Source organism: Eleutherodactylus coqui, chromosome 5 (genome assembly GCF_035609145.1).
Source record: "Eleutherodactylus coqui strain aEleCoq1 chromosome 5, aEleCoq1.hap1, whole genome shotgun sequence".
Lineage (NCBI taxonomy): Eukaryota > Metazoa > Chordata > Amphibia > Anura > Eleutherodactylidae > Eleutherodactylus > Eleutherodactylus coqui.
Window position 1 is genome coordinate 213,080,773 of NC_089841.1, and position 63,469 is coordinate 213,144,241.

Genomic DNA, 63,469 nt, shown 5'->3' on the forward strand with positions numbered 1-63,469 from the left:
CAGCGAAGCTAGAGGGATATCCCCACTGCAGGGATGGAGTAGTTCCACCATAGTGGGGAGAGAAGGAAGGATTCCCCCAAAGCGAGGAGAGAAGGAGAGATTCCCCCATTGAGGGGAGAGAAGAAGAGATTTCTCCATAGCAAGGAGACAGGGGTTCCCCTGCAGGGGAGAGGAAAGGAATTCTCACTATCTGGGAATCCCTTCTTCTCTCCCCGCTATGGGGGGATCCCTCCTTCTCTCCCTGCTATGAGGGAACCACTCCAGCTCCACTGCAGGAAAACACCTTAGTCTCTGCTATGGGGAATCCCTCCATCCCCTAAGAGATGAAGGGATTCCCCAGCAATGAAGGAAATCCCCATGGGGCTTCCTGTCATCTCTCACTTTCCTCCCAGAGCAGCAGTGTTTTTTTTAAAGCAACACGGAGCTCCCAATTATCTGAATGGGCAATTTCACCACTAATTAAGCTCGGGACTTGATATCAGGAAATTGTCCATTCATGCAATTTTCTTGCAAGTTAGCTGTGGTTTTTTTGACACACCAAACTCCTACGTGATTTTTTAGTCCATGTGAATGAGCCCTTAGTAAAAGACCCTTAAGATACTAAATAAAGGAGTAGGCCAGTTGCAAACTATTGTTGGCCTATCCTCATTTGGGGCTATCAGTAGTAGATCTGCTATGGTCTGCCACTTGGAAACCCTGCTGATTAGTTGATCTCTGGGTTGGTGTACTCATGAGGTGATTTCTGCAGGAAGCAGACAGCTCCTTTTTTACTGCAGTGGCCAAGTTTGGTATTACAGGAAAAATTGCTATCTACTTCAGTGGAGACGTGGTCTGCAATACCAAGCCTGGCCACTGCAGTAAGAACAGAGCTGTCTGCTGCATGCAAAAATCAGTTTAGAGAACAGCTAATCAATGTTGGTCCCAAGAGGCAGACCCCTACTGATCCACTATTGATGAACTGTGCTAAGCAAAGGCCATCAATAATTTACAACTGGACAACCCCTTTAAAGCACAATTGTGTACACATGTGTCCAAGCCAAATGAGATGGCAAAGTCAGCAAGTATAAGTGATCCACTATGAATCATTTTTGACCAGACATGTACACTACCGTTCAAAAGTTTGGGGTCACATTGAAATGTCCTTATTTTTGAAGGAAAAGCACTGTACTTTTCAATGAAGATAACTTTAAACTAGTCCTAACTTTAAACAAATGCACTCTATACATTGCTAATGTGGTAAATGACTATTCTAGCTGCAAATGCCTGGTTTTTTGTGCAAAATCTACAAAGGTGAATAGAGGCCCATTTCCAGCAACTATCACTCCAGTGTTCTAATGGTACAATGTGTTTGCTCATTGGCTCAGAAGGCTAATTGATGATTAGAAAACCCTTGTGCAATCATGTTCACACATCTGAAAACAGTCTAGCTTGTTACAGAAGCTACAAAACTGACCTTCCTGTGAGCAGATTGAGTTTCTGGAGCATCACATTTGTGGGGTCAATTAAACGCTCAAAATGGCCAGAAAAAGAGAACTTTCATCTGAAACTCGACAGTCTATTCTTGTTCTTAGAAATGAAGGCTATTCCATGCGAGAAATTGCTAAGAAATTGAAGATTTCCTACAACGGTGTGTACTACTCCCTTCAGAGGACAGCACAAACAGGCTCTAACCAGAGTAGAAAAAGAAGTGGGAGGCCGCGTTGCACAACTAAGCAAGAAGATAAGCACATTAGAGTCTCTAGTTTGAGAAACAGACGCCTCACAGGTACCCAACTGGCATCTTCATTAAATAGTACCCGCAAAACACCAGTGTCAACATCTACAGTGAAGAGGCGGCTGCGGGATTTTGGGCTTCAGGGCAGAGTGGCAAAGAAAAAGCCATATCTGAGACTGGCCAATAAAAGAAAAAGATTAAGATGGGCAAAAGAACACAGACATTGGACAGAGGAAGACTGGAAAAAAGTGTTGTGGACGGATGAATCCAAGTTTGAGGTGTTTGGATCACAAAGAAGAACGTTTGTGAGATGCAGAACAAATGAAAAGATGCTGGAAGAATGCCTGACGCCATCTGTTAAGCATGGTGGAGGTAATGTGATGGTCTGGGGTTGCTTTGGTGCTGGTAAGGTGGGAGATTTGTACAGGGTAAAAGGGATTCTGAATAAGGAAGGCTATCACTCCATTTTGCAACGCCATGCCATACCCAGTGGACAGCGCTTGATTGGAACCAATTTCATCCTACAACAGGACAATGACCCTAAACACACCTCCAAATTGTGCAAGAACTATTTACAGCAGAAGCAGGCAGCTGGTATTCTATCGGTAATGGAGTGGCCAGCGCAATCACCAGATCTGAACCCCATTGAGCTGTTGTGGGAGCAGCTTGACCGTATGGTACGCCAGAAGTGCCCATCCAACCAATCCAACTTGTGGGAGATGCTTCTAGAAGCGTGGGGTGCAATTTCACAAGCTTACCTCAACAAATTAACAGCTAGAATGTCAAAGGTGTGCAATGCTGTAATTGCTGCAAAAGGAGGATTCTTTGACGAAAGCAAAGTTTGATGTAAAAACAATGTTATTTCAAATACAAATCATTATTTCTAACCTTGTCAATGTCTTGACTCTATTTTCTATTCATTTCACAATGCATGGTGGTGAATAAGTGTGACTTTTCATGGAAAACACAAAATTGTTTGGGTGACCCCAAACTTTTGAACGGTAGTGTATGTGTATTAGAACAATATTCCTATTATACAGTAAAAAGGCAAACGTCAGAAATGTAAAAGCTGTAAATTTGTTACCACACCCACGGGTTAGAGCTTGGCATTATTCAAAAAACAACATGCTTTAGGTTTCTGAAGCCTCTTCAGCGGCTTTTATTGCCTCCCTAACTGACTAATATAATCTCAGTAAAACATAACATTGCTCTAACCTGCTTTCTGTACAATGCCAGCTTTCTTTAAAGCTCTGTAAGCTCCATTATATCTAATGTGATGTAATACATACGGGACACGTAATTATGACGTTTAATCTCATCCACTATTCCCGAACATCAGTCACTTCAATCCTCATTCAGGTCATAAGGTCAGTTTCACACGAGCCTGTATTGTGCCAATAGAAAATAATACCAATAAATGCAAATATAGAGGCAAAAACGGACAAAAGCGGTGCATACTACATTTTTAAAGCAAGGCTGTAAAAATGACGTCCATGTATATAAATACATACTTTTACATTTGCTCTGTATTGCAATCCTCAACACTTAAACAGAGTAAAAATACACTTGTCAGAAAGAGAGCTGCATAAGAGAGGCCTTAGAATATATACGATTCAAGCTCTCCAATATGCGATTCCCCCACAAATGCAAGATGTTTTTATATCAAAACTGCCTCGCATCACTTTGGGGAAGTAGCAAATGATGCGAGCCACAGTTTCTCCCATTGTTTTTAATGGGGAAACCTCACATTGTACTGCATGCACCTAGTAGGTGGTGCAATTGTAGTGGCCCAGGACATGCTTTCCTGGCCCCCTCCATAATGTCATACATGTCTTGTGTTATGTAGATGCGCTGTGCATATCTGTCTAGTCATTCTGTTATGTGTATTGCACAACTACAGCGTGTGATGGGTTAAGTGTTTGCAAAAGCCTGGAGGCTGTCTAAAAATGTATCAATCTATGTTCTGTCACGTAGTATGAGTAAGGCTATAAATTTGAGTTCTTGAAAGCAGGAAAGGAGTTCCATGTCTTCTGGGTTCCTGATAAAGAGTGCTGCTGCATGATGGTACCGTCAACCCTCATGCAGTGAAGGATTAAAGAAGAGAGGTTCCCTGGATTGACTGTTCAAGCATGAGAGAAGAGAGCATTAAAGAAACGTGAGTGTGACTCTTCAAGGCCCAGTGCAGAGGTACTCTTTGTCATTTGTTCACACCAGAGCGTTCTGAGGTCTGGAGTCGCTGGGTAGAGGTACTGTTCTTCAATTGTTCACACCCAAGCATCCTGAAGTCTGGGACCGCTGGGTGGAGGTACACTTACTCAAGTCTGTCTAAATGCCTGCACTTGGAATATTGTCCACTTTGCCTTTCCCAGTGCAAGCACTGTTGGAGTTATATTGAAGTAAAGTTTTGCCAGGCCCTGACTGCTCCCAGGGACCTGAGGTATGTTATATCTATCTGCAGCTCCTTTATTCCTCGCCAAAGGTCATTCCGACGTGTGATAGAATGGTGGTGTCACCCGTAACATTTACTATCCCTCTCCTAGGGGTGTCCGGAAGAGGCCCAGCACTGCCCTGGCCTATTCTACATGCGTCCCTCCGGGAGGGAGCATGGTAAGTGCTGCCGTAACAAGCCAGCATCTTAATCTGCCCACTCCTCAATGTATGCCCTGTGTCCGGGGTCACCCTACAGGACGCTGCACGATACTGCCACCAGCCCCATTAGAAACATTGTGAGATGCAATGCGAGGCACGCAAAAAGATAGAACATGCTGCGATTTTTAACCTGCACTTCAATGCAACGCAGGAAAAAAAATCACTCATGTGTATGAATGGAATCCAAAAAAACAAATGACAGAATTTCTTTTTTTTCCCCAATCCCCCTAAAAAAATTACTAGTTATACAATAAATTATATGTACTGTAGGCAGGCAGTTGAAGTTAAGTTGTGGATGCAGTATATCTCCCTTCCAGGCTTTTAGTCTGGACAGGGTGGCCGTCAAGTCCACAACTTCACCCTAGTTCTCAGGAAGCTCAGCTGTGGGCACTGACCCTGTTACTGGAGCATAAAAGACTGCAGCTCCAGGGAGTCAGTGGCTAACAGCCTGAGGAGGAATCCATCTGAGCACCTTGCGTGGTGCAGCATTGCATCTGTTTTCTGCATGGACTTTTGTGTTGCTTTTCTTTGTTGCCTGGAGCATACCTTAAATAAAGATTGAAGTAAGTTTTTATGCACTTTTGGAGTCCAGAGTGTCATTGCTGACCCCACCCCCTGAGAGACATTGCCACAGTACCCAAAAAGGATGCCACTAAAAAATATAACTCTTCCTGCAAAAAACAAGTGCTCATGTGGCTATGTCAATGGAATATTAAAAAGTTATGGCTCTAGGAATGCAACGATGCAAAAATTTAAAAATGTGTTGGCCATTAAGCTGCAATCAGGCTTTGCCACTAAAGGGTTAAGCCCTGTTTGTGGCTGAGCTTAAAGGGGTATTCCAGAAAATGAGGGCTCAGTCACACAAGTGTTTTTCCGCACATAGAGAAATTCGCACTAGATAGAACTGATGCTTCTTAATAGCAGCGGTCACATGTGCGAATTTTACATGTGGAAGAATGCCTGCGCCAAAAATTATAGGACACTGGTTCGCAGGACGCATGTAAATGCGTTCTGCTGGCAAACCGGTGTTCTGTGTATGTGACAGCATCCAGGGGCTTCACCTTGCGCCCAATGAGGCCGGCGGCAGCAACGCCGACCCCATAGAGAATATATAGTGAAGATCGCGATGTTCTTCCATTGAAAGCAATAAGCTATCGGCAAGCGCTGCAGTGATTTTCAGGGAAGGGCTTCAAACATAAGCCCTTCCCTGAAAATCATCCTAAAAATGTGTAAAAAAAAAAAATTCTATACTTACCTCTCTGCAGCTGCCGGGGCTCAGCCACATCTAGCTGGCTCTTCTCCTTTACTGCTCAGAGTATGAATTCATGAATGGGTGAGTGCTGCCTCTGATTGGCTGAGCACCGTGACCAATCAGAGGCAGCTCTCATTCAATAGCAGGAACTTAATAGACTTGAGCAGTAGTACCTTCATACGGTGATCCAGACTTCAGAACACCCATGCGTGAACGGCAGACTTAGGAGTAACTCCACCCGATGGCCCAGACCTCAGGGCAGACGGGTGTGACAGACAAAATGGATGTACCTCTATGCGGTGATCCACTACCTCTGGACGGCCACGTAGGAAATTATTATGTAGATAGCACCTCTGCACTGGACCTTGACAAGCACTCACTCACGGTTGCTCTCGGTCTGTTTAGATGGGGCTCACTCCTTCCTCCTCACATGCACATCCAAGCTGGGAAAACCTCTCCTCCTATTCTATGCTTCACTACATGAGGGCTAAAAGTACCCCCATGTAGCTGGATCTCCTGACTACGACTCCAGAAGACGGCTAGCCCTTTCCCGATCTCAAACACGCACTTTTATAACCTCTCATACCAAGTGACCGTACATAAATTGATACATTTACAGTCTCCAAGCTTTGCAAACACTTAACCTCTCACTTGCTGCAGCTGTGCAATACACATAACAGACTGACAAGACAGTTTTTTACAAAGCATCTACATAAGACATACATGTATGACATTATGGAGGGGGCCAGGAAAGCATGTACTTGGCCACTACAAGTGTACGGCCCCAGCCTTTTTCCATGAGAGAACAATCCGAAGTATATTGTACCCACACGCTACAGATATGGCTTCTACCACAGCTGGAACAGGAAAGCCCAGATTTCATCTTCCAACAGGGCAGACCCCCCTCTCCCCCCCCGTCATTATCACAATGAAGTCAGAAGTGTGCTCAAATGAAGACTAACAAACAGATGGATTGGCCGTGCAGGTTGTGATAATAGTGAACCTCTTCCTTGGACTCCACGTTCCTCGCACATTACGCCTTGGGATATTGTTTCTCTAAAGTACATATGCCTCCTTACTGCCCACCATGCATGACCTGCAATTACTCATCACAGAAGCCATTGCATCAGTCAGTCATAATCCAGTATTATGTGTACAGAGGAACTTGACAGCTGCATTTAAATCCCCTGAACTATGTTCGGGGGTCCCATACGAACCCCCTTGGGTTAGATTATGGCAGCCGTGCAGGTGTCATGGCAACCGGGGGCCTTCTGAAAGGTCCCAGGGCTGCCTTAGCAGACTGCCTATCAAGCCAATCCAATGGGTGGCTTGATCGCATTACACCATACTGCTATTTGACAGGCAGTTACGTCATACTGCTATTTGACAGGCAGTCTATAGCATTATGTCATACTGCAGGAGCGATCAAAGCATTGCATTTTCCCAGGGGGGACTTAAAGGGGTTGTCTCGAGGAAGCAGTGATTTTTTTTTTCTTTTGCCCAGTCCCCCTAATTAAGCATACATTACTAAGCCCCCCTGTAAATGACTTTTCTAGCTGGTTTGTACTTACAGTTCCAGCGTTTCAGCAACTTATAAAAATTTTCCCAAGATGTCCGCCAGCTCTTTTCCCATCGCTTGCTGTAGCCCGACGTGCGCGCTCCCGAGACGCTACCAGCTGTGTCTCCCTGACAACCAGACGCCCCGCAGCCGCCGACCGGACCCCTGGATTGAACGCGGCCGACCAGTCACCCACCGCCAGGCAGCAGGTAACCGGCGCAGCCCCCCCCCCCCCCCTCCGGCACAGCGACAGCCCCCCCATCGCAGCGACAGTCCCCCCATCGCAGCGACAGCCCCCCCATCACAGCGGCAGCCCCCCCCCCGGCACAGCGACAGCCCCCCCATCGCAGCGACAGTCCCCCCATCGCAGCGACAGTCCCCCCCCCCCGGCACAGCGACAGCCCCCCCCCCATCGCAGCGGCAGCCCCCCCCCCCCCCCCCGCCACAGCGACAGCCCCCCCATCGCAGCGGCAGCCCCCCCCCCGGCCCATCACTTACCTGGGCGGCAGGACGGCGGGACAGCTGGGCGGCTTCTTGGGACAGCTGGGCGGCTCTGCACCTTCCTCTAACAGAGGATGGTACAGAATGGCCGCTCCAGCGCGCTCCCGAGCAGTGACAGCTCGTCTGCGCATGCGCAGAAGAGCTGTAGCGGGGAGCACACTGAAGCGGCTCGTGCTGAAAGGAGAAGAACGGACTGCGCAAGCGCGTCTAAAAAAGCAAGCTGCCAGCGAATTTAGACGGAACCATGGCGACGGGGACGCCAGCAACGGAGCAGGTAAGTGAATAACTTCTGTATGGCTCATATTTAATGCACGATGTATATTACAAAGTGCATTAATATGGCCATACAGAAGTGTATAACCCCACTTGATTTCGCGAGACAACCCCTTTAAAAGTTAAAAGGGAAAAAAAAAAAGTTATAAAAGTTTAAAATCACCCCCTTACCATATCTATTAACAAACTCTAAACCATAAAAAAAATTATATATATATATATATATATATATATATATATATATATTTGGTATCGCCGCGCACGTAAAAGTCTGATCTACCAAAGTAGCGCATTATTTTTCCCGCACGGTGAATGTTGTCCGCAAAAACAAAAAACACACGAACGCCAGAAATGCAATTCCCTGTCTCGAAGAAGAAAAAAAAAAAAAAAAAATCTAAAAAGTCGTATGTATTCCGAATTGGTACTAGCGGAAACCACAGGACATCCCACAAAAAAGGAGCCCTCACTCAACTACGAAAAATAGAAAAGTTATTGCGTGCACAAAATGACTGCAGAAAATTGAAAAAAAAATGTCTTTGAAAGAAAAAGAAAATAAAAAGGAAAAAAGTAGTACAGTATAAAAAAACCTATACAAGTTTGGCATCGTAGTAATCGTACCAACCCATAGAATAAAGTTATCATGTCGCTTTTGTTGCAGTTTGTGTGCCGTAGAAACAAGACGCATTGAAAGATGTCGGAATGTTGTTTTTTTTTTTTATTTTACTCCACTTAGAATTTTTTTTAAGTTTTTCAGTACAGTAAATGGCATCCTTTAAAAATACAACTCGTCACGCAAAAAAACAAGCTCTCAAACAGCGACAATGGCTAAATAAAGGAGTTACGATGTTTTTGAAGAGGGGAGGAAAAAAACTAAAATTGAAAAAGAAAAGGGCCGTGTCATTAAGGGGTTAAACACGAGTTATGAGTGTTTCACATTTTGCAGATCATTTGTAATAACCCTGTGTGTATATGTTTTTTTTCTCCAGAACTTACTCAAAATAACAAAAAGTACATGTAGATGCTGTGTGCCCTAAATTGAGCTGACATAGTATAATTTCTAAACATAAAATAACTTACTGCATGACTAATCACCCTCATTACTATGGCACACCCAAATCAGTGGAACAGCCAACTGCTTTCAGAACTTACATCAATATTAATAGAAATTATCTTAGTTTAATAGTTGTTTCAAGTGGCTGCAATATAAATCAGAGGCGTAACTAGGAAAGGCTGGGCTCCATAGCTAACTTTTGAATGTGCCCTCAGCCAACCCCGCACCCATTGGCATGAATACGTAGTGTAGGTCTACACAGGATACATTTTTCCAAAGTAAATTATACATGGATTTTGCAACAAACCTGCTGAAAATCCACAGCATCATTAGAATGCATAACCTACAGATTTGACTGCTGATTAAAGATGAACGAGTATACTTGCTAAGGCAATGGGAGAGAGAGATCTCCCCCCATTCCTCCCCGCGGCACCCGAATCTTTTGAGACAAGTGGGCAGGTACTCGCAAAAGGCAATACTTGCTCAAGTATTTTGCCTTAGCGAGTACGCTCGCTCATCTCTACTGCTGATCCATCATCGATTTCACCCCTCCTACATTAAAAGGGGTAACCTCAGGGTGTGGCCTAGCAAGCACAGGGAAAGGACGCACATCTCTTCGCTCCTCCACAGAAACCCTGTTTTTTACCCTAATTCTGGGGTTTAAACGGGTGAAACCCACAGTGACTCATCGGAGCCTCCACCAAGTCTCTGGAGACCTCACACTAAAGCCTTCCACGCAGCAGTGAGAAATAAGGACTCCGAGCCCAATGCTGCAGCGAGCACCCGCAGCCTTTCTGGACGAAGACCGCGATCAGAGGCACCAGACGGGGACTCTTTTCGGAGGCCCACACAGGGGAGAGCAGTAAGCGGCAAGAACTAATCCACCGCCCGCCCACCGACCGGGAGGAGGCTCCGAAAATCTGTGGAGCTGCGCTCCCCCTCCCGATATCTGCTGAGCTTATTCCCGCCGGCGGCCCGAAGCCCAACGTGCCACATACTCACCGGGAGTGAAGCTCCCTGCCGGGCCGTCGGGTGTCAGCTCTGTCGCTCTGGCTCTCCTGCAGTGGAGATAGCGGGTGGAGCGTTCCTGGAGACCTCCGCTCATCTCCTGCATTCATAGAGAGACGGTGGCCATCTTGCTCTGTTAAGGCGGCATCCCATCAAGCCTGCCACATTACACAAAGCTGCCTCTAGGCAGTGCAAGTGAAGGAGCAGGGGAAACTTGCAATCAGCTCCCATTATATCCCCTCTGGACCTCAGGAGTGGGAATTTGTGTGGGACCCCCATTCCTGGCTCTACTGTGGCAGGGACCAGAATTGAAGCCCACCAGAGGGGCAAGGATGTCCCTTTTAAGATATCCACAGCTTAATTGGCCCCACTGGTGCACATCTGCATACATTTTAGTGAACCATAGCACCACCTGGTGGCTAAATTCTAAATCTACAGTCACCCCATCCTTGGAGTACATTAAGTTTGCAACAAAACTGTAGGGGGAGGAGAGAAGAAAAGAGACAGGAAGAGGACATAACACAATAAAATGAGGAAGAGAGGAGAGGGAAAGGAACAGGAAAAAGGGGGAAAAAGAAAAGTAGAGGAAAGAAAGAGAAAGGAAGATTCAACTAAAGCAATCCCCCAAACCGAAGAATACAGTCACTTTTTTTTTTTCTTCTTTCCCCTCGCAACAAGACCGCTCAGTTGAGTTATTGGCTTCTTCCATAAAATAATCGCTAGATAAGATTCCACCGACGTGAACAAAAATTCTCCTCCTCCCACTGTAGTGACATTAGACAGCAGATACAATGAGAAAGAATATCAAAAACGCCAGTTCGGATGCAAGCAAAAATCCTAAAACACCTAACAGATCAATTGAGAGTGAAAAAATTATTAAAAGACTCTTGCCTGATTGCACAAAACCAACCAAAACAAAAACCACCATAGAAGAGAATACTACTACACCCATGTCAGTCCTACCCTCAGAACTGGATAGTGAGTTGGAGGAAGAGGCGTATGCACAAGATAATTCAGATTTGAGAAACTATATTAAAGCACTACCCACCAAAGAGTGCATAAGACATCTTTTTAAGGAATTTACTCAGACAATCAAAGAAGAAATTTCAGAGTTGAGAAAAGATGTCAAACAAATATACTCAAGAGTACAGACTCGAGGACACTTACACTCAAGTGGTGCACCACTCCGAGAGGGTGACAGAGATCCTCGTTGACAAACAAAAAGAATCGTACTTCCAGAAATTACAAATTGATTACCTCGCAAATCGCTCTAGGAGAAACATACGAGTCAGGGGAATCACTGAATCTGTTTCAGATAAAGAAATACCATCAGTATTATCAGCTATCTTCACAGAGCTCCAGAATAAACCCAAAGACTTTGACCTAGGCATGGAGAGGGCACACTGTCTTCAGGCCGAGATCAATTAATGCAGATAAACCAAGGGACATACTCTGTTGCCTGCAAAGCTTCAAAATTAAAGGGGTTGTCCCGCGCCGAAACGGGTTTTTTTTTTTTTCAACCCCCCCCCCCGTTCGGCGCGAGACAACCCCGATGCAGGGACGTACAGAAAGCTTACCGGAGCGCTTACCTTAATCCCCGCGCTCCGGTGACTTCTATACTTACCTGTGAAGATGGCCGCCGGGATCCTCTGCCTCCGTGGACCGCAGCTCTTCTGTGCGGTCCATTGCCGATTCCAGCCTCCTGATTGGCTGGAATCGGCACGTGACGGGGCGGAGCTACACGGAGCTACACAGAGCCCCATAGAGAACAGGAGAAGACCTGGACTGCGCAAGCGCGGCTAATTTGGCCATCGGAGGGTGAAAATTAGTCGGCACCATGGAGACGAGGACGCCAGCAACGGAGCAGGTAAGTAAAAAACTTTTTATAACTTCTGTATGGCTCATAATTAATGCACAATGTATATTACAAAGTGCATTATTATGGCCATACAGAAGTGTATAGACCCACTTGCTGCCGCGGGACAACCCCTTTAAGGAAGAGATCTTACACAAAGCTAGACTAGCTAAAAAAAAAAATACAATATGTCGACAAAGAGCTTATGATTTTCCGAGACTTATCCAGATTGACTCTTGATCTCAGGAGACAGCTTCAACCTCTCACCAAAGCTTTAAGAGACAAAGCTATAGCCTATAAGTGGTTGTTCCCTTTTGGCCTGGTGATATCTAGTGCTAATAGAACATGGACCATCAGAACACCTGAGGATCTTCCCCATGTCCTGTCCAAGCTGGATCTGAGCCATATCCAGATACTGGATTGGACTACCGCTGAAGTTCTCCTGAACTTGCCCACTCTCCCATTCTGTAAGAACTGGTCATCAGTAACACTGCGCAAAGCCAAGAAATCTCGTACCCAAGAGATGAGCTTAGCCAAATCACCTGGAAGAGGACTTCCTAACGACATCACCTGAGCTCCACTCTAGTTGCATGAGTAGATGGTGTTTTGTGACATCTCCTTTCCCTTACACCCTCACTGTTTGCCTCCTTTTTCTGGCTTGACTATCTGCTTTTCTTTAAGCTTTCTACTAACAGAATTTACAGACTACGTTGGGAGTCGCGAACCCCCCGTGCTTCTTCACGTCCCAGCAACTCCTTTAATTCCTGCTAGATAATCTGGCTCCGGATAGGGCTCTGCTACCAAATACAGTCCAGCAGCAAAAGGTTATAATGTGTTCTGTTACTGGTCTAACAAAGGCCAGCTGTTATAACTGTTTTTCTTGTTTATTTTTGTGTTTTGAATTTACTCGACAGCTCTGCGGATACTATTTGCCCGAGGAAATATTCCTATCATCTCACTCATGGCTGATCTGCACCTAGCCTCTTTTAATGTAAAAGGAATTAAAATTCCACAAAAAAAAGTCCCAAATACTTCATTATCTAGAGAAACAGGGTGTGGATATTATCTTCCTTCAAGAAACCCATTTTAATAAAAACTACACCCCTCTCACCAAAAACAAATCTTTCACTAAATGGTTCAACGCCACCACACCTTTGAAAAGGCAGAGGGGTAGCTATTGTCCTACATAAGAGAGTTCCTTTCCAAACATTAAATGTCCTAGCTGATCCAGAGGGTAGATTCATCTTCATCAAGGGCTCAATCGGGGACAGGGTATTTACTTTAGCTAATATCTATGCTCCTAACTCCCAAGACGCCTTTTTCAATATAGTCACCAAACATTTGCAAGAATTCTCAGAGGGAGATATTATGGGCGGGGATTTCAACGTGCCTCTCAGTCCCACTCTAGACATCTAATGGCACTTCAGGGGTCCCATTCTAAGATTAAAAAAATTAAAAAACTGCTAGCTGATCTCCATGTAGTAGACCCCTGGAGAATTCTCTATCCAGACTGAAAGGATTTTTCTTTTTACTTCCTGGTACATAAGAAATATTCGAGAATAGATTACTTCTTTGTTAAACATTCCCTACTAGACTCAATCACCAAAACTTTCTATGACTATCCTGCATTCGGATCACGCCCCGATCTTCATGAAGATGACCATATCCCCCAAAAGATCCATGTTCAATTGGCTACTGAATGACAACCTATTAAAAAGAGTAAAGAGGACATTGAACATATACAAAAAGGCCTACAGCACTACTTCGAGAACGCACGGGAGCCTCGCAACCCCACGACCCATTGGGAGGCTCATAAGGCAGTGATAAGAGGCCTTTTTATCAAATTAGGCGCAAGGGAAAAAAAAAACAAAAAACAAATTTGAACAAATAAACCCCTCCTTGAACCGATCTCCCCTCGGGAAGTGGAGGAATGCATTCAGTCAGCCCCGAATGGGAAAAGCCCTGGTCCTGAAGGCTTTGGATCCTTATATTTCAAAACCTTCAAAGAGACCCATACCTAGTTAACTATTTTAACTCCATTACTGCTGGAAACCCTTTTCAAAAGGAGGCATTGACGGCGCATATTACTCTAATTCCCAAAGAAGGAAAGGACATCTTGCTATGTAGTAGTTACAGACCCATGTCACTAATTAATAATATCAAATTATACTCTAAAATCTTGGCTAACAGAAAAGTGATTTTGCCCGAATTGATTAACCCTGAGCAAGTGGGCTTCGTGACGAATAGAGAAGCGAAAGATGACACCTTAAAAGTGCTTAACATGATACACTTAGCTTATTATAACAAAACTCCACTAGCCCTTCTCACAACAGATGCAGAAAAGGCTTTCGATAGTCGACTGGTTATTTCTGCGAATGTCCCCCTCAAAATTTGGCTTCCCAGAAACATTCATTGACAAAATCATGGCCTTGTACTCTCCCCCTTTGGCTAGAATTAAAATTAATTCTGATCTTTCCCCTACAATCCGAATTGGCAATGGAACCAGACAGGGCTGTCCATTATCCCCTCTATTATTCATTTTAACGATTGAAATCTTCCTGGAAAAAAGTTAGACAAAACAATAAAATTATGGGAATGAAATATGGCCCCAGGGAACACAAGTCGGCTTCATATGCAGACGACATGCTGTTCTTCCTTACTGATCCCAAAACTGCAATCCCGCATATTCTGCAGGAGTTCAAAAATTTTGGCCAACTTTCTAATTTTAAACTAAATCCTTCAAAGTCAGAATTACTAAATATAAACATCAAACATGATTCCTGGGCAGAAATATCCAAAACCTCACCATTTAAAAATTCAAGCAAACAAATCACATACCTAGGGGCAAGAATATCCCGAAACACTAAGGACTTGTACCCTTCACAGATATAGATAAAAATTAATAATGTTTATTAAATACTTTGTAAAAGAACATGGGTTTACACTGACACAAACAAAAATCAAAAAACGAAACGAAAAAAACAAAGAAGGAACCCTGGTTTGGAGGTACGTGGGGGATTCAGCACTTTTGGTAGTGCATAGAGGTGAGTATGTTCATCCCTTGTTGTATATATAGGGATAGCCTAGAGGAGTTAATACAGACACAAATTGCTGAAGGATAAGTAGTATCGAACACGTTGGTTATGAATACGCAATTCGTGCTCGAATCTATTCAGGCAAAGTGTATGTATCCTCTTGGGCAATTGGGGACAAATCACCAATGTCGACATATAGTCGTATACTGAAAACCCCAGTATGCCACAATAATCGTAAATTTATTGTTACGGGGTCTGGTTATTGTATAAATAGATATTATTATTAACCAGAACCCACAGGCGCAAGCTGATTGTGCCTTCGTAATAGTAAATCTACCAGGACAATGCCAAAGTTTGGCCCTGGCGTGCGGCTGGTAGAGATCTACAAGTTCACCGCTTGCCAACATGCCATCTTAAAGGTAGACTTATACTAAAAGATAAACTTATGCTCAGAGATAGGCTCGACGCGTTTCTCTATCCGATTTTTTTTTTTGGATAGTTCCTCAGGAGCAGAAGGTACGTATACCATTAGTACTTATTTAGTCCTTTTACTGTGGACCAGTCAACACCAGGGTAGGTGAAAGAAAAAGATGTCTCATTGATAAAATGGTTTTTTGGTGGATTTACAATTTAACCACCAGTTTCTTATTTGGAAGATGCCGTAAGATACACTTCTGGATCGGGTCTCTTACTCTCAATAAGCGCACTCAGTGTATTCACACTAACTGTCACACCGCCCGGTATTTGGATATAACCGTCGGCGTTGTTGTATAATCAGTCATTTAGTGCGAGAAACTGAGGCCGAGTGACCCTAAATGTATATCAGTTGCCTGACAGGAAGGTGTCTCTGTCAGAGCAAACACTGGTATACACCTGGTTTTTAAAGGGTTGTTTTTTAACTACTGCTCAATCTTGCCATTAAAGCTGTAAGAGGCTGCATAAGCAGAACCTCCACAGGTTAATGATTAGCACCCTATCGGTCGGTGATATGGCTGTATATCAGTCTCTGAACAGCCGGAGTAAATACTTCATATATCACACGGTGCTAGCTCTATGAGGTTCAAAGAAAGGAAGAAAATATTCCCAGTTAGTTGTTTCAAGAATTAGAACTCAAGTAGAGCAAAATGCAAGAAGCGGCCGGCCGCTCACCATCAGAGCCGCAGGCACTACCTCTTGCTCTCTCTATTTTGACCACACACCCGGAGCCCCATCTGACTGTGGATGGGACCACTCTTTAGGGGTAGTGTTGTTCTCTTTGTCTAGGCTCTTCTTGCATTTTGCTCTACTTGAGGTCTAATTCTTGAAACAACTAACTGGGAATATTTTCTTCCTTTCTTTGAACCTCATAGAGCTAGCACCGTGTGATATATGGAGTATTTACTCCGGCTGTCCAGAGACTGATATACAGCCATATCACCGACCGATAGGGTGCTAATCATTAACCTGTGGAGGTTCTGCTTATGCAGCCTCTTACAGCTTTAATGGCAAGATTGAGCAGTAGTTAAACAACCCTTTAAAAACCAGGTGTATACCAGTGTTTGCTCTGACAGAGACACCTTCCTGTCAGGCAACTGATATACATTTAGGGTCACTCGGCCTCAGTTTCTCGCACTAAATGACTGATTATACAACAACGCCGACGGTTATATCCAAATACCGGGCGGTGTGACAGTTAGTGTGAATACACTGAGTGCGCTTATTGAGAGTAAGAGACCCGATCCAGAAGTGTATCTTACGGCATCTTCCAAATAAGAAACTGGTGGTTAAATTGTAAATCCACCAAAAAACCATTTTATCAATGAGACATCTTTTTCTTTCACCTACCCTGGTGTTGACTGGTCCACAGTAAAAGGACTAAATAAGTACTAATGGTATACGTACCTTCTGCTCCTGAGGAACTATCCAAAAAAAAAAAAAAAAAAAAAAAAAAAAAAAAAAAAAAAAAATCGGATAGAGAAACGCGTCGAGCCTATCTCTGAGCATAAGTTTATCTTTTAGTATAAGTCTACCTTTAAGATGGCATGTTGGCAAGCGGTGAACTTGTAGATCTCTACCAGCCGCACACCAGGGCCAAACTTTGGCATTGTCCTGGTAGATTTACTATTACGAAGGCACAATCAGCTTGCGCCTGTGGGTTCTGGTTAATAATAATATCTATTTATACAATAACCAGACCCCATAACAATAAATTTACGATTATTGTGGCATACTGGGGTTTTCAGTATACGACTATATGTCGACATTGGTGATTTGTCCCCAATTGCCCAAGAGGATACATACACTTTGCCTGAATAGATTCGAGCACGAATTGCGTATTCATAACCAACGTGTTCGATACTACTTATCCTTCAGCAATTTGTGTCTGTATTAACTCCTCTAGGCTATCCCTATATATACACACACAACAAGGGATGAACATACTCACCTCTATGCACTACCAAAAGTGCTGAATCCCCCACGTACCTCCAAACCAGGGTTCCTTCTTTGTTTTTTTCGTTTCGTTTTTTGATTTTTGTTTGTGTGTCAGTGTAAACCCATGTTCCTTTACAAAGTATTTAATAAACATTATTTTTATCTATATCTGTGAAGGGTTCTAAATTAATACATATAGATTCTCATACCACTGTGACTAAGGACTTGTACAATTTAAATTTTGTGCCACTACCAGAGAGGATGGAGAAGGATCTTATCTCCTGGAGCTCTCTGCCGATTTCCTGGTTTGGTAGAAAGAACCTAATCAAAATGATATGCCTGCCAAAAATACTATGTACCACAAACTCTTCCAATAGAAATCCCACAGATATTCTTTGCCAAACTTAAAGACCTTATCGCAAAGTTCATATGGCAGGGAAAGAGACATAGGATTAATCACGCAACCCGTGTCAAAACAAAGATGTCGTAGAATAGGGCTGCCGGACTTTGAACTATACTGGACCACTTCACACCTGAACAGCATGGCAGACCTGACCCGCCAAACAAGTCCTAAACTTCAAGTGGAATTAGAACTTCTCATTAAATAAAGATCAGAAACTATTACTCTGGTCCACCCCATATAATAAAGTTAATTAAAGGAGATCCAAAACCCTCTCACACAATTAACCATAAGGCTATGGCATAAGGCAAACAAGAAGCATAATCTAGTGCCCCAGATTAGCAGCTACACTCCAGCTTGAAAAAACCCACGCTGGGGTTGAAACGTTGCTGAGGCATTCTGTTTGACCATGGATTGAATAAAGGTAGTTTCTGTTTTATTCCACTGCTGTAAGAAGTGCTGCCTTCTACCATTGATATTGTGACTGTTATTTGGGGCAACGGGATCCAGTCCCTTGTTAGGCGTGCACAGGCAAGTTTGTGCAACTGCATGAGGAGTGTGGGTGCTGCTGGCAACCTAATTTTACAGCTACACTCCAGTTGTTGCACTAATCCCCAACAAATTTAGAGCACTCAAACAGAAAATTATGAGGGACACCCATTTGAAGACACTGCAGTGTGGGGACCTCATTAAAGACAAATCTGTGCCACAGGATATTATAGACACAGACCAAAACTTATTATTCCACAGACTACTCTGGAGTCCCCAACCCATCAAGAGTACCCCTTCTAAAATCTATAAGGCACTCAAACAAAACGACCAACGTCCCTCTTTCATCCCCTGTTGGGAATCGGAGTTAAATACCGCCCTTACCACAGATGAAATAAGGGATATATCTAGGTCTCATTCGTCCTCCTCTACCAGGTTCCAAGAACTCAACTATAAAATAGTTTCCAGATGGTATAAGACCCCAGTCCTACTCAACAAAATAGATCCAAGTTACTCCTCACAATGCTGGAGATGCTCAGTAGGTATTGGATTGTACCTACACATCTGGTTTATCTGCCCGCTCTTACAACCTTTCTGGGTAGAGGTCCAGAAGTTACTGGGCCTAATCCTCAAATCCAATATCATCCTCACGCCTGAGATAGTTCTGTTAAACTTGAATGCCCCAGGCCTTCAAACTGAGCACAAATCTGCCTTCACTTTTCTCATAAACACGGCTAAGATACTAATTCCCAGATACTGGAGACACAATACAGTCCCACTTCATCTCGGAATGGTTTAAGGAGGTGAACATTATCTGCTCCTCAGAGCCAGACCGATGGGAGCCAGACAGATGGGAGACTTAGAGAAGTTTGCAGATACCTGGAGCGCCTGGCTCTCTTACACGTGGAGACTATGACCCACTCCCATTTTGGTGCTGTCCCCTAATCACCAAACCTCTGGTTTTCTTATCGGATGCCTCTATACTAGTGACCTATCCCTCATGGGTTTATTGTCTTTCACTAATTTTCTTTCTTGCTGCTGTTTTCCATCACGTCTAACAGAACTGTCAATGTTCTTTTTTGTGTTGATTGCTTTATTTTGTTAGTAGCCACAAATTTCACCCATTTTTGATTGTAAACCCCCCCCCCCCCCCCTCTTTTTTTTCTAATCAAAAAAAATCTATAAAGGGTTACATCCATGGTTAAAGAAGTTGACATTGTGCAGCTCTTAAAGGGACTAAGAATTTGTTTGTATTAATTAAAACCAGATAGAAAAATGGTTTCCATTTTTCTTATCGGGTTTTATTTTTGGACTGTAAAATGTTATTCTGTTTTCAATACAGGACTATGGGGCGACCATCTTTCCTGTGTTAGATTTAACAACATTTAGAAAATATGCTTTACAGCAGCTTCATGGGCCATTCACATACTGTACATGAGGGGACCCATTGACTTATATGGGAGACTGTTCTAGATATGCTCTGACCTGTGCATGGGTCATTTTGTAGGAAGGAGTATTAGATAGCCACAGCAGATCACCTATTGAATGGAGGATCCTGTGTTATCTACATGTAGGCGTTACCTCTTCGTGTATGTTGTAGCTGATGTTTGGACCTCAGCTCTCATACGAATGCAGTCTAAAGAAGCAGGGGCCTTTGTCCCATCTCAGGAGAGCAGTGGAGGGAAACCATAGTAAATTAGTAGCTAGAGAGAAGGGAGCAGGGGACACGAGAGCAGCTGGGAGGGAGCAGGGGAAAAGAAAGAGCAACTGCTCCGATCCCTGTGTGTAGGGCAGCTGATCAGCTTTGATTCCAAGTGATGTACCCCGGCCAATGAACTATTGAATGCTTGTGGTGTAATGCTTTCAGTTTAGTAAAAGTAGGACATCTTTGCACACCATGTGTACCTTAATTTGTACATATTTTGTTCACAAATATTTTGAATTGGATTGACAAATAGTACTTTAATGAAGAATTTTATGCAAAATGAAAACATAACACAACATATAAAACACTTGTGATGGAATGTCATATTGCATTGAGATATTGAGGACCATAGTCGTCTAGTGTGGCATAAACAATCTGGTAGCTTTTCACTTCAGATTTTCTTTAATCACTTCCACACAGAGCCACCAAAATGGTTTCATAATCTCCTTTGGTATCATCCTGCAAATAAATAGGAGATAATTAAAAGCATATTGAGAAAAAAAAATTAATCAAGCCTCAGAACCTGCATACAGGCGTGGAGGGGGGGGGGGGGGTGCAAAATAATGGAAACACCTATATGTTTATTCTCAATCTTAGGTGTTGCCATTATTTTGATAAGCCCCTGACAATACCATGAGTACAGATCTTGTATGGTGGCACACAGAATCTTTACAGTCAGGTATTAGGAAACAGAAGGCACTATGTACCAGGGTCCAACTGGGCTGTCCGGGGCCCACCAAGGAAATGGATTTTGTGGGTCAAGCATATTGAAACAGGTCCGGTATACAGATTCGTATTATGAACCTGTTACAGATGACATTACATCTGTAGGTCATTTCATCAATATAACACACAAAGATTTACCTTAGTTCCATATTATGATCCACAAAACATGGACCTAATTAAGAGCTAAAATACACTTGTCTTAAAGCCACCTAAGGAACACTACAACTCAACAGCTTCCAAAGATCTGTAGTTGACTAGATATGCTGGGAGTTGTACTTCGTAGAGGGATTGTGGGAGACCATCAGTGATCATATTTGGAAGAGAAAGGGCACTGTCACACAATGCGGAGTTATTCACCAAAATCCATACGTAGACATGCTGGTTTTGAAGTGGTAAGCTGCAGCGGCAGATTAAGATGCATCTTGAGCTGCATCTTGTGAAAAATAAAAAATAAAAATTCAGCAGCATGAAAGCACCTTAAGAGGCGTTTCACATGTGCTGATTTTTTCCACAATACGCAACTAAAAATGCATCCACCAGCGCAGGTCAGGATTCCAAAGTGGTAAGATATAAGAAAGGGCTGACTGACATCTTGCCACTTGTTCTTGCTGGTGCAGTGGTGCTCAGCAGGCAGGAGCTTATACCTCAGAACAAGCAGCAGGGCAGGGAGCAGTGGAAGAGCACTGACAGCGCTAAAGGAAGCATCAGCAACGGCCCACAAGTGAAGTGGCAGAGGCCACAACAGCACTGTCCGCATGCCAATGAGCAGCCAGAAGTGAAGGGGCATTGATGACTAGAGGTAAATGCTAGAGAAAAGAAAGGGGTCTGAAAAGTCAGGCCCAAAGTTCAGATGTTGCGTAGAGCTACTGGCTTGGAGATGAAACACTGTGGGAAAGACAGCATCAGCGCGGAGTCTCCAACTCCAGAAGGACACTTATTTTGGATCTATGAAGGCTTGTAGTTGAGTAATAATGCCGATTAAGGGTTATTAGGAACCAGTCAAAGCCAGCATCACCACTCAGCCTACGTAAGTGAGGACGGCCTCATTAAATAGCAGTTGGTGTGCACACCATAAAAGAATGGGTTAGTCAGCCTGCAGTGGGTTGTGTAAAGTTTAGTAAAGCATAGGAGTTGCTAGTTAATGATATATGTGACGTTTATAATGTAATGGCACAACAAGTCATCCGACATACAGAGGGGAAATGTGGCATAGATCTGACATAAACTGACAAAGTTGACATCTACAACATTAGGGTGAAATAGGTCTAGGCCCCAGGTAACGATATCGATGACGGCCAGTAGTAAGTAAATCAGGTGAGTTGTTGCGGGCCGATTCAGGACAAAATCTAAAGATGATGAACCTTACAATAGAATATCATGGCATATTGCAGGTACAAGTAAAAGTGTTCTCCTGTGGAGTATAATTATCTGTTTAGTACTTTTTGGGCTCTGCCTCTCACCACTGTGCCATCACAGAATGCCATCTGCCTCATACACATAACTGTACCATGGATTGCCTTAAAAATAGTTGGATTGTTTTTTATGCTATTATACTTACCAAAATTGCCTGAAGCAGAGTTTTTCCATACATTCTCTTGTAGTGAGCCTTGATTTCATTCATGTCTATTTCTGAACGGGAAACCATAACTCGAATTAAAGCTTTGTCCCGAGTTCCAGAGCCCTGTATGTGGTTGCAAGGAAGTTTTATATAAGATCAAATATATAAATAGAATATCAATCTTAATATGTAATATATAGATGAATATAAAATTATGTAGAAGAAATGTCAATCTCCCTTAACCCTTTCCAATCCACTGTTTGATGTCTGAAGACATTCTGATTGAAGGCTGGACAGTTCCGATGTCGGAAGTCATCCGGCAGGGTATTCTTACTGCATATTACTGGCTGCTCTGTTGTCGAGGGCCTCTCCGGCATGTCACATACTGCGGTACTGGCTCTAGCCAGCAGATGGTGCCATTGTAAAATAGCAGAAGAAAGCCCCCTAGAAGAAGAAACCCCGAATCCAAAATTGGATTGCAAAGGTTTAAAGTGGACTTACAATTAAATTATTAAAAACACAAGTTGTTTATTGCAGGGTATATAATAAAAGTGCAATAGACTACCTGCCTTTTGTGGTGCTTTTGTTCCCAGATGACAGCTCCATTGATTTCTGTTACCACTATAATAGGACTTCTCTAGATAACTATTATTCCTCAAAGACATATCCACAGAATTTACAGTCTGCTAGATGCGCCTTGGTCTTGGAATGTGGCTAGCTTAGCTCAATATGGGCTCTCTCCCAGTTGAAGGAGGACATCTCAAAAGTCACTCATGTAATGTGAGAAAGGAGACCAGCCCAACCAGAGTCTATTGTCATTTTTGTTTGGAGACAAGCATAAACTGTAGGTTCACCTTTGGCCAGTGTCCCCAAATTTATTGCAAGTAACATTAATAGAAACCCCACTAAGGTCAGTTTTACATGTGTATTATGGGTGCATTAATGTGTCTGTAATATCTCCACCCAACAATGGGTCTACTGAGTTTGGCTTAGTAGACCTGTTGTTGGACTAGGACACTTGTCTTTATTATCCGAATATAAAGTAATACTAAGGAATGTCCTCATGTGACTTTGCCCTAATATAATGCCATCAGAATTTATTTTATTTTTTTTTGGGGGGGGGGGGGGGGTAAGAGGGTTGGCAATCAAGAATCTTGTTAACTTTCAGGGAAGCAGATATAGGTTGTTCTATATACATTGCAGCACTGTTCTAATGACAGCACTTGGACAATAGCAAGAAATTGAAGGATGCTTTGAATGTTGCTTTTAGGGTGGATTTACATCTGAAAAGGCAGCAGGAAAGGGGAATCCCCTGCCGAAAGGCTCCATGATATGACAGAACCAGACAGCACTGAACAGACCCCATTGACTATTTCCCTGCATGTAGCGCTTTTTCTTCCGGTATTTTGTGCTTGATCTGTGATGGAACCTTCAACCGGAGGTTGCAATGCAGATGAGAACCCACCCTTAGAAGTTGCTTTTGGAACTAATAGAACATTGCTTTCCGAAGAGGGAGCAGTAATAAAGGATGCGGCCCCTTCGGTTTCAGGATTGATGGTGGTCATAGTGGTTGTTCCCCCATGAACATAAAGTAGTGGCATATCCCAATAAGATGAAAATAACCCTTCAAGATCAGACATATGTTTTACCTTCATTGACAAGTAAAGTTTTTCTGCAAAGAAAGCAGCTCTGCTTGTAGCACATTTCACTGTAAAGAGAAGAAAAAAAAAGTGATAACTTATAATGGTTTTTAACTTGCTTAGGCTTGGTTCACATCTTTATCAGCATTCTTGTTCTTATCAAAATAACTAACACTTCTGTGGATCCTGACAGACTCCATTATAAATCAATGGGATCTGGTGGGGTTCAGCAAGTTTAAATGGAAGCCATAACTCAAGTGTAAAACACTCTACATACCTACTACTAGGTGTAGGGTGTACTAAAAAGGCACTTGTCAAAAAAAAAAAAAAAAAAAAAAAAAAAATCCAACAAAGGACTTTTCGGAATCTAAATCATATCGGTGTAGTATATCTGTGATTGTAATGTTGATATAAGTAAGTGATTATACACAAATATCAAGTACAGTGTACTTCAGACAGTAGTAGTAAAAATACTACACCAATCTACCAAAATAATCCCCAAGAGGGGGGGGGGGGTAGAAAAAAAAAACAAAAAAAAACAAAAAAAAAAAAGTGTATACAAACTGCATACCAGTCTTAGGCTGGCTTCAGACGGCCAAGAATCTCGCGTGAGTTTGGTGCGTTGCGAGACTCAAAAACTCATGAGAATATGAACCTCATTCATTTGAATGGAGTCATGTACATGAGTGATGCTGGAAAAATTGTGGCATGTTCTCTTCACATTCCTCGAAATGCATCGCCCAATATTTTCAATGGACAGTAAGACACATTGCACATCGTGTGAGGTGTACACAAGTGTGTTACAAGGTTTTCCATTGAAAACATTTGCCAACACGCCTGAAAGCCGCACTGGAGGATTGCTACTTCACAGAAGTGATGGGAAGCATACTTGGACCAATATTCTCTGCGCCTGTGTGTAGGTAGGCTTAAGATTTGCTTATGGGACTTGCAGCATAAATCATCCAAAATCTCTAAAAAAAAAAAAAAAGAAAGGTACAAACTGCAATATTTTTTTTTTTTTTTTAAACAGCATGTCTATCTATGCTGCAGAATTCAACTCTTGAATTTTGCAGCTTTTCTGCTATTAAAATGTGGCCAAATTAACAAAGTTTAGATGCCGATTTGGCCACCACAGATTTCCAGTTGAATTGCTGAAAGTATTCCATTGCAGAATGTCCACAGCGATCTCACAGAGTGTGAAGAAACCCTAAGCATTTTTACACAGGACAGATACAGATTTTGGTGGTATCAAACCACTACCTAATGCGCATAAGGGTGTCTGCACACTCTTCCAATGGCAGATTGTAGGGGGAAAGTAGGTTTGTGTGCGTGTGACTTATTTGTATTGCGCCAACTTATTCTGCAGCGCTTTTGATTTTTTTTCCCCCCCGCCCATTTCCATCAAGCTGGATACTCATTTTACCGACCTCGGAAGGATGGAAGGGAGAGTTAACCTTGAGCCGGCTACCTGAACCATTCGGGGATTGAACTCAACCTTCAGGTCGTGAGTGAGAGCTTAGGACTGCATACTGCTGCCTTAACACTCGTCACAAGAGGATTTCAGCATGCTTGATCCTTTATTCTGAAGTGAGATAAACTCCCACCAGTGGTGTCTGTTAGCAACATACTCCCCTCTACTGAGAACACATGCAGAAGCTGACCGTACAAGTGTATGGGCGATTCACGGTGTATAGCAGTTGGGTGAATGAGCATTTGGCCAAGGAGTTTTGACTACTTTAGCAAACTTTAATTTACATTCACAGAAAATGAAATCTTAGAAAAATGGCCATTTTATTATACTGTACAGGATCAAGTTGTACCAAAGCAAATTGCACTCCCTTACTACAGTACATACCAATGGCGGTAAGGCAATTTTCAATGTCTCCTTTCAGCTCCAGGTCCAGTACTTTGTTCACATCATGCTTGCTGTATTGCTTGTATTTTTGAAACACTGCAAGTAAAATATTTAACCAAAGGTAAGAAATTCAATATGGAATATCATTTTGTGTACAGAAATTGAAACTCTTAAGCCCCATTTACATGCAAAGATGATCGCTCAACATTCCTTAGATAGGGAGAATGACAGTTTAAGCGATCATTCTGCATAAGCTGCTAATGGGCACAAATGCCCATTAGTTGTTAATTAGCTTAATTTGCAGGCAAATGAGCGTCTTTTCACTGTATGGAGATAACAGTGGGTGATCTGTTATCTACATACAGCTCCATTGTTCTCCAGTGGGACAGCAGCTGAAACAATGTTATTAGTGCCCTCCGGGGAGAATCACAGTATGCGCTTTCTGCTATCAGCTCGCAGAATGATGGTTTTTATTCTGAACTAAAAATAATCGTTCGGCAGAAAAGCAAACAATGGTAGAATTTACATGCAACGATTATCACTCAAAAGTCTTTGTTTGAACGAATTTTGAGCGATAAACAGTGTGTAAATGGGCCCTTAGTCTATAGCGGTCGCATGATCAAAGATCGCAGTACAACCCAGTAATTATCTAATTAAAAGTTAATGCTAATTGCATTGTGATTTGCAAGTAGCCACAACTGTGATCCAAGCTTGCTGGATTTAATGTTGATCTGCAGGTTACAGTCGCAGCGCTTTGAAAGTGTCATACAACACGCATAGACTTGTTGGATTAAGGGCGCGGTCACACGAGCGTAGGCGTATTTACGTTTACACGTGCGCAACGTTTAATCGCCGGAAAGAACGTTTTTCGGCAATCATGACCAGAGCTAGAAAGCGTATTATCGTTTGTTCCTACTTTGCAAACTATCTTTTCGGCCATCGAATATGCGTTGGCATGTATTTCGGTCGCATATCTTCCGGTTTTTTTCGGGTTGCCGTTTTTACGCGCCGTAAACAAAAAAAAAAAACCAAAAAAAAACACCCGTGCGAACGAATACATTGGAAACCAACGCCTCAGATGGTCACGTTTATACGATTGGGCGCAAAAACGCACCGTTTATGCGCTCGTGTGAACGCACCCTAAAAATCAGAGCTACACTGCAATCTTTAGTCATGCAAGCCCGGTTGTGGCCAAAGTCACCATGTAGCCCTTATCCTGCGTGAGAAAACATCTATAAGTAAAACTCTAAGGATATGATCACATGGGGCAGAAAATTCCGCAGCATTTCTGCATTAAAGTAGTGTCTGCAGCTAATTTTAGTAGCAACAGAGCTCCGTCTCACCTCGGACTACATTAGCTGTCAGCTTACCCTGGCACAGGCTCCCCGGCAGCATCTAGTGAGCTCCAAGCTGCTGGTCAGGCGATTCCACTACCGCATCACCTGACCAGCCACTTGGCACTCACTAGAGGCTACCAGAGGGCTGATGGTGGGGTGTGCTGACAGCCAATGCATTGCAAGGTGAGGGGGGGGGGGGGGGGGGGGGGCGGGAAGCTCTGTAGCTGCTATTTACAGAGAAACTCAGACTGATATTGCACTCTTAAGCCTGAGATTTCTGCTGCAAATACGATGTGTTTTTTGGAGGGGAAAAAACAAAACAAAAAAAACACACACATTGCATTTCTGCAACATATGATTTTCAAGCATGTTTTTTCATTAGGAAAAAATTTTTTTTTAATGCACTTGCATGAAGACTGCATCTACACACGTGTAATGCAATTTTTTTTGCTGTAAAGGAAATATTGGGCAATTCTGCAACAGAATCACCAAAAAAGGACATGCAGCGATTTTGCAATCTCGGACCATCGGTTTGAGAAAAATAAATAAGAAATTCGCACCCTTAACAATCCAATTTTGGATTCAGGGTTTCCTAGGGGCTCTTTTTCTCCCATCATACAAGGGCACCATCTGCTGGCTAGAGCCAGTACTGCGGCATGGTACATGCTGGAGAGGCCCCAACAGCAGCCAGTAATCTACAGTAATACCCTGCCGGATATCTTCTGACATCGGATCTGTAAAGCCTTTAATCAGAATGTCTTCAGACGAGACAGTGGATTGGAAAGGGTTAATAGATTGTGTATGTGATCCTTAGTGATCAGATGTAGGCGATTAATACGCAAGTATTTGTATGTTCTAATAAATTCTCCTTTTTCTTTATTTGATGTGTATTTGGGTGGTAAACATTATACTAGTGAGTAGATTGTCTTAGCCTGATACTCACCTTTCTGGAGGTGTGGAAAACTGCGTGTCGTGAGGATGTTGGTGAACATGGAAACATCTGTTCCTTTTCTCTTTTCACCTGCTTCATACAAGGCCTGGAAAAAAAAAATATATATATATTATATACACACACACACACCTTTATAGGACAAATAAATGGGATTTCTCAGCTTTTTTTTTTTTCCTTTTTCTTAATTTACTGGAGAAAAATATTTTGCAGTACTTTTTTTTTGCAAACAGGGTAATACTTAGTTCTCCCTGTCATTTATTTTGGGAGCACAATGAATGACACTATTTGTAAACATTAGTTTTTAGATACATGATTAAACATGGAGTGAATCTCTCCGAGGCTGGTCTCACACAACCGCATTTGAATTGCGGATTCCTCAAGCGGTCGATGCGCTGTAATACAATGTTCAGTCAAATGCATTGAATTATGCAGTCCCGATCACATTAACATGTCAGAATTGCCTAACCTGCTTGCTGAAAATAGAACGCAGCATGTTCTATTTTACTCCAGATATCTGTGACAGAGCCCATTTTTCCTCTATAGTCATGGATATACCTGCAGCCCATATGCAATTATATTAAGTAGGAGCTGCAAGTATCTGCATCATCGCTAAGTGACGGTGCGGGAAATCCGAACAAAAAAAAAAAAAAAGGGTACTGTGGAAGACCGCCTGTGTGAGTACATGGTACAGTACGTGGCTCTACGCAGGGTCACTGGCCAAGCTCACAGCTAGAATCTGCTGTGGGCCTCCCGCAGCAGATTCCGCATACTGCTATATGACCCCGGCCTGAGGATATGTCTACGCAGCAGAAAATATGTTACATGCAGATTTGTTAGTATTTCGGTTGAGCTTTACCCAGAATTTCACTCTATTTGAAGGATTGAAATACACAGCATGAATCAACATGCTGTAGACTTAATATCTGCACTGCCAGCCAATTTACAATGCATGTTGTGGACTTGTTTCTGTAGCATGTGGATGAGATTTCTTTAAATCTCCTTTGTTTGTACTCTAATATGCTGCTCATTTTTCACATGGAATTCATGGCAGAAAATATGCAACATATATGCTCAACATACAGTAATGTACAACAAACTATCACCCTAAATAAACTAAAGGTAATTCTCAACTTGGATGAGGGATAACTCAACGTACAGTGGTGGTCTGACTGCTGGGACTCCCACCATGCCAGAGAGATTGCGCCTGTCACGCCACCATTCCATTCACTGTAGTGGAAAATGGATAGCCGAGTGCCCAGTCATCCCCAGCAGTCCCTCTGAAAAGAATGGTGTGAATGTGTGGCCACCTGTCAAACTTTAGGGATTTGGGAGGCAATTGTTCCCTATAGCATTCAAGGGGTATACCCAACTTGAGAAATGAGGGTAAAAGATTAATGGGGTGCTTTTATAGCTCCAGGGACCCATTTATTTGATGTTTTTTAACCCTTGGTAGAAAGTTATCGCTAAAAATAAACTCATTGTTGAAAATAGATAACTATAACTATAGTTTCAGGTGCTTTACATGCAGCTATGAATATGATTTGGCGTCGCATGAAGTTCTGTATGAGGTGGTTCAGAGTGTTCTACTATATATAAACCTTTAGCACAAACATACAGAAAACTGTCATGAAGAGCTGCACTTACCCTGGCATCATTATCCACGATTTCATCATTTACACGGGCATCTTCACTGCGGTCCCCCTATAACACATGTACACATGCATTATGACTAAACCAGAGGAACTGTGCTAAGAAACATTCTGCAGTAATGCCACATAAAAGCCTTTTAACTGTTTGCATGAGATTACAGCTAATAATGCATTTATGTGTCCTTTCCATAGGTATCCAGACACAAATACTATCCCTGAGTAAAGCTCACTTTGCACTAGCATCAGTTGTGAGGAGAGAGGATCTCCAAACACTTAATTTATTTCAAATTCCATAAAAATGTCATCTATACCATTATACACATTTGTGTGGTTGGCAATACTAATAGTTAATTCATTGATGGCTTTAAAAGTATAACAAGCATAAAAGTAGAAGATATTATTTTCCCTATGGCTGGGTTCACATGGGGCGGGATTGTCAGTGGAATGTCCACTGCAGACAAGTCGTGGAATGTAAATGCAGCGGAATGCTTGCGTTAAGGGTCTGCACGAAAATTCCACGGCAATTCCGCCCCGTGTCAACCCAGCCTTACTGCATCAGTGATGGAATGGAAGAGAATGTACCCCCTTCACCTTATTATGACGTCCAGCTTTACCACATTGGGCAGAACGTTATGGTGTCCCGTTTCCCCATTTTAACTCTTTATAACCTTTGAGCTAGTGCTCCACTCTTTTCTGTAAGTACAGTTCCCCCTACTGGAGCAAAGCAGAAGACCAACCAGGGCTGGGCCCCTCTTTTCATGGGCCCTATAGCAGGTGCATGACTACAATATTTATGCCCTTGAACAGTACTGTATGATATGCAGAGATTATATAGAAATACCTTTGCAAGTGCAAGCAATGCTTTCTGAAAATCCCCAGATGTGTCTGAGGTTATATCCTTTGACAGGTCATTCTTGAATACTGCAACAAAAAAAAAAAAAAAAAAATTTAAGAAAAAAAAAAGGAACATTTAATGCAATGATCAACACTGTCTATTAAGTGCATGTGAAGTATGTCAAATACAGTACATGAAAATATTCTATATAGATATTTTTATTGTTAAGTCATCGTAACATGGAACTCATTGACTGCCATACTGCAGTTCCTTTTTAATAATGGGGGAAAAAAGATTTGCACAGAGTTAGCCACTATATAGAAAAGTTAGAAACCTCAGTAATTGCAATAATCATGACAAATATTCTGGAAAGCTTAATATTTGTCATTATTTCAGTCAGTCACTAAAGGGAATCTCTGGATAGATAAATCAATCTTATTTGTATAGCACCAAACTTATTCCACAGCACTTTCAGGTAATTTATTACCCCCCACCAAGCTGGGTACTCATTTTTATTGACCTTGGAAGGATGGAAGGCCGAGTTAACCTTGAGCCGGCTACCTAAACCATGCAGGGATTGAACTTGCAACCTTCAGGTAATGAGCAAGAGCTTAGGACTGCATTTCCGCTGCCTTAGCACTCTGTGCCACATGACTCAGTAGGGTCTGGACCTGCTGGTGTGAATTGAGAGAGTGCAGGAAAAACAGATAATGCCATAGGATGTTTAAAGTGCTTGCACCAAAATTTGACTTCTTGTTCATTCACAGGATACTACAGCCAAACACAGAATTCAGCAATCAAGAGCTGAGCTCTGTGATTGGCTGCAGCATCCCACAATGCCCCATACACCAGCTGCTGCAGCCTGTAAGCAGTATGCCAGAGGGGAGACCTAAAACTATTGTCACGGGACATAACTTGCCTGAAAAGACAGTGTCCCTTTAACTATTGTGGCCTTATACGCAGCCTTCTTGCCGGGGTTAGACTGACTTAGAGAGAAGTGTTAGGAAAGCAAATATTCTTTTTGGTACATCGGATCCTTCTTCACTCCTTTCTTTCTCACTCATTTTTTTGTTGTTGGATGCCTTGTATGGAGTTTGTGCACACGTGTGATGAAAGTCAGGGCTACAATGAAACTTTTTACAGTCCTATTGATTGGTTTTTAGGTATTGAGCTACAGTGCTGGGCCAAAGAATATGAGTTGTATGCCGAAGGCACAATACAAGCAAGTTGGTGCAGTCTTCTAATTGAGCAAATCTAAAAACACTTTGTAAATGACTGCACAGTACTTCAGGCATTAGCTGCAATGCCATCTTCAAGCAAAGGACTTTTAGCTGAGCTCAATTAGTAGACTACATTAAACGGAAAATGTGAAAGTAGCCTCCGAGTACCCGTATACACTGCAGCTGATCCACAGTAACCATGTGTGGATCCTTACCAATTGCTGGGCTGCACAAAGTTGTATCAGTTAAATATCATTGTTTCAACTGGCAAGTTCCAAACGGCATGCAGTTATTGTATATGGGCCGCGGCATCCATAATCACAGAATAGATTTTTATTCTGTTATTTTGAAGGGGAGATTAAAGAGCCCCCAAAGACTTACTCCATACTTACATTCTTTGTAAACTCTGTTGATTTCTCTGATCTCCTTGTTTGTTCTTGATGCCAAGATCTCAATAAGAGTATCCTCATCAGTTCCCAGCCCCTATAGAAAATAGCATACAGTTGGGTACATGGAGGTATATTACACGGATAGTAGTTGAAGCACACAGTGAAACTCTAGAAGTAATTAGAGATAGCACTCTATACTGCATACTGTACCTTGGTGGCATGTTTCAGTTCCTGAGCATCAAATTCAGCTTGGGTTTTCAGTAAAGCCAAAACAACCTCTTCCAAGTGGCCAGAGAGGGCCTTCTTCAAAGCTTCATCTAGAGGCTTGAAACAAAACAGTCAAATGATATTCCAACTTTTACATGGCAACACACAGTATTTATTATGTATATTTCATTGTAAGATCTTTGACATTATGTCCTTTTCAATGTAATTGTTTTAGTGCGGATGGAAAAAAAAAAAAAAAAAAAAAAGTCCCATATACAGCTCCTCTAAGGCGTTTCCTGGAAATGATAATTAAAAATTACACACCCTACAGACAGTAGAGCTGTTATTGGGCATCCAGATCTCATTTGTATGGCTGGTTTCACACTATGTTTTGGGTCTGTCCTCCATGCAAACAAAAAAAAATTAAATAGGACAGCAGTCTTCTATCCCGTGTAAAAGTCTGACCAGGACAGAAAATATTAGACCAAAGACGACTCCATCTCACATATTCACCCCTATGGTCCCATCCCAATTCCATCCTGGTTTCCATTACCATGCAGTTTTTTGCATGGACCACATGGACTATAGTTTTACTGAACTTGAGAGAACAGAACTGACCATGCTCACTGGATAATTGATTGGATAATGCTCTTCTATAAGACAGGACAACTGCGTAGTGAGTTGGCATAGGACTGAGTGACAGGAAGCTGGTGGCTGAGCAGCACTGATGCCAGGAGAAGGACTAGGAGAGCTGCTGACTCTTGTACCCAGAGAGGCTGGGTAAATGGAATGACAGTGGGGATGCTGCCCAGCCAGAGGCCAATAGGAAGGGGGGGGGGGTGTCACTATTACTACTGGGACTGCTATGGAGGTGCTAATCTAGAGTTATGGGGGAGCTAAATAGAGTTTATTTTGCATTTATGTATCCTGCCATAGGTATCCCTGGGTAAAGCTCACTTTGCACTAGCATCAGTTGTGAGGAGGGAGGATCTCCAAATAGTCTGCACCATTATACACTTGTGTGGTTAGTAATAATAGTTTACAGTTAATTCACTGATCTGCTTTTAGGCTTGATACTGTATTTTAAAAGCAAAGACATTTTAATTTACTACATCAGTAGTGTGATTAGAAGGGGATGTCCCATAGCAAAAATCAAAATGCCGCCCCACACCTTACCCCATTACTACTGGAGCCACTTTAGGGGTCACTATGGGGGGGGGGGGGGGGGGGGGCAGTATTACTATGGAGGTCACTAGTAGTACTGGGGTCATCATGGCAGTCACTATTACTGGTGCTGCTATGGTGATCACTGTTACTATTGGGGTCACTATGGAGGTCATTACTACTAGTGCGGGGGGGGGGGGGGGGGGTCACTATTACTACAGTCTTACAATTACAATCAGCCCCTTGAATGCAACCATAAGGCTGATGTGGCCCTCAGTGAATATGGGTTTGCAATAAGGGTATCACCTCTATAATACATTAAGCAGGAATATTTGACATCACATAGTAAATACTCATATGCACAGTGAGACTACAATTCTAGGGTTTTTTTTTTTTTTTTTTTTTAAGAACTCTTGATTGGTTTGGTTTCCTGCTATTACTCCTCCTTGTCAATATGTTGTGTCCTTATTGAAGAGTTTTCTCTAGGACTTTTTTTTCTTGAACCCCTGAAGGGTCGAACTACATGGATAAAATCAGTTATATAAACAAGCCAAGTTGCCTTGAAAATGTTTTCAGATTGGTGGTCATCTGACAAACAGATTTTCTACTCCCTTATTACAAAAACAGCTAGTCTAGATCATCAGTGCTCCTTTCAAAAGGGGTGGAATCGTGGGGTATTCCCAGTACTCACCTTTCCAGTGCTGCTCTGGTAGGCGGCCTTTATGGCCTGGCGCTGAGCATTATTTCTTTTGGTCAAAATATTGATTATTGTTGCTTCATCAACACCTATAAAAATATATAACATCATTTGTATGATTGGCTATCTTTATAGATACACAATAAAAGGCTTTTACTGTTTGCAGTATTTTGCAATTTAGTTCAACAACTTCAATGTACGGGGTTAGTGAAATTAAACTTCCCCAACTCTGAGGCCCCTGGAGGGTATTCTGCTGCTCCAAAGGAGCCAAAATTCGGACAACCGCCATTTCAGATCATCTTTCAATTTTCAAAAAAATAAAAAAAAGTTAAGCTGCCCATAGGTGGCGCTGTAGCTATGAAAATCACTCCACAAATATTCAAAGTGTTTCCTTGGATTTCAACAATGTTCTCTATTCACGAAATGAGGTTTTCTACCTCTGAATGCAGTGAATCAGCTTGAATCGCTACTAATGCTAACAAATGCGATACTGATGCAGGTCTGTCACGGCAGACCTAGTCCGCTACAGCATCACTTATTGGGGACTTTACACAAAAAAAATAAATAAATTTCCCCAAAAATGGGGAGTACATCATTTGAAGTGGCTGTTGCCCAAATTTCGGCACATTTGGAGAAGCAGAACGCCCTCCAGAGCCATCTGCTGGATATGTTGGTGCTACACAAATAAAGATTATATTATCGGAGTTGGAGAAGTTTCATTTTGCTAACGTTTTCTGTGCACATTGGCCAATGCATAGAGCTGTATTACCAATAATTGTTATATGCATCTGTAATACAATCCCTATAGATTGCTATAGGCCCACACTGCACCCCTCTATAGCTCTATGGTACATGTACAGTATGCTGTTTCCTTATGAATTATCGTGGCATAAGGCATCTCTGTGGGGTCCAGTCATGTTCTAAAGAGCTGCATGCCACCCATGTTTCCGAGTACTATTAGCAAACAATGGAATGTTCTGGATTGCCCAAATGTAATGACAATTAATCCAAGGATTATTCTGATTGGCAGACTGGAGTCAGGGGGAGGATTTTTTTTTCTCCCCTCATTGGGGTTTTTGTCTTCCTCTGGCTCAACATTGGGGAATAGGCTGAACTTGGTAGACATGTCTTTTTTCAGCCTTACATACAATGTTACTATGTAAAAAGCTACATGTACAGTTTTGAAAATCATCAATTTACCATTAATTCACCTTGGATAAGTGTATCATCTTTACAAAGGAGTCTAAGTCATTATACAAATCGTTTTAAAAACTGATAAAGAGCAGTTTATTGCCTATAACAATGTAATCAGAAGTAGAACTTTAGAGCATTCAGAGGATACAGTTGCACCCGGTCATAAAACCTCAGGGGGCTCATAAAGCCTTCCCCCCCCCCCTTTCAAGACTAGAAATTAAGCTTTAGGTCTCATTCACACGGGGCGACACAGCATCACCACGAAAAACAAACAAAAAAAACACTGCAGTGATATTGCACTGCTGGTCCATGCGATATCGCTGCGGTTTCTGGCAGGGATACCGCGATTTAGTAGCACCACTTGTAAGGGATTTTTTTTTTTGGGGGGGGTGGGAATGCAGGAGTGGGTGAAATATAAGCCCTAGCTGCAAGTATACACTACCTTAAAAGCGCTGACTGGGGCTCTGCTGAAGCTTCCTCCCGGTCCCAGCCACTGTTTTTCATCTCTTTGGGCCGGGGATTGAAAAATCCCCGGCTCCTGGAAGCGCTGGCTGTGGTTGGCTAAGCGTCAGCCAATCAGAGGCAGTACTTTCAGAAGGCGTGGATTTTTCAATCCATCGGCCAGAAGAGCTGAATAGTGCCGGGGAGAAGACAGCGTACTAAAGTGATATATACTTTTTTTAGATTAGGGCTTTGACAGTAGGATCAAAAACTTAATCGCATCACACAAAAATTACGTTTTCGTGCGATGCAACAGAGGGAGGCGCCATAGGGAAACATAGGCTACAAAACCTCACGAGTCGCCGGCATATCGCCGGACCTGCAAGGTTTGTGTCGGGATGTCGCATGGTACAAAATGTCGCGCATGTGAATTAACCTATAGGAAAGCATGGGCTTCACATACATGCAATTTGTAGCATTGTCGCAATGCGACGAAATTCCCCAACTTTGTCACCTGTGTGAATGAGGCCATACTTATGGGGCCCAATTGCAAATTTTACATTGGGGCTCATCAGCTTCAAGTTACACCTCTGCATGTAATAGAGCCCATGTATACCTTTAGCTTTGATGGCCTTTTCTATGGCAGAAGCATCTCCGGCAGCATCATAAGTTGGAGCCCCCTTAAGACCTCCGGTGGCTTTTTGCTGGAAAATGAGAAATTACTAGTTATAAACATATTAAACCAACGAAACAATAGTTAGTAATTCAATTACAACTATTAGGGTATGTTCACACAGCATAAGTTCTGCAGCATTTCGGGGATGTTCACAGCAAAAAAATCCACAGCAAATCCATACCAAAATTTGCACCATTTAGTGTGGAGTTGTGCTGCAGATTTTGCAACAGATACATTGCAGAATTCCTGCTGTGGAAAATCCACAGCAAATCAGTCCTGCAGGAACATATCCACAAGGTAGCTTCACACACAGTGGGTCAATTTATGGCTGATGCTGCACCAGAATGCTAGCACAAATTACACTTTTTTGGTGCAAGTTAATTTAGACAAATATACTATTGATTTGAAAGAACCTCTTAGGCCTCATACACACAGGCAGATTTGATTTACGGAATCCACAATCTGCACCCGCGCAGGAGATCTACTGTACAAGTCGCCCATAGAGCTTCCTCAGCTCCACACACACACGGATTTGATTTGTGGATGCCGCATGCGGAAAAGAAGTCGCAGCATGCTCCATTTAACCACGGATTCCACGCACAAGGGCTCCATTGATCTCTATCTCACTCCATTATCTGGGTGGTGTACAGAATGACTCCACATCTACAGACATATTTGAAGCTTCAACAATCAGCATTGTACAATATTTGATACATTTGTCACAACTTCAAACTGGTGAAGTGAAGAAAAGATGCCAGAAAGCTGCCAAAAGTCCCCCTGATGATAAATACCTCCCAGTATTTTATCACAAAAAGGATCACATTTTACACGGAGGTTTTAACAGCATACAAGTAGTCTTTCATGCAGCCGCTCGCTCCAACCAAGCCTATGATAAAATAAACTCGTTACTACTTTGTGGCTCTTTCTAGCTCAGTGGCGTATTTTTTTCTGAAACGCAACATGCTCTGGCTAGGGTGTTTCCAGTAAACTTGTCGATAAGGGTGACTACCCACTACAGTATCTTTTTCCCTGCGAAATTCGCAGCATTTTTTTTTCTGCAGGGGTCTGTGGGACTTGTAATGTTAAAGTCACAATCGCACAAAATTTTGCAGTAAATTGTGATTTTGCGCGATCACGATTTTAACATTACAAGTCCCATAGACCCCTGCAGAAAAAAAAAAAAACAAAAAAAAAAAAAACTGTAGTGGGTAGTTGACCCTTAGAGACAAAGATGGCCAGAAAAATTGCATGTTACAGATGTAACAAATCAAAAATGCCACCACAAACACTAGTAGAAGAAATGCGGTGAAAAGTGCTTAAAGCTCATGCTGCTTTGTCCAAGAAAAAAAAAAAAAAAGTGCACGAGTAGGAGGCCCGACACTACATTTATGCGGGTGAAAGCAATAGAGGGCAATAACTTGAAGTTGCCGATGTGCGTTTTTCATGCGAGTGCCATGCGATGTCTTTTATGGTCCCAATGAAAGCAATGGGCAAGGTGCTCCAGGATAGAACATGCTGCAGTTTATATCCTTGCAGCATCGCTGTGAGGTTAAAGATCGCTTATGTGAAGAAGGCCAAAATAATAAAGTTGAGTCTTGTACGTCTTACAGAACTGGCGTGAGATTCTCACCCATGTGAGGCTTATTTAACACGGGTGAGTGCGATATCGGGCTGTGAAACTCAGCCCAGTATCACGCTTGCGAGTGTGCAGTTTCCCTGCGATGTGAGATGTTTTTATATCACAAATGCCTTGCATCACTCCAGGGTTCTCAATGGGAAACCTCGCATGGCACATCGCACACAGTGTAATGTGTTTTCCGACCTAGCGTTCCGAGGGAATGGCCAAAGATAAAACATGCCACAGTTTTTTTCCGCACCACGATGTAAAAAAAAAAAAAAAAAAAAAAATATCTAAAGGGAGTTCATATTCGTGCGAGATTTGAGAGTCTCGTAATGCACAAATCTCACGTGTTTTCTCAGCCGTGGGAGAACAGACCTTGATCTGTGTTTAAAAAAAATTAAATAAATTTGAACTTGCTCTAGATCAAACACATTTGCGCACTTAAGACCCCCATAGGTCTATGGGAGGTGCACAAATGCGCACATATGAACATGCGGGTATGTGCAAAACACACAGGGCACCTCATTTGGCTTAATAGCCATTTACTTCAGGGCAGGATGACTCCCCATCCATGTGAACAAGCGGTGTCTGTACAGTATTGTGTGCAGGCACACACACAGAGTATCCTCGTTTACTGAACAAAAAAGTTTTGCAATACGCCCGTGTGAAGCCGCCCTTATTTGAACAACATTAAGTACTTACAGTTGCATGTTCAGGATGGTCATCCAGGAATAAAGCCTCCGTTAGGAACTGACGTATAAAAGCCATGGCGAAGATCGGGGTCTATAATAAGAAAGGAAAGAATTATACCACAATGCAACTAAGTTGGAGGCAAGTCTTACAGGTGATAAGTAGTTTTTACCTCTGGAATAGAAGAATGCAATATCTGCAAGGTACAGCAGTGTGCGGACAAAAACAGCCAACGCAGTACTGGAGAGGCAGTAGTCTATGATTACATGCAAACTCATACCAAGAAAGCAAGTAACCATACATTTTCTATATACATACAATCATGACAAGTAAAAACAGAGGAATTGAAAAATAGTTCCTAAAAAGGTGCTAAAAATTCATAATAGATGCATGGAAACCTCATGAATATAAAGTGGAAAATAGTACGACTGAAGCTGTAAGACAGGGACACTTAGTTAGGTAAAGTTGCCATTACATCATGCAAGAGCTGATTATATCGTATATAACGTGTACATTGGTGCTAGCTTTTTTTTTTTTGGCTTATTAATTACTCTTGCACTTTGAGATCTGAATCTGTATAGGATTTCAATTGTATGATGTAATGTTGGCGTTGCCCCACTAGGTGTCACTGTCTTACTGTTTAGTTACACTTCAGGTTTCTGTGTAGATAATAAATCCTGCACAGATATTAAATAACATTTTTCAAAATCTTTTATACGTTTACCCATCGTGTTAGTATATTATACATAAGGAATGTATTATTTATTCTTCTTTGTTATGTATTTGTATGTAATCATGGACCATTGCCCCTAGTAGCAGGCTATATGCTTTTGGTTTGCAGTGGCATTATGGGTGGCAAGTATGTGGGTTCACAGCAGCTGGACATATTTTAGCGTGAAGTATTCTGGGGCAAAATAGTGACCAAAATACTGCAGTGTGAAAGTTTTCTTATTTCGCTTTCAGACGGGCGATAGAGTCGCATGATTTTTGAGCAATGCGAGAAATTGCTGCCTGCCCTATCCTTCTGAGTCTCCGGACGGACGGGACAGGGACAGGCACACACACACACACACACTTTCAGGGAAAAGCATCGCTGACACTCAAGACACCACAAGAATCAAAATGCATTATTGCTCCTGGTTGGACTATATAAAAGCATCAAAAACTGCTGCAAAAAAGCATTATGTGATTTGGGCCTTAGGGCTCATTCACACATGTATTCACTTATACAGCAAGTATAATACATAGCCCCATACAAAATCTCTAGGCCTGCCATTCTAGCAAACCAGTTACACCTTAAGGTCAGATTCACACGGATATATTTATAATTTGCAAAAATTAAGTGTGTAGTAAGCAGTAATCCATTCATTTGAATAGATTCATATACATAAGTGTATTTTCCTATGCATTACCATTGCACAAAAAAAAAAAAAAAAAAAAAAAAAAAATTTAAATACACAGCATGTTTAAATTTCCTGCACACCAAAAGTCTTCATAGATGTCAATAGATGGGCACAAATGTGTGCAAAATATGCTAAGAGATGCATAAAACGCTGTATGACTGAATAGTCCGAGTTCCAGATTCCAGCAGAATTAGGGCTTATTCACACAAGCATACATCAGCCAGTGTTTTCACGGCTGGCCAATATACACTACCATGTGATGCACAGGCTAGGTGTATATGCCATCAGGTGGGAGAAGACAGCTCCGCTAAGCTACAATCCATAAAGTATAAACAGCAGCAAAAAAATATGGTATAAAAAAAAAAAATCAAACCTTTAGTTCTCCAGCTTCAGTAAAAGCACAGTTTCAACCACCCAACAGTCTCTATCAAGCATAACCCAGCACATCACTTACCCCCCTTAAATACTAAAACACAGATCATGCCTGCCAATAGAACAGTTCAGTTACTCCTCCCCCTCTCACAGGCCTACACACAGCTGCATGCAATATACACATAATGTCCACCTTCTTGCACTTGCTAGGAGTCCATCTGGGTTCCAGGTGTACATGGCACTCAGTACTTCATGACCAGCATCCATTCAAATACAGCCAGCATCGCCGTCTCTCATCACAGTGGCGCATGCATCAGATATCCCAGATCGCGCTATTGTATCACACTACCACGAGATCTCGCTCACAGCGCTCTACTGCGCATCCTCCACCAACCATAGCGTGCCTAGCCTACTGCGCTTGCTAAGCTGTCTCCCCTTTTCCTCCCCCTCGCCGTCTCACCTCCTCTCTCCTCCCCTTCGGCTGTTTGCAATAGAGGGGGCAGGGCGGGTCGGAGCTAAGTTATCGCCCCCTCCTCGCTCCGTGTCCGCAGCCAGCAATGAGAGGGGCGGGACAGGGCAGTGCTTAGCTCCAACCCGCCACCTCCCATTGCAAACAGCAAGGGGCAGAGAGGAGAAGAGAAGGAGGAGGGAGTTTAGTAGTCACGCTGTTAAACTCCCTTCCATCTCCAGCCGCTGTCATTGGCTCCCATAGAAGTCTATGCAGCCACCGCAATATTCCAGCCAGGAAGATAGTTCCAGGACTACCTATCCTGCCCAGCATAAAGGCGCCTGGCGGTATATTGGCCCGGCCGAGCGCTTTTACGCTGTGGGAATTCGCCTGTGTGATCTGATGCATTGGAATCCAATGCATCAGATGGTAGCATATATTAGCTGGCCGTAAAAATGGCGGCCGATATACACTCATATGAATAAGCCCTAATTCTGCTGAAAAAAAATCTGGAACTCAGACTATTCAGCCATTTTAATTGTTGCTTCTTTGTTTGCCGCGAGCAAATGAACATGCCTTGCGGGCACAAAAAGTACGGTAAAATACGCCAATGCATGCCCAAAAAAGCATTTTTGTTTCCACAAAACCACAACGCTCATGAGCGGGCAAATACATGTACGCTCGTGTGAATCCGGCCTAAAAGAATGTTGTCTGTAAAACAATACATTGCTTGTACAATACACTGCAGTACTTACGTAATGCAATCAAGAGAGTATTTTTGCAAGCAGGAGACTAAAATAATGTGAAAAGAAAAGCTTTAAAAAATGTAGATACATAATTAGTAATTACTAGAGATGAGCGACCACCAAAATGCTCGGGTGCTCGTTACTCGGGACGAAATTTTCGCGATGCTCGAGGGTTCGTTTCGAGTAACGAACCCCATTGAAGTCAATGGGCGACCCGAGCATTTTTGTATATCGCCGATGCTCGCTAAGGTTTCCATTTGTGAAAATCTGGGCAATTCAAGAAAGTGATGGGAACGACACAGCAACGGATAGGGCAAGCGAGGGGCTACATGTTGGGCTGCATCTCAAGTTCCCAGGTCCCACTATTAAGCCACAATACCGGCAAGAGTGCCCCCCCCCCCTCCCAACAACTTTTACTTCTGAAAAGCCCTCATTAGCAATGCATACCTTAGCTAAGCACCACACTACCTCCAACAAAGCACAATCACTGCCTGCATGACACTCCGCTGCCACTTCTCCTGGGTTACATGCTGCCCAGCCCCCCCTCCCCCCCTGCACGACCCAGTGTCCACAGCGCACACCAAAGTGTCCCTGCACAGCCTTCAGCTGCACTCATGCCACACCACCCTCATGTCTATTTATAAGTGCGTCTGCCATGAGGAGGAACCGCAGGCACACACTGCAGAGGGTTGGCACGGCTAGGCAGCGACCCTCTTTAAAAGGGGCGGGGCGATAGCCCACAATGCTGTACAGAAGCAATGAGAAATCCAATCCTGTGCCACCGCCATCAGGAGCTGCACACGTGGGCATAGCAATGGGGAACCTATGTGCCACACACTATTCATTCTGTCAAGGTGTCTGCATGCCCCAGTCAGACGGCATTTTTTTATAAATAGTCACAGGCAGGTACAACTCCGCAATAGGAATTCCGTGTGCACCCACAGCATGGGTGGCTCCCTGGAACCCACCGGCTGTACATAAATGTATCCCATTGCAGTACCCCTCACAGCTGAGGTAACGTCCGATTAAATGCAGGTGGGCTTTGGCCCACACTGCATGCCCCAGTCAGACTGGGGTTCTTTAGAAGTAGACACATGCAGTTACAACTCCCTGTGGACCCACAGCATGGGTGGCTCCCTGGAACCCACTGGCGGTACATAAATATATCCCATTGCAGTGCCCAACACAGCTGATGTAACATCAGCTTTAATGCAGGTGGGCAAAAAATTAATTGGATTACACTGTAAGCGAGGGCCCCCAAAAATTGGTGTACCAACAGTACTAATGTACGTCAGAAAAATTGCCCATGCCCAACCAAGAGGGCAGGTGAAACCCATTAATCGCTTTGGTTAATGTGGCTTAATTTGTAACTATGCCTGGAGGCAACCCAGTTAAAATAAAAATTGGTTGAGGTGAAAGTTTCAACGCTTTAATGAGCATTGAAACGTATAAAAATTGTTTACAAAAATTATATGACTGAGCCTTGTGGGCCTAAGAAAAATTGCCCGTTCGACGTGATTACGTCAGGTTTCAGGAGGAGGAGCAGGAGGAGGAGGATGAATATTATACACAGATTGATGAAGCTAAAAGGTCCACGTTTTTGATGGTGATAGAGAACAATGCTTCCATCCGCGGGTGCAGCCTACGTATTGTTTAGGTATCGCTGCTGTCCGCTGGTGGAGAAGAGAAGTCTGGGGAAATCCAGGCTTTGTTCATCTTGATGAGTGTAAGCCTGTCGGCACAGTCGGTTGACAGGCGGGTACGCTTATCTGTGATGATTCCCCAAGCCACACTAAACACCCTCTCTGACAAGACGCTAGCCGCAGGACAAGCAAGCACCTCCAGGGCATACAGCGCGAGTTCAGGCCACGTGTCCAGCTTCGACACCCAGTAGTTGTAGGGGGCAGAGGCGTCACGGAGGACGGTCGTGCGATCGGCTATGTACTCCCTCACCATCCTTTTACAGTGCTCCCGCCGACTCAGCCTTGACTGGGTAGCGGTGACACAGTCTTGCTGGGGAGCCAGAAAGCTGTCAAAGGCCTTAGAGAGTGTTCCCCTGCCTGTGCTGTACATGCTGCCTGATCTCTGCGCCTCCCCTGCTACCTGGCCCTTCGGCCACTAGCGCTGTCGGATGGGAATTTTACCATCAGTTTGTCCACCAGGGTCCTGTGGTATAGCATCACTCTCGAACCCCTTTCCTCTTCGGGTATGAGAGTGGAAAGGTTCTCCTTATACCGTGGGTCGAGCAGTGTGTACACCCAGTAATCCGTAGTGGCCAGAATGCGTGTAACGCGAGGGTCACGAGAAAGGCATCCTAACATGAAGTCAGCCATGTGTGCCAGGGTACCTGTACGCAACACATGGCTGTCCTCACTAGGAAGATCACTTTCAGGATCCTCCTCCTCCTCAGCCCATACACGCTGAAAGGATGACAGGCAAGCAGCATGGGTACCCTCAGCAGTGGGCCAAGCTGTCTCTTCCCCCTCCTCCTCATCCTCCTCATGCTCCTCCTCCTACTCCTCAACGCGCTGAGATATAGACAGGAGGGTGCTCTGACTATCCAGCGACATACTGTCTTCCCCCGGCTCCGTTTCCGAGCGCAAAGCGTCTGCCTTTATGCTTTGCAGGGAACTTCTCAAGAGGCATAGCAGAGGAATGGTGACGCTAATGATTGCAGCATCGCCGCTCACCATCTGGGTAGACTCCTCAAAGTTTCCAAGGACCTGGCAGATGTCTTCCAACCAGGCCCACTCTTCTGTAAAGAATTGAGGAGGCTGACTCCCACTGCGCCGCCCATGTTGGAGTTGGTATTCCACTATAGCTCTACGCTGCTCATAGAGCCTGGCCAACATGTGGAGCGTAGAGTTCCACCGTGTGGGCACGTCGCACAACAGTCGGTGCACTGGCAGATGAAACCGATGTTGCAGTGTCCGCAGGGTGGCAGCGTCCGTGTGGGACTTGCGGAAATGTGCGCAGAGCCGGCGCACCTTTCCGAGCAGGTCTGAAAAGCATGGGTAGCTTTTCAGAAAGCGCTGAACAACCAAATTAAAGACGTGGGCCAGGCATGGCACGTGCGTGAGGCTGCCGAGCTGCAGAGCCGCCACCAGGTTACGGCCGTTGTCACACACCACCATGCCCTGTTGGAGGCTCAGCGGCGCAAGCCAGCGGTCGGTCTGCTCTGTCAGACTCTGCAGCAGTTCGTGGGCCGTGTGCCTCTTATCTCCTAAGCTGAGTAGTTTCAGCACGGCCTGCTGACGCTTGCCCACCGCTGTGCTGCCATGCCGCGCGACACCGACTGCTGGCGACGTGCTGCTGCTGACACATCTTGATTGCGAGACAGAGGTTGCGTAGGAGGAGGAGGAGGAGGGTGCTTTAGTGTAGGAAGCATACACCACCGCAGATACCACCACCGAGCTGGGGCCCGCAATTCTGGGGGTGGGTAGGACGTGAGTGGTCCCAGGCTCTGACTCTGTCCCAGCCTCCACTAAATTCACCCAATGTGCCGTCAGGGAGATATAGTGGCCCTGCCCGCCTGTGCTTGTCCACGTGTCCGTTGTTAAGTGGACCTTGGCAGTAACCGCGTTGGTGAGGGTGCGTACAATGTTGCGGGAGACGTGGTCGTGCAGGGCTGGGACAGCACATCGGGAAAAGTAGTGGCGACTGGGAACTGAGTAGCGCGGGGCCGCCGCCGCCATCATACTTTTGAAAGACTCCGTTTCCACAACCCTATACGGCAGCATCTCCAGGCTGATAAATTTGGCTATGTGCACGTTTAACGCTTGAGCGTGCGGGTGCGTGGCGGCGTACTTGCGCTTGTGCTCCAACACTTGCGCTAGCGACGGCTGGACGGTGCGCTGAGAGACATTGGTGGATGGGGCCAAGGACAGCGGAGGTGAGGGTGTGGGTGCAGGCCAGGAGACGGTAGTGCCTGTGTCCTGAGAGGGGGGTTGGATCTCAGTGGCAGGTTGGGGCACAGGGGGAGAGGCAGCGGTGCAAACCGGAGGCGGTGAACGGCCTTCGTCCCACCTTGTGGGGTGCTTGGCCATCATATGTCTGCGCATGCTGGTGGTGGTGAGGCTGGTGGTGGTGGCTCCCCGGCTGATCTTGGCGCGACAAAGGTTGCACACCACTGTTCGTCGGTCGTCTGCACTCTCAGTGAAAAACTGCCAGACCTTTGAGCACCTCGGCCTCTGCAGGGTGGCATGGCGCGAGGGGGCGCTTTGGGAAACAGTTGGTGGATTATTCGGTCTGGCCCTGCCTCTACCCCTGGACACCGCACTGCCTCTTGCAACCTGCCCTGCTGCAGCCCTTGCCTCCCCCTCTGAAGACCTGTCCTCAGTAGGCGTAGCAAACCAGGTGGGGTCAGTCACCTCATCGTCCTGCTGCTCTTCCTCCGAATCCTCTGTGCGCTCCTCCCTCGGACTTACTCCAATTACTACTACCTGAGTGATAGACAACTGTGTCTCATCGTCATCGTCCTCCTCACCCACTGAAAGGTCTTGAGACAGTTGCTGGAAGTCCCCAGCCTCATCCCCCGGACCCCGGGAACTTTCAAAAGGTTGGGCATCGGTCACGACAAACTCCTCCGGTGGGAGAGGAACCATTGCTGGCCATTCTGGGCAGGGGCCTGGGAACAGATCCTGGGAGTCTGCCTGCTCCTCAGAATGTGTCATTGTAATGGAGTGAGGAGGCTGGGAGGAAGGAGGAGCAGCAGCCAGAGGATTCAGAGTTGCAGCAGTGGACGGCGCAGAACTCTGGGTGGACGATAGATTGCTGGATGCACTTTCTGCCATCCACGACTGGACCTGCTCACACTGCTCATTTTCTAATAAAGGTCTACCGCGTGGACCCATTAATTGTGAGATGAATGTGGGGACACCAGAAACGTGCCTCTCTCCTAATCCCGCAGCAGTCGGCTGCGATACACCTGGATCAGGAGCTCGGCCTGTGCCCACACCCTGACTTGGGCCTCCGCGTCCTCGCCCGCGTCCACGTCCTCTAGGCCTACCCCTACCCCTCAGCATGGTGTATTACCAGTAGTGCAGAAACAGAACGCTGTAATTAAATGTACCGCTTATTGGCCTGTGGTTGGAGGCTGACTTCGCTTACGGAACGCCAGGAAATAATTTTGCGCAAGCCTGCTGTAACACTTAGCTGGCTGCGTATGAATTAGGAGAACAACTACACCCAGCACAGATCCAGAACACTGAGGACAGTCACAGGCAGCCCAAATAGATTTTTTTCCCCAAATGTTTTTGGAAAGGCCCACTGCCTATATTCAATAAATATATGTCTTCTGTCCCTGCCTCACAATATATGTCTTCTGTCCCTGCCTCACAATATATGTCTTCTGTCCCTGCCTCACCACCACTACTGGCCCTGGAGTATGTATAATTACTGCAGGGCGCAATGCTCTGCACGGCCGATATACAAAAAAAAAAAATGTGCAACACTGCAAAAAGCAGCCTCCACAGTACTGCACACGGTTAGATGTGGCCCTAAGAAGGACCATTGGGGTTCTTGAAGCCAAAAATACTCCTAACACTCTCCCTATAGCAGCTCCGGCACCAACAGCACTTTCCCTCCTCTATGTCAGAACAAATCTGTGGCGAGCCGCGGGAGGGGCCGATTTTTATACTCGGGTGACACCTGATCTCGCCAGCCACTCACTGCAGGGGGTGGTATAGGGCTTGAACGTCGCAGGGGGAAGTTGTAATGCCTTCCCTGTCTTTCTATTGGCCAGAAAAGCGCGCTAACGTCTCAGAGATGAAAGTGAAAGTAACTTGAACATCGCGTGGTACTCGTCACGAGTAACGAGCATCTCGAACACGCTAATACTCGAACGAGTATCAAGCTCGGACGAGTACGTTCGCTCATCTCTAGTAATTACATTTAGAAAATATTAAAATTTAAAAACAAGAAACTTTTCCCATTTTTAACATAAAAATATAAACAGTGAAAAAAAATAATAGGCACATTTTTTTATGCCGAGATCTCTCGCCTCAAAAGATAGGACATGTCTTATCTTTTTGACAGCGCAGCGCCGGTGACTCCCATAGGCTCCTATGGGAGCCGGCTGGCAAAGGGAGGGGGAGCTAATCTCGTGAATAGCAGCTGCGACTGGCTGCATGCTCCCTTTTTGCGTGGATTCTGCGCAGACGACTTCCATTGAAGTCAACGGAAGCCGTCCAATCCACGGCCCTTCGCAATTGACATTGCAGAAAGGTCATCAATAGGCGATAAAGCGGAAAAAGCAGTAATTTAAAAAAAAATCTGTACTGCGCATATATCCGACGGCGAGACATGCGGACCATCCATAGTACAGGTGAAAATGAAAGCACGGGCACCACTGCTCCCAGGGCCGGATTACACTGTGGGATTCCACATGCGGAATCCGGGTCTGCAGTGTGCAGGAGGCCTTAGTGTACATGTAATGTATTGTATAACTTTCAGTTACCCTCATGGAGACGGTAAACAGTAATTTCCCTTTAGGTTGGCTTCACATGGGTGCAAGGGTATTTTTGTGCACATTTGCACGAAGGGCGTTGCGTTTTTGTGCGCTTGTGTATTTTTTTAGAAGTCCTGATCAAGTGATTGCGTGATTGATTTTATAATATGCTGCAATACTTCAGTATTGTACTGTATTATGCCAGCCAACTGTCAACAAAATAAGTCTAATAACCGTAACTAAGACGACAGTTCTGAGGGCTATAGCTAGGCTTCTGGCTTCCATAGCAACTATCAGCACTCTACACTCCCATCACAGGAATTGTTGGACTAAGAATTTCTCTGTAAGCCACTTAGATGCTAAGGTTAACATTAACTGTGGCATCTAAGGGGTGAAATGATTGAGATCGCGGTTATCTCTGCTCCTGGTCATTGCTGTGGCAGTCCAGCTGTCAGTTACCATTGCTCTCCTGCCAATGTCATGGGGGTGGGAGAGGGGGGGGGCAAAGTTTAAGTCCCCCCATTAAAGAGCTCTGTATATATTTTAGTGTTCAGGAACCATTAATGATTTCAGCTAACATACTGATTCAACTTGCAGATCAAATCTGTACTATGTGAATGACGCCTCTGAAAATGAAAGAGTTAAAACAATAGACCAACAAGCTCAATAATAAAATTAGCTATACTGTATCTCTTTAATTTCCAGATCACACAGATTAGGGGAACAGAGAGAGTTCCTTCTCCATGTCTGCAATGAGACGAGCCCTCCTTATCAATATTATCTGTATTCATTTCAGGAAAATGCACAAATACATTAACTTTACCATGAAACTGCGTTCTAGTATATAGAGGAGAAGGCAGAGTGCTAAACCTGGCAACACATCATGCCTGGAGAACTGAAGCTCCAATCCCATATAAAGAGAAATGTCTCCTAACTGCGGAAAGTGACTCATTTCCTGCTACTAATGTTTCCGAGGCTGAAACAAATACAAGTCATATGGTTATTGTGATACAGAGCAGAAACAGTGCCGCCCCCTGCTAGCACGTATGAAGAAAGAAAGAAGTATTATAGAGGCGATCCCCCTACTGGCTAACCAGATATTACAGTGTACATCTACACTAGAGGCTACTAGAGGCCGCCTTCATACCGGCCGGAAATGGGGGGAGTTTCCGCTCCACGAATCGCTGGAGAAGGTTTGCAGCATTTATAGTACAAGGCATACAGAAGAGATGTGTGATGTCACCTTCACAGGTGTGGAAAATTTCAACAAAGAATCTGCAGCACATCTATTTTGCACTTTGTTTTTTCCTCTTGTATGGGGGCTATACTGAAGCTCCTGGGCCCCAATGCAAAACCTGTAACAAGGCCCCCAACTATAATGCTTTAGTCATAGTACAGGGCTCCTTGTATGGAGAAGAGAGGCCTTATAGATCCGCCAATGTGTGTGTGTATGTATATGTATATATATATATATATATATATACATACACATTTATGTATAGCCTTTTTGTACAACAGTACTTAGTAGTGTTGAGGGACCTTAGCCAGCAGGACCTTGTTACAGGTCATAACTGATGAAAGTTTGTCATGAACCTGAACCCAGCTTTTAGCAAACTCCTATCTGAAACTGGGTTTTGCTGGTTCAGTTCGCTCAACACTAGCCCTGAACACTGGTGTATAACGCAGTATGAGGACCCTCTTACAGGGGACAATAAATAGTTTAGATTCCTGCATCCGGCGGGAATCTGAAAAATTATCATTTACTGTAGATGCATGGCCCAACTGAATAACAAATGAGAATCTGTTCGCTTCTCGTTTGTCGTTCAGTTTCTATATGTAGGAAACCAAATGACAGATTGACCTGTCTGAACAGGCAGTCATTTATTTATAAATGACTGCCTGCTTACTATGAATGGACAGAAGTGGCCAAAACGATCCCCCACCCACTGCGCCTCTATTCACTAGTGACGGTCCTTCCAGTGTAAAAGCACAAAAATGATCCCCGCTGAGACGACTTGGTGGGCATCCGCACATGTAAAAGGGCCCTAGGAGCAATAAGAGCCCTGTATAACACTATGAGAGCTGTACTGTGCTTGTATAGCTTTTAGACAATGTTATACACCAGTTTTGGGGTTTTGGTGAACTTCTGGTTCAGTTTGAACTCATTCGGACCTAAATGAGTTTTTTGCGAAAGTTCGGTGAACCAGCTAAACCAAACTTTTCAATAGTTCGCTCATCTCTAGTAGTTAACATATATGGAAACTAATAGTTCAACTTGGATAAAAACAAAACCTGGGTTATTAAAGATAACCAGCACCATGCTCACCCCTCTAAAGACTATGAAACTAAAAAGGGAAATTACTTCAGAAATCAAGAACCTTAGCAAGTTTTTCACAAATATTTACCAAGCTCTATTATTTGGATTTGACAACTGCCCTCTAGCTGGCCGAGATATGAGATATTTGGCCAATAGCTCTAGGGAGATAGTGGGAATTACATTGTTTTCTTCCTTTGTAAAACAGCTATTTACAGGTTGCCGATAACTCTGCTATTAATTATGAACTATAGGATTAAGCTGCAAGGTGACAGAAATGTGAGTAATTACTGACTTCTTGTTCGCAAAGCATCCTTTTAGATGGCACCACTGTCATCTGGGTGAGAGAACGAGCTGGTGACGTCATCAGCGGCTCGTTTGCACTTGTGCAGCCTGATTAGACAGACAGATTCACTGTAGACTCATTCAATGAGAATCATTTACCTCTCGTTCAGAGTCTCATATTCCTATGTGAAACACTGAAATAGCGCTGTTTAAACGCAACAACAAGTAAACGAGCAAACGATGATTTTTAGTTCTGCAGAAACGGAATGACGAATGAGAAGTGAAGATTCTCATTTATCGTTCAGTTGTTGGTTTGTGTTTAGAACTGCGTTAGGTAGCACTCCCTTATGTAGATTAGACATGGTGCAATGTCCCTCCGTCTCAGACTCTACCAGTATCGGAAATAAGATTGTTTTTTTAGTGCTCATGAGGTTTATTGGAACAGTCCAGATATTCACATTAAGTACACAATTTGCAACATTTTGGATTCAATGTCCTTTGTCAAGCATATGAAGAAACTTGGAGTACTAAGGGTTATTGATAAAAATTCAGCCTGGATATAAGTAACGTCCAAATGTAGGTCAGACTGTCAAAAAAGTCCTGTGGCATGGTATGTAGAGGGTCCGCAGTGGATGCCGGCTGTGAGCCCGACCAATAACTCTTGAGTACCAACCTTAACTGTATTGCAGATGACCGTGGAGGCATGCAGGCAGTCATGCGCAGTACAGTTTTTGTTTCTTGATTGCTTGTATTTCCTGTGTGGTCGCTTCATGTTATATGGGTTTTCATATGGGTTGCTGGTCAGACACCTCCATTGAAATCAATGGATACAATCCCATCGATTCTGCTGTAAAACAGAGCATGCTTCGATTTTTGTTCTGCTCAAAGAATATGCAATTCATATCCGTGAGTGTGAAGGAAAATTCGAAAATGCATGCCTTCCAATGCCCACGTTTAGCCGCAAAAAGGCCGTACTGACGCCAATCGCGGAATCCACAATTCAAATCCGCTCATATGAGCCCGGGCAAAATAGTTAGTAAAGGTAAATGTTTATTATCACAATTTTAATAAAGCCTTAGAGAAGTTGTCCATTTCTGAATTGTTAATTACCTATCTGCAGGATTGTCCATCAACAGTAGATCAGGGGACGTCTGCGTCCTGAGACCCCCATCGAACAGCTGTTTGTCAAGTCAGTATGCTCATGCACTGAACTTATATTGGCAGAAAGCAGACAGCTCCAGATAATTGGTACTACAAGCAAAGTTGCCATTCAGTTGAATGTGAACATTGCTTGCAATATAACATCTGGCCACTGCAGTGGTGAACGGAGCTGTCCACTTGCTGAAGAAATCAGCTGAAAGTATGCGCAAACCAGCCCAGCGCACAGCTGATTTTCAGGGGTCTACTATTAATGACATCTCCATTGATAGTTTACAACTGGACCATCTGTCTAAAATCTATCATTAGAAGCTATTGTTTAGATAAAGTTTTTTATGTTATCACCAGAGAGCAGGATTACAATGAAAGATAATACCTCTCTCACATAAAGCTCCTCCATAGAAAAATATGAGCTGTTATTTGTCTAGGACACACATACCATAGACGCAGATCATGCAGGTCCTGTGAGGTTCTTGAGAAGTAGGGCCTTATGCAGTGTTACAATGTGATGCATGACCATGTCGCTAGTATAGGTAAAGCACAGGATTGCGTTTTTGCTGAGCACATGGCAAAAGTGTGCTGAGATTTTGAGAATTGTGTGGCTAAAAATCACTATGCATATGTCCACCTTATTGGATGTTACTCAAGCTGCTGGGTTAGAACCCACAACAATTCCCATAAAATGTCTTGTGAGTTAAGCCCCATTTAGATGGGACGAATGTCGGGAAAATGATGCCCGACATGCGTCGCGCACATACACGGTCCTATATCGCTGGCTCACAGAGGTGCAGCAGGAGCAGATTTCAGTTCTCGCTCCTCCCCGCCCCTCTCCATTCCGTTAACATAGTGGCTGTTCAATATTGAACGGCTGCTATTTACACTGCACTGTCATAGTTAAACTCATCACTCATCGTTTTGGCAGGCTGTCCACGGGCGTTGCGAAGTCCCGCGGCAGATCTCCGCCGTGGGAGCCGCCGCCGTGGAGCAGGAGCCACCGCCGAATCTCCACCGGTCAGCCCTATCTGATAGATTGCTGCGAATTGCCTGCCGCGAGCGGAGAATTACAATGATTCTCCGCTCGTGGACAGGGGCTGGCGCTTTCCATAGCAATGCTTTTCGTTAACCAGTCTCTGATTGTTCTCTTTCAGTATGCTGAAAGAGAGCAATGAGCCTTATCAGGAATTCAAAGCAGGACACAGCTGATACTATTGTTTCAGCTTTATCCCGCTCCCTGAACACAGGCGGGGTATGAAGAACACAGCGTCCAGCTGTGTTCTGCATACCCCTCTTGGAGCGCTCAGCAGTATAACAACTGGGCGCGCCGAGCAGAGAACAGGTAGATGCAGAAGACAAGCAGCCTCGCTTGTCTTTTGCATCCCCCACTCAGAGCGCTCAGCTGTATAATAGCTGGGCACTCCAAGCAGAGAACAGCTGGATGCAGAAGACAAGTGGCCCCCCTTGTCTTTTGCATCCCCTGCTCAGAGCGCTTAGCTGTATTACAGCTAGGCGCTCCGAGTTGAGAACAGCTAGATGCAGAAGACAAGTGACCCCACTTGTCTTCTGCATACCCGCTCGGTGCGCAACGTTTGAGCGAACACCTTGCACTGTAAATGCACACAACAATTATGGCTCAAAAGTTGCTCAAAAGACATATTTTGTGCGATAATCGTTGTGTCTAAACCAGGTTTAAGTCTTCTTTAAAGACACCACTCCTGACATGACCGCTTTAGTAAATACTTGTATTCTCATTTTGTCCCATAACTCAGTCTTCTGCCTTGCCTCCGTTACTCCTGAATATTTAGGAATAAAATAACAACTGGTTATTACCATTATACTTATCCATAATGTGTGTTCCTACACAGTCTGGCACTGTTAGAGGTGGTCAGACAATATCAGACTGTTTAGGGACTCCTCCCCCTCAACTGGTAACACCCACTTGTCAATTTATTCAGAAATTTCCAGGGGAAGAAACATAGATTTCAGAAACTCCAGAATTGTTATTTTAATGCTAAAATAGACATGTCTGGAGGGCTGCCAGATCTTCCTTAAACATTACCCAAAACATTATGTTTTTAATCATTTCACTGTATTTCTAGGGTAAAGTGAATGACTGTAAAACAGGAAAAAAAAGTATTCAAAGCCATTACAGTACTATTTTAAAAGCAAACTTCATAAAAGTTGTCCAGAACTTGAAAAACCAGTTTAACATTGAGTACATAAGGAAGTCTCCTTTTCCTTTTTAAGAGTACTTTCACGCATAACTGATTTGCTGCTGATTTTGGTGCACATTTCACCCCTTCAATTTAAATTCAATTAAAAGGGTAAAATCTGCGGCATATCCATACCATAATCTGCGCTACAATCAGCTACGTGTGTGAGCGCCCTGTCTGTTAGAGCATTTTATCGCAGTTCTGCATCTTCTTTCATTTATTAACTCCCTAAATGCAGGCAAAGTAGCAAACCTGCACAGCGTCAAAAGTATAGAGTAGCAAAAGTTTAGCTTTAAAACTTTTTCCTACAGTGTAGTAGAAGCTGGACATTTAGGTATGATTCACAGCTTGGCTCTCCTTCCAAATATGTCTCCATGGTGAGAAACCTCAGAAAGTGGAACCAATGCCAGTTTTCTTAACTCTACCCTGTACTTTTCTACGTTTATATTATTCTTACAGTTGCTACATTGTACAGATTATTAGAAACATTTTAGCATTCACTGACAGCTGCGTACAGTCCCTCTCAGTGCTCAGCTGCATCAGACAACATATGAGAGGACAGCTAAGGAAATCACTAAGGCATTAAAAGGAAAACTAATTAAGAAAGTTAAAACTTACTGGTCAAGAAAGTGTTGAGCGCTCTCAGAAATACTAAGCAGAAGAAAGCAGCCTTGAGCTTCAGATTTTTATAAGGAGGTTACAGCCACACCTAACAACGCAGGCATATTTTCTGTAGCACTATGATTGGCTGTCTGGTTGTTGAGGATGACATGTACAGTAAACCCCTCCCTACAAAGTCATCATGTGCTACGTTGCCTCTGGCAAGCTGAACTTAGGTTTAGAAATACAGGACGTTATTTTTGTACACTTTTACATTAGGCGAAGTAATGTTTTTTTCTTAGTATAAATTAATTACAAGATTTGTACTTCGAACGTGATCTGAAATGGCCATTCAGTATAATAACTTTTATGTCTTCCAAATTGTATCCATGACTAGAAAAGTGCTTGGCCACAGGGAAGTCTGTCTTTCTCTGTTTAATCGTGTGGTGATGAGACCCTCATCCTCGCTTTAAGTTTTTGTTCTGTTTCTCCGACATAAAGGCCCCCATTTACTGCATAGGATCAGGTACACAACATTGGAAGTGGAACATGTGAATGTCCCAGGGATCTTATAGTCCTGCTGTGTGTTGGGGATTTGTATTCTGTCCGTGTCCTATACATGTGAGCAGGTCTTGCAGCTCCTCACATTACAGGGATTGGTTCCTTTTTGTGTGTCAGAGGGCAATGCACTCCTGATTATAAAGTTCCTCAACTTTGGAGTTTGCCTGTAGCACAGAAGCGGAGGGTCCGGGAATATGGTTTTCAGACGGTCATCCTTGTGTAGGGTATGATGGACTTTCTTTGCAGTCTTCCTTAGTACCTCTAGCTGTGAATTGTAGGTCACTACTAGAGGCACATGATTGTTTCCTTCCTTCTCTGTGTATTGAAGTAGTTGATTTCTAGGTATCCTGGTGGCTCTGGTGATTTGGTCATCAATTGAGGTGGGATGGTAGCCCTGATTTGTAAATGTCCTTTTAAGATGGTATTAATGTTCCTCTCTATCTGTTGGGTTGGAGCAGATCCGGTTGTATGTGATGGCCTGGCTGGGGCATGCAGTGTCAGCCGAAGCCCACCTGCATTTAACATGACATTACCTCAGCTGTGATGGGCAATGCAATGGGATATATTTATGTACCGCCGGTGGGTTCCAGGGAGCCACCCATGCTGTGGGTGCACACGGAATTCCCATTGCCGAGTTGTACCTGCCTGTGACTGTTTATAAAAAAACGCGGTCTGACTGGGGCATGCAGACACCTTGACAGAATGAATAGTGTGTGGCACATAGGTTCCCCATTGCTATGCCCACGTGTGCAGCTCCTGATGGAGGTGGCACAGGATTGGATTTCTCATTGCTTCTGTACAGCATTGTGGGCTATCGCCCCGCCCCTTTTAAAGAGGGTCGCTGCCTAGCCGTGCCAACCCTCTGCAGTGTGTGCCTGCGGTTCCTCCTCATGGCAGACGCACTTATAAATAGACATGAGGGTGGTGTGGCATGAGGGCAGCTGAAGGCTGCGCAGGGACAGTTTGGTGTGTGCTGTGGACACTGGGTCGTGCGTGGGGGGCGGGGGGGTTGGGCAGCATGTAACCCACGAGAAGTGGCAGCGGAGTGTCATGCAGGCAGTGATTGTGCTTTGTTGGAGGTAGTGTGGTGCTTAGCTAAGGTATGCATTGCTAATGAGGGCTTTTCAGAAGTAAAAATTGTTGGGAGGGGGGGGGGCACTCTTGCCGCTATTGTGGCTTAATATGTGATGGCCTGGCTGTAGATGATGGACTTCTTGATGTGCTTAGGATGGAAGCTGTCCCATCTTAGGTATGTGGGCCGATCAATCGGTTTTCAGTATAGCTATGAGTTATTTAACATTTTTATGCTGGTATCCAAAAAGTTGATTTTAGTATATGAGTAGCTTAATGTCAGGTTTATGGTGGGGTGGAATGCATTGAATCTCTCATGGAATGTTTTTAGTTCTTGTTCGGTGTTGGTCCAATGATTATGATGTCATCAATGTAGCGGAAGTAGGCCAATGGTTTGTTGTAGCAGGAGGCCAGAAAGTCACTCTTCAGTTTTGCCATTCTGTATTAAAACCCACACGTTGGACATATTGATTTTGGTGTGGAATTTTCTACACAATGGCAAATTCTACAGCGGCATTGTAGAAATATTCTGCCCATGTGAAAGGCTCCTTACAAAACCAATGTTTGAGATTCAGTATAATAAACCTGTGACTGACCCCATCCATCAAATGAGCCTGCTTGTCGCCTATTTTAAGTTTGACCCGGGTGTCTGAGTTTCACAGTGCATAATTTTACACAATTCCATTTAAGGCCGCCTGTCCACAGGCGGGTCAGACCCCGCATGCCGGATTCCCGCAGTGGAGTTCGACCCAGTGCCCAGACAGTGACCCCAGCTTACCTGTCCAACGTCACTTCTCTGTGCTGCGGATGTGCCTGCTTGTGCCCTGCATGCATGCACAGTACAGAGGACGCCGCGCCGTCGCTATGGCGATGACGCGGCTCCTGGGGACATTCTGCAATGATGATTGCAGAATGGCCGCAGGACCGACGGCTTCCATTGACATCAATGGAAGCCGTCAGTGCGTAGCCCGCACAAAATCACGGCATGCTGTGATTTCTTCTCTACGAGCGGAAAATCGCAATCGATTTCTGCTCGTGGGCAGGACAGAGCATTTTTACATTGCATGCTATGGGCTGGATTTGCTGCAGAGTCCGGAGATGGAATCCCGCTCCGTACTCCACAATGCAAATCCATCCGTGGACTGGAGCCCTAAAAGTCTGAATCTGTCCATACTGTACTGCAGCGGCACAGAGTTTTACTGTTCTTCCAGTTTCATGTGATTTTCTTCTTGGTGCTACAGTTTTCTTTCACAACCCAACAACATACTTAGATTGGGAAACTAGATAGTCAGGGGAGAAGTACTGCTGCACTTTATCTTTTGTAGAACGTTATGAAATATGCTGTTGCTACACATAATATGCATTAGTTCTGCTTTGAACTTTAAGAGCAGATGCCAGCTCCCTTTCATGACACATGGGCAAGAAGAACAGAGAATCGAACAGATGGAGTTAAAAGAGGTTGTCCAATCTGGACAACCCACTCTAAGGCCTCCCTCACACAGGCGTTTGCAGAAAGCGCTGCATTTACTGCAGATTCCGCCTGGTTTCAGCAGCGCTGGCATTCTTTATGCCAGCGTTTTGGCTGCGTTTTCAGCTCAGCTTAAAACGCAGCCAAGGATGCTGAAAAGAAAAAAAATCAATACTCACCTAGCCGCTGTTGTCTAGGTCGCGACCGCTGATCTCTGCTGCTGGCAATCTCTGATTGGCTGAGGCAGTCAATGAAGGGCTGTGATTGGGCATCGAGCCACCGCCGAGAACCAATCACAGCAATCTATTGCTGGAGGCGGGGTTCTCAAATCTAGCCTACGGCAATAGATTTGTCAGTGCAGGGGAAGCCCGGACCAGCTGCAGAGACCAGCGGCCGCAACCCAGACGGCAGTGGCTAGGTGAGTATTGCTTTTTTTTCTTTTCTATCTAGTGTAGCTAGGACTAATTTTCAGGGTAGGGCTTATATTGCAAGCCCTCCCCCCAAAAATCGGTGTGCGGTTAGCGCTGCCAAAAACGCGGCACCAAGTTTGCCGCGTTTTCAGCAGTGCTGAAACGCTGCCTATTCATTTTAATGGGCGAAGCAGGGCTGAAAATGCCCAAAGATAAAACATTCAACACTGTCAAAGTGCAGCGTTGAAGACGCTGTGCTTTTAGCCTTTTGTGAGCAGCCCCATTGAAATGAATGGGCTCACCGCGGAGAATCGGGGCAAATCACGGCATGTCGCGATTTGCTGCCCACAAGCGGAGAATCGCTATGATTCTCAACTCGTGGACAGGGGGGCTGCCATTTCCATAACAACGCTATGGAAAGCTTTCACTTATTATCGCCGCGGAGAACGCAATGAAAATAATACTTGCGGACAGGCGGCCTAAAAATAAGGATCCCCCAGCAATCAGATGATAACAGGGATAAATGACTGCACGAGTGCTGAGGTCACCACTTAGGTTGTTAGCGCTCGTGCAGAGCAATTAGACAGGCAGTGAACACCGCTGGATCGCATTCTATGTGAAGCGGGGAGCGTTTACATGCAGCGAGATGTGAACAAACCAGCGATGATTTTTATGCTAGTTGAAACTGAGCAATGGCGAAAAGTAAACACATAGTAAACAATGTTTTTGCATTTAGACGTAATGATTAGAGATGAGCGAACGTACTCGGATAGGCACTACTCGTCCGAGTAATGTGCCTTATCCGAGTACCGCTGTACTCGTGCTCAAAGATTCGGGGCGCTCCGCTGCTGACAGGTGAGTCGGAGCGGGGAGCGGGGCAGAGCGGCCGGGAGAGAAGGAGAGAAAGATCTCCCCTCCGTTCCTCCCCGCTCTCCCCTGCAGCTCCCCGCTCCGCAGCGCGTCCCGAATCTTTGAGCACGAGCACAGCGGTACTCGGATAAGGCACATTACTCGGACGAGTAGTGCTTATCCGAGTACGTTCGCTCATCTCTAGTAATGATTATCACGCATTTTCTTTGTTTGAATGAATTTTGTGCGATAATCGACCCGTGTACATGGCCATTATTAAGATGCATAAATACGTGACAATGCAATACACTCACTGTCAAAAATCCATTCCCTAGAAGAAGTGGTCGGAATGAAATTAAACTTTCTCTGTGTGATTGTAACGCTGATATAAGTAAGTGATTACAGAATCAGAGCAAAAGAAGGATTTATTGCAGAAAACTGAACACTTGAAGAGAGTCTCTAGTACCCTGTTGTACTGCTTCTAGCTTGGATACAAGATGTGATACGGGCGGGCATAGAGGCTCTAGTACCCTGTTGTACCACCTCTAGCTTGGATGCAAGATGTGATACAGGTGGGCATGGAGGTTCTAGTACCCTGTTGTACCGCCTCAAGCTTGAATGCAAAATGTGATACAGGCGGGCATGGAGGCTCTAGTACCCTGTTGTACCGCCTCTAGCTTGGATACAAGATGTGATACAGATGGGCATGGAGGCTCTAGTACCATGTTGTACCGCCTCTAGCTTGGATACAAGATGTGATACAGATGGGCATGGAGGCTCTAGTACCATGTTGTACCACCTCTAGCTTGAATACAAGATGTGATACAGACGGGCATAGAGGCTCTAGTACCCTGTTGTACCACCTCTAGCTTGTATACAGGATATGATACTGGTGAGCTTGGAGGCTCTAGCACCCTGTTGAATTGCCTCTAGCTTGGATACAAGATGTGATACAGTTGGGCATGGAGGCTCTAGTACCCAGTTGGGCTGCCTATAGTTTAGATACAAGATGTGATATGGGCGGGCATGAAGGCATACAGATTCCGGCATATCAGTTCACATTTGCTGTGACTGAGCCCCTAGATTATACAAACTCATATATTGCCGAAGTTGGTGTCTCAAATGGTCCCATACATGTTCTATTGGTGATAAATGATGACTGGACAGCCACGGAAGTTTAACAATGTTGTGGGGACATTCCTGTGACATCCTTGTGTGTGCAGCCGAGCATTATTCTGTTTAAAAAAGCCTTTTGGAAGCCGCCATGAGAGGAACACATGTGGCTGCAGGCGGTCCTGAACATATTGCTGAGCTGTCATTGTCCCTTGCACCATTACTAGGGGTGACCAACTGTCATATGCGATGCCCCCCAGACCATCACACAAACAGAGGGGGCAGAGTGCCACTTGACAGCAAAGGCAGGATTGAGGTGCTCACCCTGAGGTCTCCAGATACAAACATGTCCGTTGTCTGTGTCCAAACTAAGCCTGGATTTGTCGCTGAAGACAACCCGGTTCCACTCTGTAGCAGTCCAGTTTAATCGCTCACGACACCACTGCAAACTGAGGTGATAGTGGGTGGGTGTCAAAGGCAGTGAGACCAAATGTCCTTCAGCCAAGCACCTGGAAATGGTTTCAATACACACAGGAGTGTAACAACGGGGCCCTCTGCCTCTGGATAGCGGACAACAAAACGTTTGGAGCTGCTCATGCTTGTCAGACAATTAGATAATCCTCTCAACTGGTGGAGGGGGTCCTGAGTCCAGTCGCCTTATGTACATCCCACCACTGGTACTCATCCACTGGTCCGAACAAATCCTTACAGTCTACTCAGAACGGCCGGTGGGGGGCAATTTGTCGATACGACCATCCAGCTTCTCAAATCACAATAATGCGCTCCTCTCAGACTCTGGTAACGGGGTGAAATCTCTTCTCTGCGTCGTAGAAGCGTCTCGTGGTCAACAAGCTCTACACAAGCGGAAGAAAAGGTCCCTACACACAAGGAGTCTCCGAAAGCCTCTTATAGGCCAAGGGGGGAGCCACTTTTAGGTCCACAGATGACAAGACCGTTCATCTAATCACACCACAACTCTCATCATTTACATATCTGCCTGAGATGGAACTGCATGCCGAGTTTTACAGCAAAATGACAACTTCTAGGGGTGGGATTGTTTTTGCAATGAGTGTATATAGTCATACTGAGTACTCATGGGAACTATTCATTGTTGTGGCTCCCTGCTCTCGCTAATAGAAGGGGCTCCTAAGCAGGTTATTCTTCTCCATGACATCCAATATCTAATAGGGCATATAGGCGCTCATAATGGAGCTGCTCCTTTAATGTACTTCTCAGATACAAACCATCATAGCACCATAACATGACCCGGGGGATGAGATTTGAAAAACATTCATCTAGTTTCACACAGCATAAAAACTATGTTGCATCAAAACCTGTAATAAAAGCCACATGTGATTGTGTTTCAGATCTTGGTGCAGATTTAACCATGGATTTTGCTTATTACAAGAATGAAATCTGCGGTGAAATATCTCCAACAGACAGAGCATGTGTAAATCCACAACAGCACTCCAATCCGCAGCAGAGTTTTTCCCACTGTTAGGCCGGCTTTCCACGGGTGATGCGGTATCCCGCCGCCCGGGAGCAGGAGCCGCCGCCGAATCTCTGAAGTCAGCCCTATCTAATAGATAGGCTGACCACAGAGAATCGGGGCAATTCGCAGCATGCTGAGAATTGCCCGCCGAGAGCGGAGAATCGCAATGCAATACTGCCGGAGGAGCTGAAACAGTGCTCAAGCCTTGTGATCAGGATGGCGCCAACTCCCCTAAAATGGCACAGTTCCCAGTTCTTTATACCCCTGAGTGAGGGAGGACATTCTGACACCCCATATGGCTATCACCGCATGATACACTGTATCTTCCAACATTGTAACATGCATTACAAACGTAGACCACTAGGTGGCAGAAGGACGTTGCCAATAAAAGCTTACAGTGTAATAATATACCTATCTGGACAAACCCCAAAAAGAAAAAAACATTAAATATAACACGTGCCCCCCCCCCCCCCCCGCCTCTTCAAGAGAGGTAGGGGACAGAAAAGGAGTTAAGGTATGTATGGTCACATAAAGTGGCTGCCAAAAGGCAAACTGGCTCAGTTTACAAACGTTTTGTTCATGGCTGCACAATTTTGAAAGTAAATATCAGCTTTACCCACAAAACTGTGCGGCAATATTGGCAATTTTTGGCCACAACACAGCTGTGTACCCTAAAGCTTCAGATGGTGAGAGGGGCACCGAACTGAATCTTTGACCCGAATAAAGGAAAATGTAGCCAGCTATGATGCCAGGAAAAGTTCCTATTGTTTTTCGCTCATATGCCCTTTATATATTGCTGGGTCAATTCCCATACTTCTTGCTTACTAACAATGTGCTTCTATTGGAGCAAAAAATGTATATAGGACGTCTCCACCCAATAGCAAACGGATGAAATAGCCAAGGATAGAAGCCCACCTCTCTGAGGGCTCAATAGCAGAAGCGTAGGCTGCCTCGATGGTACTTACCTGTTAAGGAATCATGCGGGAAACACTCTTAAAGTGTGTCTTTGCTGACCGTCCATTCTTGCCATACATTCCAAAGTTAATAATTCTACCTAAAATATTTCTCAGTTTTAGGCCAGTTTCATATGGGCGACAAAATTGCACAATTTTCTCGCAATGCGACAGTACTACAAATCGCATGTATGTGAAGCCCATGCTTTCCAATGGGTTCCTTCACATTAGCAATGTTTTGTAGGCTGCTACATTGCAAGTAAGAAAAATTGCAGATTGCTAAATATTTGCGATGTTTTGTAACCCATGTTTCCTTTCTGTTGCATCGCATCGCACAAATACAGTTTTCATGTGGTGCGATGCAACTTTTACAGTAGGAAGTCCTACTGTAAAAGCCCTATAATAAGCACTAGCTGCATTAAAACACTATTAAAAAAACATAAATACGTCACCTAACAGCTGCTGTCAGCTCAACCGCACTTATCCTTGGTGGTCCCCAGCACTTGTTTAAAGTCTTCTGTCAGCGCTTTCTGGATTGGAGGTTCAAAATCCCAGCCTCCAGGAAGCGCAGGATCTGATTGGTTCTTGAGCGCCACTGCTCAGCCAATCAGAGCCAGCGCTCAATGAACCAATCACAGCCAATTCAGGTTGTGATTGGTTCTTCGAGTTCTGGCTCTGATTGGTTCTCTAGCACCGTGGCTCAGCCAATCAGAGGCAGTGCTTCCTGGTGGCAGGGTTTTTTTTAAATCCTAAGGAGGAAGCGCTGACAGAAGACTTCAAACAAGTGGCTGAGATACAGAGGAGACATGTGGCAG

General features: G+C 44.2%; 1 protein-coding gene across 1 annotated transcript; it reads right to left on the reverse strand.

Annotated features, from left to right (window-relative positions):
* Positions 1–20,132: 20,132 nt before the first annotated feature.
* Positions 20,133–54,886, reverse strand: LOC136628345 (annexin A1-like). Its single transcript, XM_066604165.1, has 13 exons — positions 54,756–54,886; positions 38,766–38,846; positions 36,383–36,470; positions 34,126–34,220; positions 32,274–32,387; positions 32,067–32,157; positions 30,461–30,540; positions 29,615–29,671; positions 27,962–28,055; positions 25,682–25,777; positions 23,836–23,894; positions 22,187–22,309; positions 20,133–20,361 (listed from the first exon to the last, which is right to left on the reverse strand). Exons 2-13 carry the CDS (start codon positions 38,829–38,831, stop codon positions 20,305–20,307), a joined length of 1,020 nt encoding a protein of 339 aa, XP_066460262.1. The 5' UTR covers positions 38,832–38,846; positions 54,756–54,886; the 3' UTR covers positions 20,133–20,304.
* Positions 54,887–63,469: the final 8,583 nt, after the last annotated feature.

Coding starts and splice junctions, on each gene's coding strand:
- LOC136628345 (XM_066604165.1), bottom strand. CDS start 38,831: ATGGCTTTTATACGTCAGTTCCTAACGGAGGCTTTATTCCTGGATGAC. Junction 32,158..32,273: donor AACTGAAACATGCCACCAAG/GTACAGTATGCA, acceptor TATTTTCTATAG/GGGCTGGGAACTGATGAGGA. Junction 30,541..32,066: donor CAACAGAGTTTACAAAGAAT/GTAAGTATGGAG, acceptor TTTTTGTTGCAG/TATTCAAGAATGACCTGTCA.